Source organism: Bidens hawaiensis, unplaced genomic scaffold (assembly GCF_021521415.1).
Source record: "Bidens hawaiensis isolate Kalapana, Puna unplaced genomic scaffold, B.hawaiensis_p1.1 tig00008219_1, whole genome shotgun sequence".
Lineage (NCBI taxonomy): Eukaryota > Viridiplantae > Streptophyta > Magnoliopsida > Asterales > Asteraceae > Bidens > Bidens hawaiensis.
The window spans coordinates 296242-368330 of record NW_027491584.1 but is presented as its reverse complement, the minus strand read 5'-3'; the positions used below and the strand labels follow the sequence as shown (position 1 = coordinate 368330).

The 72089-nt window shown below is 36.5% G+C and overlaps 4 protein-coding genes and 2 pseudogenes across 4 annotated transcripts; 4 read left to right on the top strand and 2 right to left on the bottom strand.

Moving 5' to 3' along the window:
- The first annotated feature begins 13066 nt into the window (after positions 1-13066).
- On the top strand, positions 13067-15081 carry LOC143637315 (glucan endo-1,3-beta-glucosidase 14-like). Its single transcript, XM_077104736.1, has 3 exons — positions 13067-13238; positions 13799-14829; positions 14909-15081. The coding sequence occupies exons 1-3, from the start codon at positions 13196-13198 to the stop codon at positions 14963-14965; spliced, it is 1131 nt and encodes a 376-aa protein (XP_076960851.1). The 5' UTR covers positions 13067-13195; the 3' UTR covers positions 14966-15081.
- Positions 15082-17101: 2020 nt separating this feature from the next.
- Positions 17102-19209, bottom strand: LOC143637316 (putative calcium-binding protein CML48). Its single transcript, XM_077104737.1, has 6 exons — positions 18761-19209; positions 17924-17970; positions 17576-17751; positions 17460-17478; positions 17213-17355; positions 17102-17182 (listed from the first exon to the last, which is right to left on the bottom strand). The coding sequence occupies exons 1-5, from the start codon at positions 19176-19178 to the stop codon at positions 17248-17250; spliced, it is 768 nt and encodes a 255-aa protein (XP_076960852.1). The 5' UTR covers positions 19179-19209; the 3' UTR covers positions 17102-17182; positions 17213-17247.
- A 15930-nt stretch (positions 19210-35139) lies between these two features.
- LOC143637314 (protein transport protein SEC23 D-like) lies at positions 35140-42283 on the bottom strand. Its single transcript, XM_077104735.1, has 14 exons — positions 41809-42283; positions 41174-41239; positions 40900-40953; positions 40653-40825; positions 40114-40297; positions 39894-40039; positions 39655-39809; positions 39510-39591; positions 38744-38859; positions 37628-37726; positions 36856-36979; positions 36515-36792; positions 35570-35784; positions 35140-35495 (listed from the first exon to the last, which is right to left on the bottom strand). The coding sequence occupies exons 1-14, from the start codon at positions 42134-42136 to the stop codon at positions 35284-35286; spliced, it is 2232 nt and encodes a 743-aa protein (XP_076960850.1). The 5' UTR covers positions 42137-42283; the 3' UTR covers positions 35140-35283.
- A 1909-nt stretch (positions 42284-44192) lies between these two features.
- Positions 44193-44772, top strand: LOC143637338 (norbelladine synthase pseudogene; annotated as a pseudogene).
- A 13627-nt stretch (positions 44773-58399) lies between these two features.
- Positions 58400-60963, top strand: LOC143637282 (norbelladine synthase-like). Its single transcript, XM_077104715.1, has 3 exons — positions 58400-58574; positions 60418-60570; positions 60642-60963. The coding sequence occupies exons 1-3, from the start codon at positions 58400-58402 to the stop codon at positions 60932-60934; spliced, it is 621 nt and encodes a 206-aa protein (XP_076960830.1). The 3' UTR covers positions 60935-60963.
- Positions 60964-61105: 142 nt separating this feature from the next.
- LOC143637337 (norbelladine synthase-like) lies at positions 61106-62512 on the top strand (annotated as a pseudogene).
- Positions 62513-72089: the final 9577 nt, after the last annotated feature.

Below are 72089 nucleotides of genomic sequence, written 5' to 3'. Positions count from 1 at the left end.
ATAAAATTAGGAGTGAGAAAAGTAAGTTTGTACAAAAATACCTATTTTAGTAAATACTTTTCAAAATTCATATTTTGGTAAATACTTTTTCCCATACCCCATTTTGATAAAAAAAAAACTCCACATAAAGATCAAAATTCAAATAAGATTTAATTATATATACAGAAATTTAGTGAAATTATTTTCTATTTTTATTTGTAAATTTAGTACAAAGCTTTTTAAAATGAGAAGATGATTGTGATATAATGATTTAAGCAATAAAAGAGGCATACTTGTCTTAAGTGACAAGTCACAATCATCCAATAAAATATGATCAAAGGAGTTAAGAGTGTTTAGAAGGTGGTTTCTAATCATTTGATGATTCTTAACAATAACCTTCATGTTTAAACTCTGTTTAAAGAAGCTACACATATTTCTATGACTATTGATATATTTCTTTTCATGCATAATACGTTTTCATCGTGTTTTAACTTTATCGATTGTTTATAGTACGCATTACGTTACTATTACATCGTCGTCGATTCGGGTGCCTAGCAGGCTAGCACCATTTTATTATGTTAGTAGTTTATCAAAATTGTTTGCAATCTAACTATACTATTAAAGCAATAAGTTTTATGTCAAAATATTCCCTTCCTATTGGTTGGTAACTATACTTACCATATATATCAATGGCTTCTCTATTTTCCATCTTAATAAAATAAATCAAAAATATATTTAAATAAGATTCATCAATGCTATTAAAGTATTTTATTTCATTTTCATTTAATGTTTAATTTTGAATTTTGACTATTTTATAATTATGTTTGAACTTAATAATTCTCCATATAATTATGTTTTATAACTAATTTTATTTTATTATTTTTGTTTTATTTCATTCACAACCTTTTTTTCTTTACACCAGGCTTGATTTTTTTATATAATAGATATAGATAATATATAATATATGGATTTAATATATAAGAGATTACAGATTTAATATATAATATATATAATTTAGATAATTACTTGATATTTCATCAACATAAAAGATTACGAATTTAATATAGAGATTGGTGATTTTAAATATTCTAATTGATTATATTGGATTTAAATCAAATAATATACAATAATTGATTTTAGGGAATATAGTAAAACTTAATGATGGTTAATCATAACAAATATACGTAACAAATAATCAAATCAAATAATATACTGATTGATGATTTGACTTATTGACTGATTTAAATAATTGGTGATTTAAAATAACAAAATTGATTATATTGGATAAATTAAAACACTAGACATCATAGTATTCGGCGCATGTTAATAAATAAATACAAAATTAGTAACTTTTGTTTTCACACCTTATATGAATTACATTACAGTTGATGTTTAAATACAGTCAACTTTTAGATTAAATAATATTACATTTATACTAATCTAATTTTGTAACATTGCATTTTAGTAAATTCAAAATTTTAAAATCCATTTATTACGATTTCCATTCTACTCGTTCTTATTATAAGTTTTTTGAAAATTTTTGAAATTTTCTACATTTTTGTTTCTAATAAATTACCTGTATACCTTCCTAGATTAAACGATTTCCATTCTATACGTTCTTACTATAAGTTTTTTGAAATTTTTTGAATTTCCTTGTAAGGCCCCGTTACCGGTGCCTCACATTTGGACGTTGGATTTACTCATAAACGCAGTTCTAAATATCATCGTTAATTAAAACCTTACGCAGAACATAAAACTTTCATAAAACGTTACATATCAAATCATAAACATGTCTTAAAACATTCTTCTTGTCTTTCAAAATTTAAAACATAACTTATAAAACATAAAAGGTCTTCAGATGCCAGGCTTTTACTCTTCTGCCATGTGTCCCGCTCACGCCAGCTGTCGCATCCTACTCACCTATGTGCATACTAAAAGTCAGCTACGCTGAGTGAGTTCTAGTTAATCATACATCATACAATACATTCGCTTACCTTCAATCATGCATCCGAAGATACATAATAATTACTTTACTAATTTACTTTTATTTCATACATACGTACGTACTTTATTACTTTTATACTTTATATTTACTGTCCATTCTATCTCAGATATTATTAGGGTCTGATCCCTTCCTTTTCTATCTCAGATATTATTAGGGTCTGATCCCTCTTTTCTTTGTCTATCTCAGATATTATTAGGGTCTGATCCCTTTCTTGTCAATCTCAGATATTATTAGGGTCTGATCCCTTTTTACTTCTCTATCTCAGATATTATAACGGGTCTGATCCCGTCTTCTCTATCTCAGATATTATTAGGGTCCGATCCCTCTTTCTTCATCTTCGTTCATACTATCTTTACATACTCATACATATACTTTCTTTATTCGTCATTACATACCCATATATCGTACATATATTTATATCATACACATTCATCTTTCATATACATACCTCCCTTGTCAACACGTGCAATATCCGAAGATCGCTCACGTATCGACAAGCTTTCATTCACAATCATATCATAATATCTATCACATAAATCATACATGGCATACACTTACCATTTAAGGTAAGTGTATTAACTATCACATCGAGTATGCACACAGCCCCGAAAACGTAACAAGGAAAATGGGGCTAGAAACTCACTTGGATCCTGTTGCGTTCGTTGTTAATAGTAATCCCCTTCTTTAATTGAGCACGGCTAACTGTTAAATATATACCTTTGTTAATTAACCGTCTAACTAGTTAATGTGGGCTTCCTAAGTTGGGCTCGTTATTTATTTTAAATAGTCACAGGGGCTTAAGCTGGTGGGCTGAGTTAAGTCAGGCCTGATGGCCCAATACTGTTTCTGGTTTCAGCTGGGTTCAGGTCCAAGCCCAAACTGGGTGGCCTAGAACTCCAAGACAGAAAACCCATGAGGTTTAACCGAGAACTCGTATGTTGACCGAGAACTCCGGTTTTCGGCCGAGAACCTTGACCGAGAACATTCTGGCCGAGAACTTGGGTTGACCGAAATCTTGGTTGACCGAAATCTCGGTTGACCGAAATCTCGAGCCTGGCCGAGAACATGGGTTGGTCGAGAACCCCCAGTTCCGGCCGAGAACCCTCAGGTGAGGTGTGTTCATCTCATCTTTCCATTTTTGTAACTTTCACCTAGCCCAGTTAACCATTTTATGGTTCAATCCATGAACTTTTAACCCTTAATCATCATTAGTCATACCCGTTTCACACCCATTACTATCGTGGCTTCAAGATCTATCCCGTTTTAGGCATAAAGCTTAGACCTTTATACCTTTAAAACATTCTAGGCTAGATCTAGGGTTCATCTATGAGCCGTATATAACCATATGTCCATTAAGTCCGTTTTAATCATCAAGTTTGTATTTTTATGAGACATCTAGGTCCAATCTACTCTAGGGTCAAGTTTCATGGCAAAATGTTCATAAAAATGTGACCTTTAAATGTAAAGTACATACCTTTATATGGTTATTAGGTTACGGCTAGCTTGTATGAGTTATTGATCTTGTATCTAGCTTGTATGATTGAAGATCCAACGTTGTTATGATCGATTTAAGGCTTGGATTTGGTCTTGGATCTCTCTTCCTCTTTCGGCCGTAAATAGGAAAGGAGTGTGTGTGTTTTGGAGGTGTGTAGAGAATATTATGGATAAGATGGATGAGAATGGAAAGATTTAGGGTTTAAGGGGGTATTTATACTCCCTTAAGCCCATGGACCTAAGGCCCATCTTTCCTTTGTAGTCCATGATTAATCCATCTAATTAGCCCACTCCTCTTTCCTCTTTTATTATTTTATTTACTAATCCAAGTAAACTTTTCCATAATATAATATTTAAAATATCATTATTGAAATTTTGGGATGTTACATTCCTACATTTTTGTTTCTAGTCAATTACCTGTATACTTTCCTAGATTAAAAAGTCTCGCATAAATCGTCTCAATTAATTAAAAATTTTATTAACCATTCTTAAAATTTACTATAAATACAAATGTTGACCTATTGACTGATTTAAATAATTGTTGATTTTAAATATTCTAAATGATTATATTGGATTTGATAATTAGTGTTCAATTGTATTCAAATTCTGTTAATGTTAATACATAAAAACAAAATTAGTAACTTTTATTTTCACACCTTATATAAATTACATTACATAATATATGGTGTTATAATTGATGTTTAAATGTTTAAATATAGTCAACATTTAAATTTATATTAAGGATTTAAATTCAAAATTTGAAAATTCCATTAATTACGATTTCCCTTTTATTCGTTCTTACTAAAAGTTATTTGAAAATTTTTTAAATTTCCTAAATTTTTGTTTCTACTCAATTAGCTATATACATTTCTTATATAAATGAGTCTCTCATAATTCATTTCGTATAAATACGTTACTTTGATAGGGTAATTCTTACACCATCAACCCCTCTTTAGCAAAAACGATTAGCCTTGTGCTAAAGGTTTTTATTTTGTGTTGTTTTTATTATATCGTCCATTTTTGTATTCATATTTCCGGTAATGTTTTATATTTATTTTAATTGCTATATAATTTTTTTTATAATCTCTTTAGGTTGTAAATCAAAATCCAAGATTGAATTAATATGTTGAAGTTATTACGTTTTCCGATAACGTTTTTCGGTAAGGTTTTATATTGATTTTAATTTTTATATTACTCTGTTATAATATCTTTAGATTCTATATCAAAATTCAAGATTAAACTAATAATTTTCTGTTTTTGTTTGTATTTATATTAATATTTATATGATTTTTTCTTATAATCTTTTTATGTTATATATCAAAATCGAAGATTCAATGGAGATCTTCACTATTTCGTTTTTCCGGTAACGCGATTCAAATTTTCCGGTTGTAAGTTATAACATCAATTTTACATTTTTTCACATGATCAAATCTTCCATAATCTGTAATATATTTATTATGTGATATTAGTATTAGTATTTAATTTTATCATTTCAACTTATTGTCCCCAACTTGGTATAGCTAATTTCATGGATTGAGAATTGTTTGATAAGATGTCTTTTATTTTTGTTTAATATTGATTTATATTTATGTTAGTATTCATATATTTATTTATTTTTCACAATTTATGTAATTAATTGATTATTATATAATCCTGAAATGAAATTTAGTTAATTATTCTATAATACATTAAATTATCTATAGTAAGATAATCAATCTTATATTGTTGTTGGTCAAAGTCCAATTATATTGAATATGTTTAAATAACAACAATTTGAATAAATTAACGATTTGACTCAATTTGACCATTTATATTGAATATGTTTAAATAAAATTTATATATATAAACATAATTCTCATTCCTAATTTGACTAATTTTTTTCAACCCTTTTTATTTTTTTGAATATCATCCATAAATATAAACTCATTTCATAATTAAATAATATTCATGCATTAAATAAAAAAAATATTAGTTTCTTCTAAATATTTCAAGTTATTGTGAATTTAATGTCAATTTCAACTAAATTCCTTAAGTGAATAATAAAAATTATTTATTTGAACCATTTGAAATTCGCATTCTTGACCACTTACAAAAATAGGTTATATAGTTAATAATCCGGTGCTCACGCACATTATGGAATCTTTAATACATTTGACCAATTTAATATGTCTTTATTATAATTTTTTAATTACCGTGTTTTAATTAAGGTAACCAATAAATTATTATTGTTAATTAATTAATGTATTTACGTTTTTATAAAGATTGTTATAATATGTGTTTTGGTTAGGTTAGGTGATATAATGTTTTAAACACGATTAATTACATAATTAAAATTGATATGTTTAACTCTACACCATATTTCAAGCTATAGCATAAAATTAGTAATGTACAAGAATAAGTTAGTAATTGATATTTATTACCATTAATATAATTAATCATATCAATTAATCGAATTTTGGTAACTGGTATGAATTGTCAATTCCCATACATCTAAAATTAGACCCAGTTAACAATAACATAAATAACTAAGCCTAGAATATAATTTTGTTTAGCTTTATAAAAAAAATAATGTATACTAATTAAGCCTATATATTAAAATAATTTTTACTAGAGACGAGATATGAAATTGAAAATTTTAATTGAGTCAACTAATTAAAAATAAATGTATAAACTAACTTCAAATGATGTTTATTATACGGGATATGATACAATTAATTAAGCCTATGTATATACTATATTTCTTTATTAAAATGATGTTTACTAAAGAAGGGATAATTTACTTTATGATAAATCATTTAATAGTTTTATTAATTTACTTTATGATAGTCATTTATCAAAATTAATTACTTTCTATAATAAAAATGGTGAGACTAACTTTTCTAATATCATTAAATATCCCAAAATTCAAATTCATTTGAATAACCGGATTAAAATCACATTCAATTACCAAAACCACATATCATTCAATTTACCATAATTATGCAAAATCATCAGTTCATGAATTAATTGTAATTAAAATCTTTAATTATTCTCTATATAAATGGGAAAATGTGTTGATTTTTTTAATTTTAAAAAATTAAGAGATTCAGTTTCACAACATTTGGTACCAAGCTTAATAACATATTTTCATATTTAATTTATTTGTTATATTTACTTAGATTTATATCATTTACTTTTGTAGGAATTATTAAAAGCTTTTTTGAGACAGTTTTATGGTGATGACGCCCCATGTGTAGGGATGGCAACGGGTCGAGTTTGGGTCGGGTTTAGGTATTCTCAAACTCATACCCAGTTATTAAAGTTCATCCCAAACCCGCCCCAAACCCGTCCCAAACCCGTCGGGTTTTAATCGGGTAATTAGCCGTCGGGTTTCGGGTTTTCCCATCGGGTTTCGAGTTTCCTATCGGGTTTTGATAAAATACCCGTCGGGCATACCCGGCTCAAAAGCCGCCGTATTTTGACAAAATATAACTAATCGATTACAAAGATGGTTACCATAAAGATAAAATATCTCAAATAATTAACATAAACAAGTTTCGATAAATAATATATTTGGAATATAGTATATATATAATATAATAAGCTATATCGGGTATATAATCGGGTAAATGGGTTTATGTTATCGGGTAATCGGGTATATTAGAAATCCCAAACCCGCAAAAAATTTTAAAACTAATCCCAAACCCTAATGGGACGGGTAATACCCGACCCATTTATGTCGGGTTTCAGGTTTTCCCATCGGGTTCGGGTTTCATTGCCATCCCTACCCATGTGGAGGTATAATGATTAGGAGGAATAATATTATTATACAATAGGAAGCTTCAATTACTACTAAATGTTTAAGAACCACTAAAAATTATTTTATTCACCTTTTGTATTTATTAAAAAATGAATACATTATTAGTATCTTACTAATGAAAAATAATATATCAAAAGGCTATATCAACTATCATCTCATGCTCAATCTCTAATCGGGTGTCAGGTGAAAACCTCAATTTATTTGGTGTTTGTTGTATAAGGTTTTTTTACTTTATTTATCGAAACCTTTATAAACTATATTTTTATTATAATTAAATATCTGGAGCTTGACACCGGAATTTGAATACATGGTAATTTCTTACTTTATATTCATCAATTGCGTAGTTAATTTAAATTTTGACCTTTAAATTGATTAATTACAAATTAAAGTATAAACCTTATATACAAGGAAGTATTTAGGGAGTTGTAGATACTAAATTTACGATATTTTTGTTAAATAAATAGTTAAATTGTATAGAATTTTCTTCATGTTTATTTTAAATTACACTTCAAGTAGTTTTTCATACACCTTGTAAAAGCACAAGGTACTTAACCTATCAAAAAAACACGAGGCTCACAGTTAGATGTCAATCCTTACATGTTGAAGAGATAAAATAATTTGTGAATTGACTATTGGATATAGGTGAAGGGAATGTGGGGGGGGGGGGGGGTTCAAATGACGACAGATGAATGTACAAATTCCGATGATCTTCTAATTAATAATTCATTATATCCAATATCTGATTTAATAGACTTTGTCTATCCTTCGAATTTAGACAAGTTCTATTAACCTACTTTCGAGGACGGGAAATATTGTCGTTTGAAATTATATGTGTTTATTAGACGATTTCTATATTTCCACCCGTGGCGCCCACGGACAATAACCTAGTATATAATAAAAATATACGGTTTTGTGATTCATATCCTATTTGCGGTAGACAATACAAATTTAGTATAAACGTCTCTTATACGAAACATCTTTAAAATGATTGATCATAAATAATTAAAAATATAACAATGTACTTATACAGTTACCTTTTAACATAAGTTTGTAAAGTTGTATCACAATTCGTGATAAAAAAATGTATATGTATACTTTCTTAACATTTGAAATAGTTTTAAACTTCATTTTCGTTTTTAAATTATTTATTTACATGAAACATGATGCTTGGTTTGTTGTCGTCAAAACATACACGATCTGACTATAAATAATATTAATATCTTAATCTTAAAATACTAATAAAAGAAAATATTGAATCCTAGATGTCAAGCCTACATTTATCCTAATTCTTAATCTCTCATCTCATTCATTCTAGATATCCATGGGTTATGGGTCAAAATCATTTTGTCAATTGGGTTATAACATAGTGTGAATTTTATTCATCATTGAGTTAAGTGTCTTTTCATACCCGGGGTTTGACCAACTATGCAACTTTAATACATTTTTTAAATTTCATGCAAATAAACACCTAGCTTTCCAAAATCATGCTATTTTAGTACTTTTCGTAAACTTTTTTTGTTTTTTTTTCCATTAGGTATAAAATAGTTTTTTTTCCTCTCATTTACTTAACCCTTTAGGTTGGTGGTTGTTTTTCAGCATTGTAGAAAATATATGTTTTTATGTATGCATTTATATTGTTTAATGACGTTATGATCTAGATTATTATCTATACACATTAATTATTATCTTTTAAATATTATTACACGAGAAATTAATTAAGTTCATATTTTCTATCATGTGTAGTACACGTGGTAAAATATGAAAAATATACATTTCATTAGTCGTGAACTGAAAAAAAAATATATACAATTCATAAGTTTTACTTTGTACATTAAATTAATTCATAAGTATTTCAATTGAAATAAAAAAACTTATTTAATTTTATTATTTAATAAATCCCGTGTAATACACGGGTTTAAAAGCTAGTTAATTTAATAGATTGAGAATTAAGTTTGTAATTGACACGTAATTACTTTTTTTTTTTGAAAATTGACTTTCATTAAAAACAAACACAACCAACGACTATCACCAAGACGGAGAAAGACGCCGAAAGCCAAAAAAGAATTCCAAGCTGGACAAAAGACACCGACCTTTTGGTGAATACGAGGTGGATCCAATATCAGTAACACGTGATAGCTTACCGAGATCTGCGTCACTCATTGTACAAGAGTTTTTAATAATGACAAGTTTGGTTCTTCAAATACTCATAGCTTTACATGTTTGGCTTATCAGTTTTGTTTTTATAAGAAGTCACAAAATACTAAAAAAGACAAGTTACCAAGAAATTTAATAAAACAAGTCATGATTTAATCAAAATTAGTTTTATAACAAAAATTAATTTTATGCTAATAAAACAATCACACTTGTTGTTTTTGGACTCACTAGGCGAAAACTATGTCCCTTTGAGGTGACCAAATTATCAAAGGCCGACACATGTTTTAACCAGATACAATGACATTAGAAGTGTCATGTTGAAAATTAATTTATGATTGACACGTGTTATTCTCTAGCGGAGCTCATGTGACTTTCGCAATAACTTGGACTTATTTTTATTGATGAAGTGGGTTAGTTCTTCGTGGTTGCGTTATATGTTGCTAGAAAGTGATGGAGAAAGGGGATATCTACTATATCATAAAAGTGATTTGGCTAAGGGTTCGTGGTTTTTGTTTACTAAGTTTTAGCCCGAATAAATATTAATATTAATTCAAGTAAGCAATTTACATGATTTTATTTCTTTAATAGAAATAAACATAACAAAAACTAAGTAATTTAATCAACAACATAATAAAAGTATTTGTATTTCTTCAATATAAGTTCTACTTAAAAACATAGAAATTCCAACACTACTTGCACACCAATTGCAAAGAAATTTTATAGTAGTAACATGGTTGTAAAAATCGTTTCTAGACGTCGAGTACTTGCAAGTTGCTACTCTCCCTAGTCGACCGACTTGACATCGCCTAACGACTTCTGCAACCATGAATTAAGTTTATTGTATGTGCTTGTGTCGGCCTGTTAAAATGAAAAACGTTTAGGTTTGCACAAACATGAGTTCGTAATATCAACTTACACAATCCGTTTAACAACATAAGTGATTTTTTCTCCTTACGATTCCGGTCAAAATCTTTGCAAATTTTGTGATCATGCACTTAAGTAGGTAACATGGCATAATCATCACCCAATTATTAATACAAACATTTGATTTTAATCTCTTAAATATTAGCAAATTTTGTGATCCAGGAAAAATTGAATTCCACGAAAATAAATAAAATAGAAAGTTTCAATAAAAATACATTGCAATTTCAGTATTAAAAAGTCATTGCTTGTTGTCAAAGTGGAAATTGCGTACGATATTTTCTCAAAGCAACATTAATAATCATGCATAATGATTTTAGCAACTTTTTATCTATTTGTGTATTCTTACAAAGCAACTCTTTGAATAATCCCCATATTAAGATACAATTAACTAATAATACTACAATTAAGTTTTAGAATGTTATATTTATTTAGAATTAAGCGATTAATTTGGCACGCAACATAATTTATTTTGTATTACACATATCATCACTGCTATACTTAAACAACCTTAAAGCATTACTTTGTTTAAAAGAAAAAAATCTCCAAATCTAAAACCAAAGATTTCCTAACCTTTGTGTTATGAAGGTTTTGTCTTTATTGATAGATCATCAACTCCATTGGTAATCAACCTTTATATTAATGTGAAGTTAGCACATTTTTATTAGTTAAATACTAATGGCGCGTTCGTTTCGCGGAATTCAATGGAATTAGGCGGAATGAGATTTTAAATCCTATAGATTCTTGTGTTCGTTTTACTATTAACTGGAACCGGAATGGAAAGAGAATCCCATGAATTCCCCCACCAAAACTGAAAGGAATGTCAAGGAATTTTTATAAATCCTACCACGGCCCTCTTTCATATTATCATCTTCACCAACTAACACAGCTCCACCGCCTCTTTTATATTGCTCAATTGCTCCACCGCCCTCTTTCATATTGCTCCACCGCCTCTCTCCACCACCATGCTCCACCGCCGTTCTTTACCACCGTGAACCATCATCGTTCTCCTCCACCGTGAACCACCGTCTTGCTCGTCTACCTCCACCATCGTTCTCCTCCACTACAGGATTTCATATTATTATTGTGTTTCATTGGTGTTCCTGTTGTTATTATTATTATTATTTTTATTACTACTACTACAACTACTACTACTACTTAAATCAAGCTTATATGATTCTAATTCAACTTTAATTTGTATAAGGTGTTGAGTTAATGTTATATAATTGAGATCTATGTACTGTTTCCATTTGCGTCTGTTTATGGACTAATCTTGGATATTATTATTATTATTATTACTATTATACTTTAATTTATGTTTTTGTTTAAGTTCTTGTTTAATCTTGGATACTTTTCAAAAGGTTAACAAAAGTTTTTAAATTTTAAATTATTTTTAACAAATGTCCATTGCACACCAACTGTTTGATGAAATGCTTCAACCAGATTTGTGCTTGACAAAATACTTTGATATAATTTGTTAGATATAAATTATCATAATATAGTTGTTTCAACAAATTTTAACTCGTTGTGTGTTGGTAACGTGTAAATAGGAAATGGCTCGACTTACTTTACAAACTCGCAAACGTAACCAAAGGAACACGACGTTGATTTTGTTTAATATATTTTTAGTATTTTTTTAATTTTATTTTTAAATAAATTTTTGATTTTTTAATTAATTTTTTGATATTTATATTTTTACATTTTTAAAATTATCAATTTTTTTTGTTATTTTATTATTTATATGTTAGTAGATTGAAGAGAGGTGAATAGAATTGAGAAGATTCCATATCCAATAACATATTAACCAATCAAACACATGATTGGGATTTTCAAACATTCCATTCCATTCCAATTCCAATTCAAATTCCCTTAAAAAATTCCGTGAAACGAACGCACCCTAATTGTATTTCTTATGAAGTGAAAACAGATTTAAAGATTATAACTAATATAGTTTAATAATAAAACTTAAAAAGAAAAGAAAAAAGAAAAGAATTTTAACCGAAATAGATATTATTATCATATTAGTCTAGGGTTGTCACTTTTACTCAAAACCTGAAACCCAACCCGAAAAAACCCGAACCCGAATCGAAGTAATTCGGGTTGGTTTTCGGGTTTGATTTATAAGTTTCGGGTTAACCCGAAAAACCTGAATAAACTTTTAGTTTTGAAATTAAATATACTTTTAGATATAATAAGCTTTGTCTTAGCAACTAAAGTTATCAGTTGCTGACCCTAATCGATTGTTGTCATTCCAGCTATTATGTATCGATTACTAGAAACCATAATCGAACAACCCAATCTCGTCTGATTGATGAAGATTATGGTTCGAATTAGTTACTCACTTTATTATTCTTTTGAATTGTTTTATCAAATTATGTTAGTTTATTATTTGATTATTTGCGTTACGAGTAAAAAAACATGTTGTTTTAATTTTAGCATTGAAGTTTTTTAATTTTTTTTAATTTTTTGTTTTGTTTTCTAGGATATTCGAAACCCGATTAACGCAACCCGAAAAAACCCGAATCCGAAAAACCCATGAGAGATTTGGGTTGAGTTTCGGGTTCAATCTTAAAACTTTGAAACCCGAAGAACCCGATCCAAAACACCCGAAACCCGAACCCGAAGAACACCACTATATTTATATTAGCATTGCAACATACTACTAAAATACAAAAACAGAAACTAATCACGAGGTCATTAAGCGCGCACACACACACATTGTGTATTTATTTCATATAAATCTATCTCCATTCAATTTCATTACATCTTCAACCTACGCCGGTAGTACTTCTTCCGGCACCGGAACACGGCGGAGTGCGGTCAACCTGCAAATCACTTCTCCAATGGCCGCTCTTCTTGCTACACTTCTGCTACTCATTTTTTCAAGTAAACATATTTCAAGATTTCTTGAATATATATACCTTTGAAATTTAGTCACATAAATGTGTATTTATTGCATTCTTGTATTTGATTTTTTTTTTTTTTTTTGGTTTAGTTTATAAATTCTTAATCTTGAGCTGCAATATTAGTTATTGTGTTATTAACATTAAGATTTCAAATTTTATGTGATTATTTGTCACCCCTTGTTGCATATTAATCTCACTTAACATAAAGTTCATAACTTTGAATGCAAATCTCTTAATTACATCATAAATTTCTCAAAAAAATGATCTTTGTGGGAAGTTATTAATCTTTGCAAAAGGGTTTTTGAATCTGGCATTGAATCATAAGTGATAAAACCCCAATTTGAACTCTTCAATTATTTGAATGAAAATTGATGAATTACTTCAAGATTTCCTAAAAAGGTAACATTTTTTTGAGAAATCAACAAGTTTCCAAAAGGGGTTTTGAATCTTGAATCATAATCATCATCAAAATGCAATCTTTTCACCATTTCTTGGAGCTTGTTCATTAAAAATTCAATCTTTCTTGAATCTTGATTTCAGGATTATTTATTGGTACCTTAAGCCTTGGAGTTGGGATCAACTATGGACAAATAGCCAACAATCTCCCATCTCCATCGCGCGTGTCGGTTCTCCTTGGATCCTTAAACATCAGCAGAGTTAAACTATACGATGCAGACCCGAACGTATTAACTGCATTCGCAAACACAAACGTCGAATTCATTATCGGTTTAGGAAACGAATACCTCCAGAAAATGCAAGATCCTCAACAAGCCCAAATATGGATCCAACAAAAGGTACAGCCTCATATTTCACAAACTAGAATCACATGTATAACAGTAGGAAACGAGGTTTTAGGCGGTCTAGATCTTCAACTACCACAATATCTTGTTCCTGCAATGAAGTCAATGCACCAAGCTTTGGTCAACCTAGGATTAAACTCACAAGTTTATGTCACAACAGCACATTCACTTCAAATCTTGAAAACTTCATTCCCGCCTTCAAACGGTGCGTTTCATGACGAGTTAATTCAATATATACAACCGATTCTTGCATTTCATGCGATGTCTGGTTCGCCTTTTCTTATTAATGCGTACCCTTACTTTGCATATAAAAGCGACCCGAAAAATGTTCAGATTGAATACTTGCTTTTCGAGCCGAATGTGGGGACGGTGGATCCGAACACGAATTTGAAATACGATAATATGTTGTATGCACAAATTGATGCGGTTTATTCTGGTATAAAGGCGTTGGGTCATAATGATATTCAAGTTAGGATTTCTGAGACCGGGTGGCCTTCAAAAGGTGACGTGGACGAACCGGGGGCCACGGTTGAGAATGCCGGGATTTATAACAGAAACTTGTTGCAAAGAATGCAAGCGGGCCAAGGGACGCCAGCTCATCCGTCACAACGGATTGACATTTACGTTTTTGCCCTTTTCAATGAGAATATGAAGCCAGGCCCGACGTCTGAGAGGAACTACGGGTTGTATTATCCTGATGGTACTCCGGTTTATAACCTTGGTGTTCAAGGGTATCTTCCTCGTATCGATTATTCGTCTTCCGGGAAAAATGTAAGAAAATGACAATTTTGCCCTTGTTTTCGGGTTTTATCAGGGGTTTTTTATATTAAATTTGTGTTTTATTATGCAGGCATTGTGCATATTTAGAGTTATTGTTTTGCTACTTGGATCCTTACTCATTGCATAAAAACATGGATGCATTATTCTAACTTTACATAGAAAGCTCAAAATCCCTTAAAAGGGTAGTTATTGGAGGTAATATGCAACTCAAATCTCTTCAACTTTAGGGGTATACTTGTCATTTCACTTGTTTATATTTACATGCTCAATAGTCAATACCATGTCAATTATTTTACTTCATAAGAAGAATAAAAAATCCACTTTGCTACCCACGAATTCTAAACAATTTGAATAATCCCAATAAATTCTTTAAAGTAGAAGATATCCCACTTGTATTTTTATACATACTTACATAGAATCCCACTTTAGACCATATTCTTATATTCTTATCGTCTTCAAGTATACAAAAGTTTAGGCTATAAAGAATACATACTTTTTATAACCTTTTTTATTTTTTACCATTCTAATTATTATTATTATTATTATTATTATTATTATTATTATAAACTCGTGTTATCATACTTATTTTGTTCTTTTTATTATAACTAATCATCTAATATAAATTTACAGGAGAAACGTTACATGGGTAACCGAGATCACCAAGAACCGCCACGACAATGCTTCTGGACTTGTATTTAGCAAAATATATTTATATTATTTATATAGGGAATTCATCAAAAAGATTAATTAACAATAAGAGCTACATTTATACAAAGAAATGATAATTTTTTCATTGGTTATTAGTATATTATTGTATAATAAATTATATAGGTTTATTAATTTAATTGATTGTGTAAGGAGGGATTAAATATGATTTAAGTACTGGAATTGGGATGACAACATGCGGTCCCCTGGTTGAGATCAGGACATGACATGTGAGGGTTGAAGAAACTTATTAAATGGTGACATGTGTTTGTGTACAATTCCAGTTATCAACCTCACATTTTATTTATTTTATCGTTTTCCATTATAATTCCTTACTTTTAAAAAAAGAAAACGAAATTACATATACAATAATATATATTTGTGCATTCATTATAAAACTAGAACAACAAATATTTAGAAATTATTACTTCTATTTATTAGTGAGGTGAGATGAGTGGTGCTGTGGATGTGTGAGCATATGATCGAATAAGAAATGAAGTTTATGGAAACTCAGGGGTGAATGATATATTGGATAACTGGATAAGATAAGGGAGAGGATATTGACATGATTTAGGCATTCGGAGAGGAGACTGATGGTGGTGTAAGTTAGAGCTGTGGAAACCCTCATTGTGAAATGTATGAGTAGAGATTGTCCCAAACTGACTTGGAATGAATAGATTAGACAAAATTGATGGATGTGTACCCTTTTGAGAACATGGTCAAGAATATAACTTCTTGAAAAAATAAGATTGATATTTAAAGAGAGTTTACAATGGTGGACGAGTCGGACCGTAAGGTCACCAACCTCTCTCCCCTCTCATCCCTTTGAAGCTCGTCCGCACTCATACCTGCTATGTTCTCTCCTCTCTCCCTTTCGCTTCCACGTATACTCCGGTTCATATCCGAATGAGAGAAAAGGCAACAATTGTGCAGGGACAAAGGATAGTTGGGCCAGCGGTGGCCCCGGCCCCCTCCGTTTTTTTGCGTAATAGTGTAAATTTACCCGTTTTCGTCCGACAATTTTTATACGTAGTATAAATTTACCCGTTTTTAACCAAAAATTTGATCCCGGCCCCCTCTGTTTACGGTTTTTTTAATGCGTATTTTCGTCCGCCCCCCTCGACATCTTCATCCAAGCTTCGCCACTGCAATTGTGGATGCTTACTACACTTTAGTAAGTTTGTTTATGTTGTATTGATATTATGAAAACACCCTATGTTTCTAAGCAATCTCTTTATCCTTATATAGAAGTACCATGCTTATAAGCATTCTCTTTATCCTTATATAGATAAGGAAGTACAATCTATCTGCATCTCACCATCCTTAAACCTTATCAATAGCTTTACTCATAATCCTTAAACCTTATCAATAGCCATATTATGAGTAGGATCTTACTGGATATGATTGTTATTTTACCAAGTATGTATAGTGATGAATTAATAAATAGTTCCTTGATGTAATAAATTAGGTGTATTCATCATCAGGTCAAAAAACTCAAATCACCCAGCAAAATTGACAAGAATTAGTATCTGTTTTTGTACAAAGAATCAATCCTAGCAAACCCATGGGTAGCATAGAAGAAACAGGTCCAACCATCAATGTTTACAATCATCTCCTTCCAACTTTACAACTTAGTTGACTAAAAATGACCCACAAAAGGCAAACAAACGAATCGAATAGAATAGTAACCAAGTATTAACACGATTATTCGGCTGCAAGAAACGGGATGACCATCGTCATAAACGTCTCGTATGAAAGCGTGGCTGAACCCGTGTATCGCGTATCCTTCTCCTTAAACTTCTCTGTCAAACCCTGCAGAAAATGTGTCAACATTATATAATCTGTAAATGCAAAATGAGTATTTATCCATTGCAATTTGCAAATACATCCCACTTAAGAAAGAACTCATTGCTCACCTTCACAATCATGCCACACCTGAAATAAAAAAAATAATAAAAGATTATTACAATTGGACAATAAACTAGCTTCAAATGATAAAATGTATGGAAAAATTGCAAAAAAATAGCCTTACTCCACGAAACTATCGAATGAAAGATCAACTCTTCTTCCACTTTGGTCATCATATTTTGAGATCAAGAGTTGAAGAACAGAAGGCGGGATTGCATACCCGAGACTGTATAGAGCTTCTCTTAACTCTGCAGCATCAATTTTTCCACTTCTGTCCCTATCAAATCTCTCAAAGATAGCCTAAACCGTATAGAAAGAAACAAATCAAGAAATGCCAAGATCAAAGCTTTAATTTTAGACCAAAATTTTGTAGTAAACCCAAGAAAGTATATAGACAAGATTGTATAGTAAAATGACAAGAAAAACACAATATTTCAATGTATACGATAAAGAAATAGGATCAATCACTCACGCGCCATTGGCCAAGACAACTCCATAAATCAGCAAATTCTTTTGGCCCTGAAAACGAACCAAATATGTAACATGAATATGGAGAATGAAAATCAATGCAAACAACAATCTTGTATTATAACTAAAATCTAATATATTGTGATTACAACCTATGCAGTCGATATCGTTGTCATAACGGTTATCATACCTCTAGCTGAATATCGGTTAGAATATCGGTACCGATGATATCGGCGATATTGACCAATATATCACTGATTCATATCTCAGTTTTTTAAGTCTTAATTGTCAATTTTTAGTGTTTACTGTTAGTGTTTCAAGTCTTAATCAGTTCCTACTTGATACAATTGTTAGTCTTTAGTAAGTTGCAAAAGGTTAAATTGTTAATGGTAGGAAAGTATACTGAATTGTTAGTGTTAAATCGCTATATATATAACTTGTGCATGATATTAAAATTAACGATATCCCACCCTGATAACCTGTATCTAAAATATCGGATTTTTCGGCATTAATTGCATTGTATGCTATCTTATCGGCAAATTAAAACTATCTTTATTAGTAATTTGTATAGTTGTTTGCTCAATTTCTCTTAGCTACATTTTATGTTATCCAAAAGATACCAAAAGATGATTTCATGTTAGTCTATCAAGAATTCAAGATTGTGTAAAAAATAGTAATTTTATTCAAAATCACTACAACCCATCAACCCTTTGATGGTGTTCTTCATGACTTGAAGTAAAAATGCAATCTTGAATTGGGCCAACATAAAATTGAGCAAGATTAACTAAAATTAAGCAACAATAATAACAACTAAATTAAAACCCAATAAAAAAAAACAAACCAGTTTTGAAAGGATGAGTAGGGTTCCTGAACTGAAACATGAGTAACCTAATAGTCCTCAGGCTAAACTTCTGGTAAGCAGAAACAAGCGCCTGCTGCAACTCTTTACCATCAATAAACCCGCTTCGATCCAAATCCACCATCTCGAAGCTCCGAATTACTTCCGGGTGGGTACCCGGTGGAAACAACGTCGTCGTGGGTGGCGGGTATCCGTATTGACCACCGCCATACCCGGAAGCAGAATTAGGGTTCTGGGTCTGGTTGTAATTGTGGGCGTATGAAGGTTGGTGATGAGATGGAGGTGGTGGTTGGTACGGGTAACCGGGTCCGGGTCCAGATCCGGGTTTGGATTGGGGCTCCGGTGCTGGTGGAGCAGAAGGTGTGGTGTTATTGTTGTTATTGTAATTGTAATACGACATTTGTGTGTGTGGATTGAGATGGTGGTGAAATTGATTTATTTAGGGGAATGATTTATATATATATATTGATGGCGGTTTGTGAAGGATAGATTTAGGTTAAGTTACATATGTAGGGGTATGGTACTAAACCCGGTTTTACGACCCTAAATTTATTATGTTTGGCTTATTTTATTATATGGACTAATACAATGTTATTGGGCTGAGGGGGTTTTGTGGAGGTAACCCTAACTGGGCTAGGCTCATTAGGGTACCATGATGGTGGCCATGAGGCTCTCTATATAAGGAGGTCTCCACCTCCTTGTTAAGGGGTCATGCTCAATAAGAGTCACCACCATATTTTTGTGTCTGTAAACAAGAGATCCTTGAGATTTCTTAGCAGTCACCTCCACAACCCCGAAAAGCCATTACAGGTCACAAGCAGCCGGAGAAGAAGATCAAGTCGTGGTTCGTTCATCTTGAAAATCCGTGGGAACATTGTCATGGATCAGGTCAGATTCGTTTCATGTTTCGACATTGGCGCCATCCGTGGGACGGCAACGAACTACCCTTCGATTTTCGTCTCGGCTGTCAGATCTCTCCCAGGAAAAACCCAGATCTGGAAGTTTACAGAAAAAGGCTTCAAGGCTTGTTCTATTAAAGCTTAAAAAGATCCATAGATCTAAAAGAGGCTTCCAGATCTGTGCAAGAAGAAACTACCTGATTCGGATGATCAAGCCTCCGGATCTGTGATGGTTTTAAATCCGCTCCGAGCTTCAGATCTATCTAGATCTGATTTACAGATCTAGATCTAGATTACAGACCTGGATTTTAGGTTTAAAATTGCAGATCTAACTCTCAAATTGCAGATCCAAAAATTACCAGACTTCCGCCGCCATGTACGCGCGCCCGCGGATTCTCACTCCGCAGCCATGCATGTGCCGCCGCGGGAACCACCATGTGGGTTTCGCACAAAAGACCTCCACCATGTGGGTTTTGCGCAGAAGACTGCCACCACGCATGATCGCCAGCGGGTCACCATTCCGCCGACATGCGTGAGCGCCCGTGGAAACCACCGCGGAAACAACCATGTGGGTTTTGCACAAAAGACCTCCGCCATGCACGCGCGCCCGCGAGTCACCACTCCGTCGCCGTGCATGCGCACATAAGGCCAAGTGCCAAACTTAAAGGTTGGGAATCCTCATAAACCCATAAGGCCAAGCGCCAAACTTAAAGGTTGGGAATCCTCATAAACCCATAAGGCCAAGCGCCAAACTTAAAAGGTTGGGAATCCTCATAAACCCATAAGGCCACGCGCCAAACTTAAAGGTTGGGAATCCTCATAAACCCATAAGGCCACGCGCCAAACAGGTTGGGAATCCTCATAAACCCATAAGGCCACGCGCCAAACTTAAAGGTTGGGAATCCTCATAAACCCATAAGGCCACGCGCCAAACTTAAAGGTTGGGAATCCTCATAAACCCATAAGGCCACTCGCCAAACTTAAAGGTTGGGAATCCTCATAAACCCATAAGGCCACGCGCCAAACTTAAAAGGTTGGGAATCCTCATAAACCCATAAGGCCACGCGCCAAACTTAAAGGTTGGGAATCCTCATAAACCCATAAGGCCACGCGCCAAACAGGTTGGGAATCCTCACAAACCCATAAGGCCACGCGCCAAACTTAAAGGTTGGGAATCCTCATAAACCCATACGGCTTCGCGCCGAATACAAGACCGAACGCGGCTCCGCTCCGCTCAACGCGCCGTCATAATTAAACCTATTAACACAAGTCACGTCGCATGCACGCCACCGCGGATCAACCATTCCGCCATTCTACATGCGCACCGCCATGATGCTTGAGCGCAGTCGCATATCATATGCTCACGCATCACGTATGCTCACGCATATTACATATGCTTACGCATCACATGCTCACGCATATTACATATGCTTACGCATCACATGCTCACGCATATCACATCAGCGCACGCAACATCTGCGCGTGGCGCATGACACAAAGCCTATGCGCACGCGCATGCAACATCTGCGCGCGTCGCATGACGCACAGTCTACGCGCACGCGCATGCAACATCTGCGCGTGGCGCATGACACAAAACCAAAGCCTATGCGCAAGCGCATGAAACATCTGCGCATGGCGCATGACACAGTCTACGTGCACGCGCATGCAACATCTGCGCGTGGCGCATAACACAAAGCCAGAGCCTATGCGCAAGCGACACAACAAATGAGAATAGTCTAATCCCAAATCAGGATAAGGACAACCTCATTTAGCAGCAATGAACTAGGGGACTATCGTGGTATACCACCACTGCATTATCGCGATGGAAGACATCCGAATCTTAGGGCGGGAGCCTAACAATATCCCAAACGGCCACGCGCCAATGTTTGACTACGAGTCGCACAAGCACCTATAACATTATTACTATCTGGCCGTTTGTGCCTCCATTATTATTTTGAAGACAAGCCGGGATAGTCATCCTGCGTAGAAGAGGCCCTTATGGGCCAGTCATTATCATCATATTATAGCTCATAAGCCGCAACTCGCGCAAGCTTCATTATTCTTATAGCTCGTAAGTCGCCTCACGCGCAAGCTTCATTATCCTTATAGCTCGTAAGTCGCCTCACGCGCAAGCTTCATTATTCTTATAGCTCGTAAGTCGCCTCTCGCGCGCAGGCTTTATTATTCTTATAGCTCGTAAGTCGCCTCGCGCGCAAGCTTCATTATTCTTATAGCTCGTAAGTCGCCTCTCGCGCGCAGGCTTTATTATTCTTATAGCTCGTAAGTCGCCTCTCGCGCGCAGGCTTTATTATTCTTATAGCTCGTAAGTCGCCTCGCGCGCAAGCTTCATTATTCTTATAGCTCGTAAGTCGCCTCTCGCGCGCAGGCTTTATTATTCTTATAGCTCGTAAGTCGCCTTTCGCGCACAGGCTTTATTATTCTTATAGCTCGTAAGTCGCCTCGCGCGTAAGCTTCATTATTCTTATAGCTCGTAAGTCGCCTCACGCGCAAGCTTCATTATTCTTATAGCTCGTAAGTCGCCTTTCGCGCGCAGGCTTTATTATTCTTATAGCTCATAAGTCACCTTTCGCGCGCAGGCTTTATTATTCTTATAGCTCGTAAGTCGCCTCACGCGCAGGCTTTATTATTCTTATAGCTCGTAAGTCGCCTCGCGCGCAGGCTTTATTATTCTTATAGCTCGTAAGTCGCCTCGCGCGCAGGCTTTATTATTCTTATAGCTCGTAAGTCGCCTCTCGCGCGCAGGTTTTATTTTATATAGATCCGTAAGTCGCCTCGCGCGCAGGCTTTATTATTCTCATAGATCCGTAAGTCGCCTCGCGCGTAGGCTTTATCATTCTCATAGCTCGTAAGCTGCCTCGCGCGCAAGGGCACCATCATTATCATAAGGACCACAACATGTCACCATCATGAAGAAAACCTCCCAAAACTCAAAGACAATAAAGACAAGGCCGAAGAAAAGGGAAAAACCGCCTCATGGCCTAATACACCTCATAAAGTCCAGCGCTCCACCTAAACTCTTGCGCGCCCAGGAGCAACGCTGGACTTGGGGGGCTTGTAGGGGTATGGTACTAAACCCGGTTTTACGACCCTAAATTTATTATGTTTGGCTTATTTTATTATATGGACTAATACAATGTTATTGGGCTGAGGGGGTTTTGTGGAGGTAACCCTAACTGGGCTAGGCCCATTAGGGTACCATGATGGTGGCCATGAGGCTCTCTATATAAGGAGGTCTCCACCTCCTTGTTAAGGGGTCATGCTCAATAAGAGCCACCACCATATTTTTGTGTCTGTAAACAAGAGATCCTTGAGATTTCTTAGCAGTCACCTCCACAACCCCGAAAAGCCATTACAGGTCACAAGCAGCCGGAGAAGAAGATCAAGTCGTGGTTCGTTCATCTTGAAAATCCGTGGGAACATCGTCATGGAACATACATACACATACGCTTGATAGCACTCGTTTTGGTTTTGAATTCAAGTTTGAATATGAATATCCTACCTAAGAATTGGGCTCTTAGAACTGGGTTATGGCTCACTAAACAATTATTATGTCACCAGCCCAATAGATTGGCCCCAGCCCAGAAGGAAGAATGCACAATAAGACAGAGTTCTAGGTCAACAAGAAGGAAAGGTCATTATCAACCTAACGGAGGAAAGAGCCCAGATAGACAAGCTTCAAGGGAGCAGGATAAGGCCCAACGGGTAATAGGATGCCACCGGCAATTCTGATAAAGCAAAGAAATGACTGCTGGATAAAGGGAGTTCCCTTGGACCCTATATAATGGAGGGGACATGTTAGTGTAAAGGGGATCGGCAGATCACATAGGAGGGGCCGGGCCACCCATTATATTTCTTGTATAATACTAATTGATTCATGAATATCAACAATCATATTTGAATCACCGCTTCTTTTCTAGAACCACACACGAACCCTCACTATATCACACACGATTCAATCAGGGTTCCAACATTGGCGACATCCATGGGACCCGTTAATTGAAGGTCTCACCAACGGTTTTAGAAAGAATGGTTGATCCCAACTTGAGTGGAACACCTTCGCCGTTCCTCTCAGGTTCTGGTGAAGATGACACGGTAATTACACCCGCTGGGTTTAAGTAACATACATAAGTCATTGGGGTGCTAAAAATGGCAAAGGACAAGTGTTGATTGAAGATGAAACAGAAAAAGATGAAGCAGAAGGAAATAGGGTCGAAACGAAGATAACGCCGAGGATAGGTGGAAGATAACCCCGGATTTCGGTCGAGCCCATAAGGACGCTTTGAAGGCTTGGCTCCCGTTCAAAACCCCCAGCCAAGTGGGAGAAGGCGAACCAAAAAGTTTCCACTCACAGCCTCTAAAGAATGGTCGGCGACCCATCAAATTTACTTCCATCATGGTTATTGCTTGCTGGAAAGCTATCCTCGATGCTCTCCGCCCACTGTTTTGGCAAATAAACACCCGAGTTCATATTTTCTGGCGTTACGTCCGTCGCCGGAACCTTTTTTCGATTCTTCGGAAAATTCTGAGAATGCCGAAACCTTAAGGTTTTCTCCGGTGAGTCTTGGAAAATCGGACATGACAACTGCTTTCAACCAACATGACACATACTCGCTTTTGTTTACTAAGACGATATGGAAGTCAAAGACATCACGGCGGAAAGACCAAAAAATAACCCCAGATTCATGCGAACACATGAAGACGCCCGGAGAGCATGCATCAAAGAGCAAAAACGGGAAGAAAATGGCAAACAATCAAATTCGTTTCTCTTCATGTAATTTACGTGAGCTTCGGATCTACACATGTTCAGGTTCCAAATATCCTAACTCTTCAAAGCATAATCTGCTAGTCACACACTTGTTATAACAAGATCTACTTTACTTTAATATATTATATGAGTAACCAGAATTGTTCAAAGTCATCATGAAAGTGTTGAACCTAATCTACATCAAAATTGGTTTTCTTTTATAGAGTCAAAATAAGACAAAAGGGAAATAAGAAGGGAAGCAAACTTCATCCTTGTTTCTTTACAAAAAAAAAATAAAAAAAAATAATCGATGATAAAATATTTTAACAAAAGATATCTACCATTGTCTCTACAAAAAGCTTCAAGTATCCTGTAGCATATTTTAACGTTATTATTAACAGTGCATAGAAGTAAACGAAAGTGACATTAAAACCTAGGTAAAGCTTTTACTATAGTATAATATATATATATATATATATATATATATATTATAGTAAAATAGAAAAGATAATAATAATAAAATGGTTGAGAAGCATGACCACATGGGGGTGTCCAGAAAAGTAAGACAAGTGAAATGACAACTCACATGAAGAAAACTAGGGTCAAACCCCTAGTGCCCACTTTACATTAAAAGTTTTTACATTTTTGGTTTTTAATCGTTAAAAGAAAGACTAAAATAAATAGATAAAAATGTTTGTGCTAAAGGAAAAATATTATATATGTGGATATTCAGATAATACAAGTCTATGATACAAAATGATTAAAACAATTGTAAAATTAATAATCATTTTCTATTTAAAAGTTATGAAATATAGTCATACCAGCTCTTACATGATATACGACTTATATTGCATACTCAAACCCCCAATGTGGGAGACAATTCTTGAGTTTGTTGTGCAGGAAATCCTGAGACGAATTTGAGAAACAACCTATACAAATTCGAAGGCGTTTTTTCAAGAAGGAATAATACCCCCCAAGGGATGGAATGTTTGAAGGGGGCGACGCATGTGAAAGGTCAAATTCCATTAAGAAGGAGCCTCCTACCTGCACCAGTATGGAGCTGGGAGACTAATTTGACATCGCATCATTGGGTCGTGGGTTTTTGTCATTGAAGGCTCTTTAATAAAACAAGAGGAGCCTCGTTCATCTGCTTCTGTGCATGAAGACGTATCTCATAAAGAGATCACCATTTTATGGAGATTTCCAAGGAAAAATAACCCTTCCAATTACGCTTCTGATATGTAGTAAAACTAATTGTGATTTTTATATTTATGATTAACAAATACAATTGGTTCACCATAATCCCTCCAGGTGGGATAAAGCCCTCCAAAGGAGGCCCCATTTTTATAATCCCCCCAGGTGGGATAAAGCCCTCCAAAGGAGGCCCCATTTTTATAATTCCCCCAGGTGAGATAAAGCCATCCAAAGAAGGCCCCATTTTTATAATTCCCCCATATGGGATAAAGCCTTCTAAAAGAGGCATCATACTTATAATTCCTCCAGATGGGATGAAGCACTCTAAAAGAGGCACCATTTTTATAATTCCTCCAGATGGGATAAAGCCCTCTTTAAGAGGCACTCACTTATAATTTCCCATTAATGGGAAAATGACGTCCATTCTCCTTCACAAGTGTGAAAGGAAGGCCCGGCTGAGGGGCTTGGATCCATATATAAATTAACATAATCCATTATGTTCAATACTTATAATTACCCCCGTGGAAAATCCCCATCCATGAAGCTCGATAATCATAATATCCCCCCGGGGTAGGGATGGCAACGGGGCGGTTTCGGGGCGGGGAATGCCAATCCCATACCCGCCCCGGTTTATAAAACCCATTACCAAAACCTTCTAAAAACCCGCGGGGACTAAACGGGGAATCCCCATCGGGGATTCGGGGAAAACCGCGGGTATTCGGGGAACCCGTCTAGCATAAATGGTTTTTAAACGGGCTAAATTCCCCGTGGGGATCCCCATTTAACCGTCGGGTTCACCGTTTAAAACCCGATTGTAAGAAAATGATACAAAATTACAATACAATATTAATACACAAAAAGTTCAATATCCAAACACATTACACATACAAAAGACATTATTAATACATAAAAATGTTTATTTCTCCCATCACAACGGAAATTAACTTCATGATTGATCCTTCTTACACGTCCATACCGCACCCATTCAACCATTCAAACACTTGTCACGCCGGATTGCTATGATAATCAAACATTAACATATTAATTGGAAACTATATAAGAATCAATGTTAAACCATATTAAAATGTAAACGATAAACCATATATATATGTATTACCTCAATACCATCGTCACAATCATATTCAATAGTTTGGCAATATGCCTCGGATTCTTCTGAACAAGTTGCTATATTCATATCACAAAAGTCAAAAGTTTATATAGTAGCTAAGTTAAAAATAAAAAATAAAATGTTTGTTTACCTTTGATTTCATTCAACAACCAACTTTGGGCGCACATTAACGCTTCCAATGTTTTTGGATGAAGACGGCTACGATGTGGACTTACCAATCTACCACTTGTACTAAAAGCGGACTCGGAAGCAACGGTAGATATTGGAATCGCCAATATATCTCGAGCAATCTTTTGCAACCTTGGGTACTTGACACCATTTGTTTTCCACCAAGCTAAAAGGTCAATCTCAGTTTCTTTTATCCAAACTTTCTCTTGTAGATACAAATCAAGCTCCGTTGTGACACCTAATATATAAATAAAGTTAATACAATTAATGAATAAAGTTAAATTAATGTAAATAATAAGTCATACCCGAATGATTATCCTCTTCAACGAATGTGAAGTATTCGTTGAAAAATCTTCCACCCCGCGGCGTGCGGGCGGGAGGTTGTTCTAGGGTTAGGACTTAGGGTAAATGGCCAAATGGGAAAGTAGGAAACTGGTTTTAAACGGGTATACGGGAAAATGGGTTAGGCAGCCTTATTGGGAAAATAAATAATAAATAATATATTATATATAAATATAAAAATTATATTTAATTAAACGGGTATACGGGGCGGGTATACGGGGCGGGTACAGGCTATACCATACCCGCCCCCCGATTAACTTAAACGGGGAAACCCCGAACCCGGACCCGTCCCCGATTAAGTGTCCCCGAACCCGCCCCGTTCGGGGCGGGTTTCGGTTTTCCCCATCGGGTTTGGTTTTTTTTGCCATCCCTACCCCGGGGAAAATAGCTTCTTCTAATACTCTTAGAACTCATGTTTCCCCAGTGGGACACAACCCATTGTATGAGGCTCACATATTATATATTTCCCACTAAATTGGACACCATACATATACGCCCCCCAAGGGGGAAAGACAATTGAATCTTCGTCACAACGAGTGAGAGGAAAGCCCGACTACAAATTGATAGCTAACCTACTACATCCACCTCACAGGTTGGAAACCTTATAATCCATCCACATACAAATCGAAAACATCATGATATACCCGCGAGCAAAAGGTGAACCATATAGCCCAAAATTTGTTTAAATACACCCTTTCAATCAAAATACAATATCCACTAACATCTTTTATCTTTATTTATTCATATTTACTGACATGAGAAATATATAATCATCATGATTAATGTCGGGGGTTTGATACATTTTCATCATATTATCACATTGGAAATTGTTTGTGTCTTTGTTTCTATGTCGAATACTAGTAAAGCAAGAATAGAAAGATCATTGTTAGAGCCTGTTAATTGGCTGCTAACAACTTGGGGAGGGTTATTCAATAAGAAGAAAGAAGATTACGCACAACCAACATAATTACCCCGGAGAGAAAACTTAACATTTTACCAGTTATGTTAAAGAAACTCGGATTCAAAGTCCCTTATCCCAATCATAAATAATTAGCATAAGGAACTGGGGGACTTGAAGAGACAGTTATAGGACTGGGCCCGTGGTGTGTGGATGAGCTTATAATATTTGGTCCGTATCTCATCTCATGACTTCGCCATCTCAACCTTACTAGGTCCAAGTTTGATGAGTCAAAATGGAATCAACCCATTGCGTTTATGGCTTACTCATCCTTTAGAAGAGGGACTGTGTATTTATGTCATGGTAGAGTTAAACTATCAAGAGAACTGGGTCAGGCTCATGGGAACTAAATATCATCTACCTCAGCCAGGTATCGAAAAAGGACCTCGTCCTAAACTAACCCAATAAATGAGTCTAAAAGGGATGAACCTATCTCGTATGTAATGAGAAAGATGAGCTGGGACTGCATTAGTCTCATGTCCTTATCAAAAAAAATAAGGATTGGGTGGCTTCTGTGAGCATGGGTCTCCGTCCCATGATGGGGACCAAGTCAAGAAAGCCTAGGAGAAACCAAGATACATGGAGAGTAATAGTTACTCCAACCAAACATCCTACCAGGCAGATAAGGAGATATGAAATGTAAATTTGAAAGTGGGAAAAGGGAGCAACAGTTAAGAGAAAGGTAGACGACCCGAAAGGTATCATGACATCTGGGGAAGACTTGAGGAAGCTACCTTGGAAACAAGCCTAAGAATAACATCCTCATTCTAGCAATCACTGAGATAATGATGATATCGACACTAACCTTGTGAAGAAAGTCCAAAAATGGACAAGTGTCTTTAAAAGGTACATAGAGAAGTGTTGAGCGGTTCGAGATAACATGAAAGTCGGGCTAATAGAGAAAACGACATCAACATACACCTCCAAAGAATGAAGAAGAGCAGGGGAGGGTGAATTAAAAATGTAGCGGGGGACTAATATAAGTCCCTTACGCTGGTCATAAATAACAAGCACAATGGACTAGGGGGACTTGAAGAGGTTACATTAGAAATGGGTTCTCCGAATGATAAGAGAAATATGCCCAGTAGCAAACACGGGCCCAGGTTAAGTATGGCTAAAGTAAGAGAGCCCAAAAGAGAGTATTTAAAAGACCTCCCAAAGTAACTAAACGAAATCAAAGGTTCTGGGGGGGGGGGGGTTTAAGGTCTTATCCAATTGATCTAAACATGTTGGTAGTATCAACCTAAAAGGAATGGTTAGAACAACACATGTCACTGGCCATGTTGTTGGAATAGATGGGGCAAAGTCAAAGATAACAATTGTTCCAAATGAAAGCTCCTAGGTCAAGAATCAACATCCAATGAAAGTTTAGGGTGGATCATGCAAGGTGTCACGACAAAGGTAGAATGGAGAGTTGTTGTAAGTCCATTATACTTGTCATAAATAATAAGCACAACAGACTGGAGAGACTTGAAGAGCCTACCTCGGGCTTGGGCTTCTGAGGCGGCCCAGACGGATGAAGAGGTTAGCATAGGACCAGTAAGGAAAGCCCATGGGGACCAATAAAAAGAAAAAAAAGGAGAAGGATTTAGTCAATAAGGGATTACATCAAGAGACCTTTTCAAGATCGTTGTTCCCTGACCAGGTGAGGGGCTCAAGGCAAGTATGCTTCCTAAGCCCAGCCAATGGCCGAAAGATAAAAGGCCGAAAGACGGGGACTTAGGAGAGAAGGGAAGAAACCGGACCAAGGAAACTACTCATATAGGATAATTAAGGGATGGAAAATGTAAAGGAGACCTCTTCCTCCCCCATATGTAAGGAAGAACAATACTCGTAAAATAGGGGGAGAAAAATTATCCTATTATGCTTGAAAGAGAAATCAAGAAGGCAGGTATAATGAGCCAGAAAGAAAGGAGACATTATGAAGATGGGGCTAAGGATGAAGGTTGGGATCAAACTAATTCCATTATCCTTGTCATAAATAACAAGGATAATAGACTGGGGGACTTGAAGAGCCTACCTAAGAATTGAGCTCTCAGAACTGGGTTATGGCTCACTAAACAATTAATATGTCACCGGCCCAATAGATTGGCCCCAGCCCAGAAGGAAAGCCCAGAAGGAAGAATGCACAATAAGACAGAGGTCTAGGTCAACAAGAAGGAAAGGTCATTATCAACCTAACGGAGGAAAGAGCCCAGACAGACAAGCTTCAGGGGAGCAGGATAAGGCCCAACGGGTAATAGGATGCCACCGGCAATTTTGATAAAGCAAAGAAATGACTGCTGGATAAAGGGAGTTTCCTTGGACCCCATATAATGGAGGGGACATGCTAGTGTAAAGGGGATCGGCAGATCACCTAGGAGGGGCCTGGCCACCCATTATATTTCTTGTATAATACTAATTGATTCATGAATATCAACAATCATATTTGAATCACCACTTCTTCTCTAGAACCACACACGAACCCTCACTATATCACACACGATTCAATCAGGGTTCCAACAGAATACATGTATCTAGAGGTGTTCAAAAAAACCGGTTACGGAACCGGTTTGGGCGGTTAACCGGAAAACCGGTTTTTTAAAAACCGGTTTTTTTAAAAACCGGTTTGACCGGTTTACGTAACCGGTTTACGTATCGGTTATACTTTTTGGAGCCAAAACCGGTTTTATAACCGGTTATAAAAAAAACCGGTTTTTTGTAATAACCGGTTAATAAAAAACCGGTTAACCGGTCTTTAAAATAACCGGTTTATAGCCGTTATAAAAAAACCGGTTAACCGGTTTTTTAATAACCGGTTAACCGGTTAAACCGGTTTTCGAACGTTACCAAACGGCTTTATAGCCGTTTTTTTTTTTTTTGCCCGTTTTTTTAGCCGTTTTTTTGGTTTTTTTACCCCCACAAACATCTATATATAGTTTAGGTTGGGTATTGGTTAGATCACACTTGATTATACAACTCCAAAAGCTCTAAACGTTTATTTCATACGCGATTATAACTCCAAACGCTCTTCTTTCGTAGTCGTTTATTTCATACTCGTGTATACCACTCTTAATTCGTAGTCGATTATCATGGCCTCCCAAAGTGCTGCTTCATCGGTCAACATGGGTGCCTCGAACACGGGAGAAACCGTCGTTCGGGTCATCCCCACGAAACGAAACCAAGATATTTGGCAACATTTCGACCTATGCGAAATGTCTAACGGAACCCAAAAAGCTAGATGCAAACATTGTTTGAAGTTTTATAACAAAGAAGCAAACTCCAGTTTAAGAGCTCATGTAGAAAGGCCCTCTTGCAAGGTCTTGAAGGACGAATCCGGAAGTAGTTCGCAGCCGGAGATGACGAATCAAGGAACGGTGTTTACGTACGACCTTGAAGCGGTACGTCAACAGTTTGGCAACTTTGTGATTCAACAATCACTTCCTTTCAACCACTTCGACAACCCTCAATTCACGGAGATGATGCAAAAGTATGTTCAACCACGCTACCAACACGTAAGTCGTTCGACCCTTAGAAGAGATATGCTTAAAGCATGGAAAAACGCTAAATCCGAACTAATTTCATACTTTTCAAACTTACAAACTGGTGTGAACTTAACAACGGATGTGTGGTCGGTACCTAATGGTTCGCCCGACTCATACATTTGTGTGACGGCTCATTGGGTTGACCCCCGGTCGTGGCAAATGATGAAACGAACCGTTGCGTTTCAATTGTTTGATTACCCGCACACGGGTAGAAATATTTTTAAACTCTTGGATAAAGTCATTCGACAATACAAGATTGAAGATAAAATCTTTTCAATATCGTTTGATAACGCGTCCAACAATACGGCCGCGGTTGGCCATTTAAAATTAAAGTATAAACCTATTTGTGATGGAGCGTTTTTTCATAGCCGATGCATTGCACATATTATCAACTTGGCCGTGCAAGATGGGTTAAACGTGATCGAAACGCAAAGAAACAATTTTAAAAGAATGTTACGAGATGTTTTTAGCAACAATAAAACATTTTCAAGATACAAAAAATTTTGTGATGAAGCTAATTGTCAATGGTTGGGGCCCAATTGGGATTGTCCAACAAGATGGAACTCGACTTGTGATATGTTTGAGAAAGCCATCCAACAAAAAGAATCACTAGTTGCGTTTCATCAAATAATGTCAAGTAGGGGTAAATGTGCACCGTACGATCCTAGAAACTGGTTATTGATTGAGATCGTTACGGAGGTTCTTCAAATTTTTAAATCTTGCACAACTAGTTTATCCGGGGTTTACTATCCAACAAGCCCCATTGCTTTACCAAAAATTGCTGTCATGTGCACAAAGTTGACTGAAATTCATTGTAGGGGTGCACCTTATTTTGATATGGGTGCAAAAATGAAAGAAAAATTTATAAAATATTTTCAACAACTACCCGCTGTTTTGACCTGTGCGGCTGCGTTAAACCCTTGCATCAATGTTGGTGGTGTTGAAGCTTTAATAGAAAAAATTTGTGATGAGCTAGGGTTAAACGACGATCAAAACCCCTATTATAGCCAAACTTTAAAGAATGATTTCAACACCACATTGGCAAACATGTATGATGTTTACCTTACAAAACACGGGTCGTCTTCCCAAATTCATGACTCGTTAAGAGCTGTTGCCCAATCCCAATCCCAAACCGACCTTGAAATGGGGATGTACTACATGATTTGGGAAGACGCCGGTAAACGTCAAAGGGTAAACACCCCAAGCAGTGAACTTGGAAGGTATGGTGGTACCAACTTTGTGAAGCACATGACTCCGGATGAATTTAGAAGTCTTGATTTGCTGGCTTGGTGGAGAGGTAAGGAGGATGAGTTTCCGATCCTCGCCGCCATGGCCAAAGATTTACTAACGGTCCAAGCTTCCACGGTAGCTTCGGAGTCTGCTTTTTCTGTTTCTGGCAGGGTTATATCGATTAGGAGGACTCGACTCACTCCAGCAGCTGTAGAGATGTCGATTTGCTACAAGGATTACTTGGACTCTTTAGACAGGGCACAACATCAACGCTCACTCGAGGGGGAAATGGACTATGAGGCGGCCTTGTATGAAGACGAGGTCAATCAAGGACACATTCAACCAATGACCGATGAAGAAGCCGCGTACGACGATTACCTAAGGAATAGCTCGGGATCGGGTAGCGAAGAAAATGAGTAACAAACATCAACTTGTTAATGTAATCGTGTCTAAGCATTCTTTAATGTTTGTATTTTTGAGTTACGAATATGCGATAACGATTTAATGTTTGTATTTTTAATGTAAAAGCTATAAATGAAAGTTATGTGTTTTTAATCTTCCAAGCAAAGAATGCTAACAACGAAACCCTAAACCCTAAAAAAAAAAAAAAAAAAAAAAAAAACCGGTTAACCGGTTAGACCGGTTATTAAAAACCGGTTATAAAAAACCGGTTTAATAACCGGTTCTAACCGGTTTTTAAACCGGTCCAAACCGGTTTGGCCGGTTTGAGTTTTCAGCAATAAAAACCGGTTAATAACCGGTCCGGTTATTAACCGAACCGGTTTTTTTCTGGATAAAAAAAACCGGTCCGGTTAATAACCGAACCGGTTTTTTCAAAAAAACCGATTTGTGCACCTCTACATGTATCTATCTGCTTTGTATGATCCATGTAATGTAATGTATGAATATGATTGCTTCAACAGATTGAGAAAGAAGTTTAATTTGGATGATTCTAGTCTACTAATATAATATAAAAATTATTTGTTGTTACAATATAAGAGTTTAAACTATGACCATGTTTTCTTTGTTTATGACTAACATGTTAATAATTATTGTTGTTGTATTTTTGTTAGATTGTTTAAATGAATGGTTATGATTTCTGTTTTGACATTTTTAATCCATTTAACTGAATAGATTGACATAACGCCAAAACTGAAAGAATAGAACATGTTATAAGGTCAATTGTCATCATGTGTAACTCATTTATCCATTTCACATCTTTATTACTTGATTATAATGCAATTGCTTTCATGTATCTCTTTCACATCTTTATTACTTGATTATAATGCAGTTGCTCTTCTGGTTTATCGACATAATTGTTAGAGGTTGGGATTCTTAAAGTCTCATGTTTAAAACCTGACTCAAAGATGTTTTATCACAGTTATAGGTTTCCCTTTTATTGTGTTTTTGGGTGAGGAATGCCAAAATCAATATGGATTGTTGAGGTGTCTTGAGAGTATTTCTAAACGTTTTAAAAAAAAGCTTGATTATAACCACTCATCTAATTTTTTTTACGTGTATCCGAGTTGGGGTTTCAATATTTTAATGTTTGGGTTAGAAGGAGTCTTGTTTGTTGATGTTATCGAAAGTTAATTCTTACACGGGTCATTAAGAAAGTTAACGAATCTGTTTTGCAAGAAAGTGAAAGTTGAAGTGGTAATTCGAAAGTGACTAATTAATTAGGACTTAATTAATTGTTTTGATGGTTGAAATTCTCTTTTAGTTTATGTATTTGTTTACAAGTTTATTTTATTAGCTTGAAAGTCTACAAATTAGAAGTTTGAGTTGTAGTATATTTAGAAAGTTATTCAATATAAATAGATATATAGGATATGTAATTGGTGTGTTAAAAGCTATAATAAACATAGAGTTCAATACCTTTCTTTCTACGGTTAGGACTGGTATCATACGTTCAAATAAAAACCATCCTTGATTAATTTTACTATCTTCTTAATACTAATTATAATTATAGACTTAGCACATGCAATTGTTAGTTAGTAACCCATTGTCACCATATAAAAAGCCCGATCTAATGCAACTATTGTATGAATAAATACTAAAACCACACGATAATGAATAATTAAGACGGTGACAAGCAAACAACCTTTTGTCTAAAATAGTCTCAGCATTTTGTCCCAAATATGTTATGTTATTTATTCCAAAACAATGTGGGTAGTCCTGATTTTGATATTTTAAGTACTAAACTTGTCTAAAACAAAGTTTCAAAACTCTCTATGGTTCATTTTAACTCTTGTTTGGTTAAGGTACAACCCCTGATGCGATATGTACAGCTCTTCTACTTCATGTATTCCATAACACTCTGATTGATCTCCTCAAGAAAAGTAACAAAACCCATAGCATTTGCAAACCCACTTCCATCAACATCCTGTTCTTCAATTAAATAACTCTCAAACACCGATACGTCTTCTTGACCGCCTCTGATAAACATCAGTCTAGGAGTAATGCTTCTTTCTTGTTTCACCTTGTTTATTGTTTTTCTCAACAAACCTATAGTTTAAGTCGAACACGTTTATTAAGAAAGCGTTGCTGTTTAAAATAAAATGGCGCGTGCATATACTTACAGTCATGAGGTGGAGGATAAGGTAGTGTAGGATCAGCTGTAGATGAATAAAATACAATCAATGTTGTAAACGCATCAAGGAAGAATATGGGACTTTCACTTGTCATTAAAGCAGCCCGGCTCAATGAATGACGAGGGTACGCTAGTTTATCGGGACTAGCGTACGATGTCAAAAGCGGATATATTGCACGGTGGAGAGAGCTCGGTTCCAGCCCGCTGCAACAAATAATTAAAAATAAATTTTAAATAAACCTTCAATGTTTTATATAATCAAACACATGGCAATTGGCAAGTAACCAATTACTAACTCATGATACGACGATACTTTGCAACCTTCTATTAGTAGTAGTCTAATGGGTTCATGAAATGTTCAGCGGTATGTTCGTTCATTTAATAACGAACAACTATGAACACAATTATTTGTTCATTTAATTAAACAAATGTACATGAACACCTGTTTCATTCGTTTATATTCGTTCATTTACGTTCGTCTATATCAGTTCACTTATGTACACATTCATTCAAATTCATTTATTACTGATACTAATTTAAAAATCAATTTGACTTTCAGATTTTAGAGCCCTTAAACTCAATTTAATATCAGTTTGATATCTTAAATTAATTTTTAAATGCTGGATGTATTGTGAAGATGATAGTACTTTAGACCTTAATTTGGATATTCTCCTTTGCTTTTAATTGGATTTAGTTTACATCCGTCCGTTTATTTCATGAATTGTTCGTTTACAATATTTACAAACGAACATGAAGACATTCATTTTTAACGAACAAACATAAAAAGTAATATTCGTTGTTTAGGTGCTCATGTTCGTTCATTTTTTCGTTTAAAGTTGAACGAATGAACACAAACAAGCCCTGTTCGGTTACATTAAACACAAATATTAAATAAACCTTAAAATGTTCAAAATAATCAAACTCATGATATTACCTGAACAAACATTGAAGGTAGATTCGATAATCGGGGTGAATGCCTTCTTCATGGAACCGCAAAAGCGGGTTTCTAAGTAAAGCAAAGACTAATCGAGGCAAAGTTTGTAATTGTGGACATTGAGAAAACGTGACATCAATAAGTGACCCCGATGAGGTACTAAATTGACGGTTGGGAATTTTGAATGCTTCATTGTATTGGGCTGTGAGGATTACAAGCCAATCATGTAATAACATCCTGCCTTCTCTAACTCCTTCACTCAGTGAGGCTAGTATCACCTGTGACGGGAGTGCAAGGTACTCAGCTGGAAATCACATGTATAAGATTGTAAAGAAGTTTACCTTGTGAACAAGTATTGAAAGAACAACTTCATGATCAACACTATCGTATAACTCGTTGAAGTTATGTGCAACTCCAAACTGCATTGTTCTTATTCTAAGTCGCCTTTTGATGGTGTATTTTGATCTGCATAAAATGATATTTCTGGCCATTTTATCCATTGCTTTAATTAAAAAAAAATGATGTAAAACATTCAAGCTTTTGATTAGCTAATTATTATAACTTCAGATAGCATAAACACATCTAACACTATCTTCTGTAGTTAGTCCTATAAACGAACCAAACGAACACAAAATGAGGCATGTTCGTGCCTGTCCATTTAACTTTAACCGAACAAACAATTGAACAGGAGCGGTTAAACGATCAAAGTTTAGTTGTTCATGTTTGTTTTTTATTGAATCAATGGATAAAGATATCGTTTTATTGAACAAACGATTGATCACAGACAGTTAAATGAACCTAACATCCAAACGAACACCAACTAAAATTATAGGTGAATATCCGAATTAAAGTCTAGAATACCATCATCTTTCAATTGCATCCAAAACTTTAAAGCTAAACAAAGATACCAAACTGATTTATAACTGCATTTAACAGTTTAAAAATATGAAACTCAGTTTGATTTTAAATTAAATTAGCAATAAATAAATTTGAATGAGTATTATACAAACGCAAAAGAACAAGTGTAAGTGAACAAACGGAAGATGTGTTCGTATTCATTCATTTAATTAAACGAACGAAAAGGATATGCAAAGTTATGACAGATATACATACCTATTCGTCACGCCTGTGCCAGAAGTTGGAAGTTCCTCTGGGGGCACAACAACAGTATACTGGAAAGCCAATTGTAACATCGGAAGCTCAGCAGTGTGTCTGCACATATAATGATCCAAAAAAAATCAGGCTTTAATTTATCAAAAGAAAAAAAAAGTTGCAACCACAATACTGAAAAATACATTGCTTTTGACTAGGGGTAGTGTAACAGGTGATCAGAATGTGTTCAAGTTGAAACTGATTAATATTTTAGCGTGAATTGAAACTGGTGGGTGAAGAGTATCATGTTGCCTCATAAATACTTTTTTGATCATTTTTATATTTTTTGTTATAAGTAATCAGTTGTGTCAGCTACCTTATTACAATAATAATCTTAATTACCCAAACACCCCTTACTTTAGATAATCTCAATATTATCTAATCTAATAAAATTATTTAGGAGGTTATAAGAATTAACTAGGCCTGTAAGCGAACCAAACAGTAAGTGAACCATTCGTGAACTGTTCGGCGAGAAGGTCGTTTATGCTGGTTTCTTTAATATACTAACGGACAGACATGAACACATGTCTCAGTTGTGAACATTTGTTTTTGTTTACTTTCATTTAGGCCCACTTGTTTACATATTCACCAATATTTTTAAGCACATTGCAATTTATTATAGTTTGATTAAATTAAAATATCAACAATTACAAATTACTCTGGTTTTATTTATTTTTTTGGTCCAAGATATTGATGTTTGTTCATCTATGTTAAGTATGTTCGTTCGTTTGTGGTAGTTTACATTCGTGAACGGTCCGTTTATAGTATACTATTAACACGAACACAAACGAGCTAGTTTGATTAACAAACAAACACAAACAAAACAAGAAACTTCGTTCGTGTTCATCGATCTTTTTACAGGTCTAGAACTAATTAGACATCTTAGATGACTTTCTGACCGGTTTAAATCATTTCACCCATTTCAATTTAGAAAAATTTGTTGGTTTGACTTTGACCCATGTGGCTGTTTATAAGTAAATGGATTGAAAATTTAACGTCTACTTTTGAGATTGTGAAACTGTAAGTTTACAAGGCATGCTTATGAAACTTGTAGAATGGAAACTTCTAAAACATTACCTAGAAAATCCCTCATTTTTGACAAAGTCAAAGTCATAAGCATAGGTAGCAAACGAGTCACAACAAATAACATGCTGAACATTCTCATACTGTGGATCAGGGAAGAAATGACCATACTGCAAACAAATAATTAATGTAGATTCATTAGAAGCATGATAAAATAAAATTATGTGATAGCCGTGTAATAGAAAAAACTAAGCTTGTGAAAGAACCGAACGGACACGAACAAAGCATGTTCCGTTTGTTCGTTTAACGTTAGCTGAACAAACGATCAAACACAAACAACTAAACGAACAGTGTTGTCTTCTCCGAGTTTGTTCGTTATGAAAATGAACATTTTCATGTTCGTTTATGTCCGTTGACTCCGTTCGTCAACAGTATAAACGATCGGCTCAGAAACGTAAACAAACGAACATAACTGAACATAGTTGAACAGACATAAGTGAGCTACAACCAATTAAAAGTAAATGTGAAAAACAGAGTGTAGGACCTAAAAAGTTATTAGAACTAGACTAAATTGTAATGGCCCTACGAAATTTAAGATGAATATATTGGCATATAAACTTAAACAAACCAACATAAATGAATGCAAACGAACGAACCAAAACAAACGTTCACGAATGAGACACGTGTTCCTTTAACTAAACGAACAAAAACTTTTGTTCATGTTTGTTCATTTACTAAATAAATGAACTTCCCACCGAGGCACCGAACGGTTCACTGAACGTTCGGTTCGTTCACAGACCTAGAAAAAACAGCAACTCACAGAATTTCCAGTTTTAAACTCAGTGGATGTCCTCAACCGCATTACACAATTGAATGCATACGGACGACTTAACATTCGATACCTGCAAAAAAATTGTTAATCAGCACAAAGATTTCAAACTTATTTTATTGAATCCTTTGCTTACATATCTTGAGGAAGTGTTGAATCATCAGTACTTGGGTACAAAAACAATGAGCCGCCACTGTCAATACTAAGAAACTTTAAAGATGCAAGATCTGTGTACTCATTTGTAACAGCAAGTATGTCTATGCAAACACCTGCTTGAACAGCAACTGCAGCCTGTGAAAAGCACACATTTTCACAAATAAATATCACATGAAGAACTCAAATTTTTAATCCACATTTACATAATCAGATTAGTACCAAATCTTTGTAAAATGGTGTTTGTTCAGGAAGTAATGCCAGCTCAGCATCCTCTCCTCTGCTAGCATACTGCTCACCGTATCTTCTTGTATCCAGTTGGCCAGGCCCATAATCAGGAGGCCCAGATAGAAAAGCAAATATCCGAGCTGTAAATGATTTCATTTTAAAAGACACAGAATTCTGTATCTGTTTCACAATATTTTTGGTTTCATAATCAAACCTAATGCGAAAGTGTTGCCATGCTCAGATCCAAGGTATGAGATAAGTGATTCCATTGCTAGCCCAAAACCACGTCCTCCCAGCAAAATTCTGTCCAATCCTTGTCCGCCACCTGTACCTTCCCATGATGATGTTGGCCTCAAGGTTTCAAGTGCAGATGCAATTCGATCCTTATAGGTGTCTACCTGTAGCAAAGATAATGGCAAATTAAAGATATCATCAAGTTTAACCATCTGTAAATGCATCCTTCAAAACTAGAGGTGGCAGCTGTCAAGATGGGCAAGCCGAATGGGTTGACCAATGTGTCAAAACATGTCACTTTTACCCATAAAGCATTTTTTCTCCACTTTAATTTTGTTATAAGCAATTAAATGAGTTAATGATGATTGTGAAAACCATACTAACAAAATAATAATCATTGAATAAAACAATTTAGGAAGTTGTATGCAATTATAATACACTTTGTTCAACCCATTTTACATTGTTCCCTATTAGCTAAAGACTGATATGTAGACAAGGGTAAATTTGTCAAAAACTTACTGGAGCCAAAAAGTTAAACAATGGCATGGCATCTTCAAGCTCAATTGATAGGGTTCCATCAGAGTCCGCTGGTAAGAAAACATTTTTCACCACAGGAATAGGTCCTTGCACATCATACAAGCCTAATTTGTGGCTGAATGTAGCAAGCCCAAAAAGAGAACCCGGCGCAAGAGCTACACAAAAACAGGATTTTAGCATTTAAACTAGTATTATTAGAAGCCTAGATAATAATACCATAGTTACCAACCTTCCAGAGCTGCTAACAAAGCACTTTTTGTAAGTTCAAGAAACTCTTCTGAGGCTGCAAACATAGTAAATGAATGTTCAGTAAGTACATACACAACTTCATCTCAGAAATCAGAATACTTAAAATACAGCAATGGACATCATCTATTCTGACCATTTCTGAACTTAAACATGGATATACTTAATACTTGATGAGCTATCATGTATTTTTAAAACATGTTCAGTTGATAAACAATAAACACATTCATAAAATAATATAAACAGCACAATCTTACATGCCAAATCAATAGCAGCAACATAGACAGGTCGGGCTTGCATATCCTCCTCCTCAGAACCATCAACTACAACATATAAACAATTGAGTATTATCAGCTTGGAAATTGATATCAATATTAAAATCTTGAAAGCTACAAAAAAAAAAAAAAAAAAAAAACAAGACAACTTCCCGCGTAAGAAACATTCCCCAATTCCAGCATTAAGCTACATTTTCACTGGTATAGAATTTGAGTATACAAATGAAACTGAAATCTATAACTTAAACACACTCACTAACTTCAGCATCCAGTGCAAAAAACATTTTCCAATTCTTGTGCATGCCTACATTAGGCTACATTTTCACTGGTATGCAAATGAATACTGAAATCTATAACTAAAAGTCTAAAACAACTTCATATAACAGCTTCAATGGCATCCGGAGCCAGAAACATTTGCCAATTCGTGTATCAGTCCACAATCAACATAACGAAATGAATAAAACCGAAGCAATTAAGTCCTTCACTTCTCTAAAACACGATTTAGAGCTTAACTTCTTAGGTCTAGAATCTTAATCACAGATCAACCGATTTAATTCAACAGTTTAACATAACTATCAACTCCAATTATCAAATGCAAAAACAGAGTATAAACTTACGAGGCATTTCGAGATCGATAAACGAAGACATGATCTCCGGAGGAGCATCAGCAGAGGAGTAACGAGCAATGGTATCAGAATTGAGGCCATTTAGGGTTCCACAAATAGCACAAGTCCACGCCCACTGCTCCTGGTCACAGTACGTGTTGTAGTACGCCCAGCAATTCTCACACCTAGGGATCAAATCACCACCCGATCCGTACAACGGAGAGTTGCCGTTCTCGTCCTTGGCGGCGAACGGCGTCACCGTCACTCCCCACGGTATTCCGGACAAGTCCTGAGCGTCCGCGTCCGACGGGAACCGTAACACCGTCGCACGCACCGCCATTTGGTAATGTGTGTTGTTAGTTAGGGTTTTACGATCGTGATTCCGGGATGGATAGCTAATGGTGAACACTCGGTGAGTCTGGGTTTGACGATACACGTATTGTTAACGAATCGGATTGTGACACGTCGGATTCAGGGTTGACTGATCTGTCTAGAATGGGTCGGGTATGGACAAACGGATTTCGGGTTTGAGAAAGTTAATTCTAGCATCGAAACCCGATTCTAATCTCTCAAGAGTTCTTAAAGTTTGGTTAATTGAGTTTCGAGTATTTAACTTAGAAAGATTAAAAATAAAAAATAAATAAATAAAATGCTAAAACTAAAGCAAAATGATCATCTCTACTTAACGTAGATAAGCAAATAAATTAACATAATTCAAACACTCAATTCTTAAACAAGTGAAATTAAATAGTCCAGTAATAACAAAAATCAAAATTAAAGTTAATTATTATGATCGAACACTAAGGTACACACTTAAAGAGGAATCGTTTGCAAGTAGCAAAATCAATTTGTAAAATCTAAATTTAAGTTACCCTGATGGACCAATTGAATGATGGAATGCCAGATGAACCAATTGAATAAATAGTCATATCATATTATTTTAACTCTGAGTAATCGGTGAAATTAAGACAATAGCGGAGTAGTATTAATTCGATGGAATAGATCGACTTAGGTAAAACGGTGTAGTATTAAATCCATGCGTTAAATTGTATTAAACGTATTTTATACAATGTAATTGGTTTACTTTTCCTGCTTCAAGGGAGGTATTACACGTATTTATCACCTTAGTAAATATTTCAACAACCAAACAGCAACAAACCTGTTGATATCCGTCACATGGTAGAACACAAATCTAATATTAATTAATAATAATCACATACAATATTTAAAGTTGAAATTAAGTGATAACCACATTTAGTAAAAAAACTTATTTAGAACGTCTATTCCACGAAAACTAATTAGATAAATGTGAGTTTCTAGTTAATTTATTTTAAAAGATAAATTATTATAAGAGTAACATATTAAAAAACATTGACTACAATACAAATGAAGAGGAGAGAAACATATTAAAAAACATTAACTACAATACAAATTACTGAATTAGTATAGGAGTATTAAATTAACAGCATACTCATATAGAATGTCACGGCTTATATATTATATTATATATTATATTGAACGATCATTTAGGTAACTGACGGACTACTGATCTATCCAATCTTTATTTGTCGAATACGAAATTGTAAGGTGCTAGACTGGCACATCCAAAAACCAACTTATACTAATATTATTTAGTAGACCATCACGTCTTAACATTATTTAGATTAGGTTCCTGATTGTTCTCTAGCACTAAACTAATACCATTTCCCAAAGCCATTAGAAAAAAAAATGGGAAAAGGTGGCTATTAATACACTATTAAGAAAAAAAAAAAACAAAAAATACTAGTACTTAATAATTAGGAATCTTATGGAAATACATTCATTCGCACACCAAATTTGACCTACAATTCTATAATTAATCTGTCATTTCAAATAAAAGGATACAATTACAATAAAAAGGCAGGTAAGCGGGCAACAAGCTGCGACGCCACCCCCTTTTGAATGGCAAAACTGATCCTACTGAAAATAAAATTATCGTTCTTTGGCGTCGTTGAGTTACTGTGCACGACCCGCTGAACTCGTTTTAGAAACGTAGCAGCATCGGGAGCAAGAGATCCAAATGTATCAAAAGCAAAAGGAATGAAGGCGTGTTGATTCTCCACACACGCCTTCTTGTGCTTAGCAATTTTTCCTGCTTCTGCCTTTAACACGGCCTGCCTAGCAACAAACCCGGTGTCCCTAAGCCCGACAAGATGGGACACCCCAGTAAGGTCCACACAAGCATGCTTCCCCCGGCCCATCCAAACACAAGAATGTCCGCTGGTCGGAGAGTAGACCTTTCTTCACGCGGATCCGACAAGAAATTCACAGGAGCCTCTTTATGGCACTCTCGAGATCGGAATATAAAACTACAATTTCATCTAAGCTTTATATTTATAACCTCCAATGTGCATTCCATGTTAATTACACAAACAAAAATGTTGTTCGGGACCTTATCCGAAGAGGCAGAAGTAAAGGTGCCGGCAAGCAAAGCCTGGGCTCTCTATGGCACTCTCGAGAACGGAAAGATTCTAGCTGGAACAATCTTTGAAGCCGTTGATGTAGTAGAAGGCAACGGTGGGCCTGGTACCGTTCTCAAGCTTACCTTCAAGACCGGTACGTCTAACTATCTATACAAAAGATTAATATTATAACAAAAAAAAAAACAGATGAGAAAGGTGACGGTATAGTTTTATATTTACAGGGTCAGGCTTCTCTTATGGTAAAGAGAAGTTCACGAAGGTAGATAAAGCAAATATGATCAAAGAATCAGAAATGGTGGAAGGAGGGATTCTTGATATCGGATTTAGTTTATATCGGTTAAGGGTGGAGATCAAAGAGAACCCAAAGGATGGCTCGGGTTCATCATGTCTAGTGAAATTAACAATAGAATAAGAGGTTAAGGAAGAGTTTGCTGCCAATGTTTCTCTTGTCACTACCAAGCCTCTCCTTGGCATTATGAGTGTTGCTAACGAGCATCTTTAGAAATCCAGCTAACGAGAGCGCCGTAGAGAGCCCAAGCTTCTCTTGTCAATGCTTTTAGTGGAATCGGCGAACTCATCCGGGTTTGATTCGGGAAAGAATGAATCAATGGTTAGTGTAATTTGATGAAGACCATGTATTTGATAAATGCCTAATAATAAAAAATTGAAATTGTGATCAGAAGACAAATAAACCAATAACTACTCCATTAAAATTGTTTTGTATCCACTTTGAACATTCATAGCGACATGTTTTGCAACATTGAGCATTGTTGTTGACGTGGTTTTTTGTCTTGCAAGTTTATGTTTGTCACATGTGGGAAGACTTTTGCACACACTTTGTCATATAAAGCTCATTGTCACAAGTGTAACATTTGTCTTTTGTCTTTTTTCGGTTATTTTTGTATTTGTATTTGTATTAAAACCTGACCCGATTTGTAAACTGAATCTTTCGATAATATAAATTAATGGACTTTTATGTTTCATAATCATCTCTCACTTGTCGGTTTTCGAAAACACTTTTTAACGGTCTTTAAAACGCTTAAAACAACTCGAAACGACTCGCGAAGCAAACCGGACCAGGCCACCCCACCCCTGACCACGCCGCGCCGCGCAGCCAAGGGAGGGAGGCCGGTCGTGTAACACCCCGACCAAAGGCGGATTATACATCGGGGCGCCACATATTGTTTCATTACTCGTGACACTATTGGGTGTCAATATTTAATAAATACATTCATTCGCGCACGCGCAGGGTAAACACAAGATAACATAGATCATTAAAAATCAATATATTATAAATCGTAATATTCGAACAGCAATAACTTGTCTTGATACATTTTAATCTAGGTCCAAAAGTAAAAACGTCCTACGTGTCCACAAGCTCCAAACAGCTACAGCAAACCTAAACATGTGTTAAAATAAACGTCAAACACTTGCGTGTTGGTGAGAAATCAAGTTTAATACAATACATAGATAACAATAAATCTGCGCGCAACATGTGTATGTCTGGTTTTCAACAAGGGTGTAATCTGATCGGGACCAACTCTAAGATTCATAAGACTGCCAGTGCTCACAATTGAGCTCACAAACAAGACAAACTGTGCATGTGTAAACAAAAGAGAAAATCATAAACGATAGTTCTCCCGTGTTCATCTAATGGTACCATGAGAACTGCGGAATAGACCGACAAGACGGTTAATGATCCACACATACAAATAAACAGCCAAGTCTACGTCCTCAACACATGGGATACTACGCGACTAAAGTTCACAAACAAGTTTAAGACTCTAAGTTTGTATGAACACATGAACATCCCAAAACATTAAAAGCAAAAAGGGATTAGGTACGAGATTACTCACTTGATAAACGATGCGGTGTAAGATAAAGCAAGAACCAACTTTAAACAAGCACAAGTTAACCTATAAATAAGATTATTGTTTTAATGATTTGTTTTAAGTCTTGATTATAAGTTAGCATAAGTAAATTATTATATATAATATATATATATTACCGGAAAAGCAGGGCAGAACAGGGAGGAAGACGGAGGCAGAGAGCAAGGAAAACAGGAGAGATTAAGTGTTTGTGTGTGTAGTGTTAGGAAAAATAATACTATTATTTATAGTGAAACCCTAGGAGACACAATCCCTAGAAAAGGGGAAAAGATCTCAAAAAGCAAAAGATATCAAAAAGCATAAGAATCCAAAAGCAAAAGATATGGAAAGATATGGCAGCTGCAGAGGCAAGATAAAGCTGTCAGGGAACAGTAAAAAAAAGCATGGGCGGTTCAGAAAAAGGTACAGGTCAAGCATGGCAAAAGCAGATCTCAAAAGATTATGTCAGTCACTTTTTCTGTCAACCAATGGGGTTGGTGCGCATGCTGCGCCAAAAGTGGCTTTTCAGACATAAAGCAGATTAGGTCAACAGCTCAAAAGATAAGACAACACAAAAGCAAACGGCTAGATTAAACAGAAGAAAACTCAAAGGGTTTAGCGCGAGAAGGCTGACACAAAAGGTCAAGAGAGCGCGAGCGCGAAGGCAGACAGAACTAACCTTAACGCGTCGCGGAAAGAACTATATTTCTAAGCGCGCCGCGGGAAGAATCACATTTCTTAGCGCGCCGCGGGAGGAACTAAAATTCCTAGCGCGCCGCGGGAAGAACTATAATTCTTCGCGCGTCGAGGGATGAACTACGATTCTTAGCGCGCTGCGAGAAGAACTACAAATCCTTAGCGCGTCGCGGGAAGAACTACCGTTCTTAGCGCGCTGCGAGAAGAGTTCGTCTCGCGTATCGCTGAAACAGGTGGTCTTCACGCAGGATTCCTTGTAAGGGGTCTGGCGCGTGGAGCTGCGCAGACAACCTTAGGCGGGAAGGAACAAAGGACAAGCAAAGAGTTAGAAGAAAAAGAGGGAAACAAGGCTTAAGGGCGGGACGGCGACAAGAGGGAAAAGAAGGCGGAAAGAGAGAAGGAGAGGGACGGGACGGCGGAAAGAAAGAGAGAGAAAGAGGCGGGAAGGAAAACATATATTATTATTATTAAAAGTAAAATATAAGTATAAATAAATACTAAATCACAAAAGAAAGAGATCGGATAAGGGAAACGGGTACCTGGGTCGGGTCGGATCAGGGCAGATGTTACAGTCTCCCCTACTTTAAGAAATTTCGTCCCGAAATTTATCTCGAAGTAGGTTGCGCAGAGAACAGGTGCGGGTACTTGATCTTCATTTGATCTTCCCTTTCCCATGTAAACTCGGCTCCGCGCTTGGACTCCCAGCGAATTTTAACAATAGGGATACGACTGCGCTTGGTTTGCTTTACCTCGCGATCCATAATCTCAACAGGCTTCTCAACGAAATGCATAGTTTCATCAACTTGAACTTCATCAAGTGGAATGTGAAGGTTCTCGTCAGCTAAACACTTCTTGAGATTGGATACATGGAACGTTGGATGCACATTACTGAGCGCGGGCGGCAGGTCAAGTCTGTAGGCAACTTTTCCCATACGCGCGAGAATCTTGAATGGACCAACATAACGAGGAGCAAGCTTACCCTTCTTCCCAAAGCGGACAACACCTTTCCAAGGCGACACTTTGAGGAGAACAAGATCACCAACTTGAAATTCGAGAGGCTTCCGCCTACGATCTGCGTAACTCTTCTGTCGGCTTCTGGCAGTCAGCAGATGATCACGGATCTTGGCGATTTTATCGGTTGTCTCTTGAACAAGTTCGGGTCCTGTGATTTGAGTTTCACCCACTTCGCTCCAACAAATCGGGGAGCGGCACTTACGACCGTAAAGTGCTTCAAATGGGGCCATACCAATACTGGAATGATAGCTGTTATTATAAGAGAACTCGATCAAAGGCAGGTGTGAATCCCAATTACCTCCAAAATCAAGAACACTAGATCGGAGCATATCCTCAAGAGTTTGAATAGTTCGCTCAGACTGACCGTCAGTCTGAGGATGATATGCCGTACTCATGTCCAAGCGAGTTCCTAACGCAGATTGGAGAGATTTCCAAAAGCGGGATATAAAACGGCCATCGCGATCGGATATGATGCTCAAAGGAGTACCATGGCGGCAGACAATTTCGTTAACATAAAGCTGCGCGAGTTGCTCAACACGGTAGTTTTCACGAATGGGCAGAAAGTGAGCAGACTTAGTCAAACGATCCACTATTACCCAAATGCTATCATGTTTGCTTGCTGTCAAAGGTAACTTGGTAATAAAGTCCATCGCTACACATTCCCATTTCCACGTAGGAATTTCTGGTTGTTCGAGCAAACCAGATGGGCGTTGGTGTTCGGCTTTTACTTTAGAACAAGTCAGGCATCTAGCTACGAACACAGCAATATCCTTTTTCATACCGGGCCACCAATAAGTTATGCGCAAATCCTTGTACATCTTATCAGCGCCAGGATGAACGGAATATCGAGATTTGTGTGCTTCACTCAGGATATCAGCGCGAAGATTCTCATCAAAGGGAATCCAGATGCGATTGAGATAACAGAGAATTCCACTCCGATTAGGGACAAGGTGCGCTTCCGCGCCACACGCTAACTCGGCGCGAAGGTTACCATTACTGATGGATGCGCGCTGCGCGTCACGAATACGCGATTCAAGGTTGCTTTGAATCGGCGCAAAGTGAAGCTGGGTGCGCGGCAAGATACAGTTAAGTTGGCAGGGTTTTCGGCTGAGCGCATCGGCTACCACATTAGCCTTACCAGGATGATACCGGATCTCACAATCGTAATCGCTGATGAGTTCGTTCCATCGGTGTTGCCTCATGTTAAGTTCCTTCTGATCAAAGATATGCTGAAGGCTTTTATGGTCAGTGTAGAGGATACACTTAGTACCATAAAGGTAGTGTCTCCAGATCTTCAAGGCAAATACCACTGCACCAAGTTCGAGGTCGTGAGTTGTATAATTCTTTTCATGAACCTTAAGTTGCCTTGATGCGTAAGCGATAACCTTGCCTCGTTGCATAAGAACACAACCGAGACCTTGGTTGGATGCATCGCAATACACGACAAAATCATCATTACCCTCAGGTAGCGCAAGAACAGGAGCTTCACACAACAATCGCTTGAGCGATAGAAAGGCTTCTTCTTGCTTCGAGCCCCAAATATACGGTTTACCTTTGTGCGTCAGAGCTGTTAAAGGCAAAGCGATCTTCGAGAAGTTCGAAATGAAGCGCCGGTAATAACCAGCTAAGCCCAAGAAGGAACGGATCTCAGAAGGAGAGGATGGCGTAATCCAGTTCTTGATTGCTTCAATCTTGGATGGGTCGACATGAATACCCATCTTGTTTACAACATGACCAAGAAACTGTACTTCATCAGACCAGAATTCACACTTGGAAAGCTTAGCATAGAGCTGCTCGGTTCGAAGCTTTTGCAACACCAACCGGAGATGTTGCTCATGCTCGGCCTTGGTCTTAGAATACACCAGAACATCATCGATAAACACGATCACAAAACGGTCCAAGAAAGGCCTACACACCCGATTCATTAGATCCATGAAAACGGCGGGTGCGTTGGTCAAACCGAAGGACATGACCAAGAATTCAAAATGGCCATAACGAGTTCGAAAAGCAGTCTTCGGAACATCTTCATCGCGGATACGCAACTGATGATAACCAGAACGGAGATCAATCTTCGAGAAACAAGAGGCACCTTGGAGTTGATCGAAGAGGTCGTCGATACGCGGTAAGGGATACCGGTTCTTAATGGTGAGTTTGTTCAACTCGCGGTAATCAATACACATGCGAAACGATCCATCTTTCTTTTTAACGAACAACACCGGAGCACCCCAGGGCGAAGAGCTAGGGTGGATGAATCCTTTAGCTGTCAACTCTTGAAGTTGGCTGGCCAATTCTTGCATCTCAGCGGGTGCAAGACGGTAAGGAGATTTAGCTACGGGGGAAGCACCAGGGACAAGATCAATACGAAACTCGACTTCACGAGCGGGAGGGATACCAGGAAGATCATCAGGAAAAACTTCAGGGAAATCACGCACAACAGGGATATCGCGAAGCTTCTTCTCTTCAGCAGGTTTAACCACATGGGCTAAGAATGCAATACACTTCTTCCGCATGAGTCTTTGGGCTTCGGCGCAGGACATAAGCTTAAGACCGCGGGAGGGTTTCTCGCCGTAGATATGAAGATCACCATTTTCCCGAGGTATGCGAATCATCTTCTTGGCGCAAATAACTTCGGCGCGATTATGCGTAAGCCAGTCCATACCAATGATAACATCAAAGCTTCCAAGAGGCATGGGGATGAGGTCGATCAGAAAATCATTTTCGTTAAGGTTAAGCGTGCAATCTTTAATCACAGAGTTAATTAAAACAGTTTCGCCATTAGCCAATTCAACTGAAAAATTTTCTTTTAAGTCGTTGCGCGGTCGCGCAAGCTTCTGCTCAAACGCGCGAGAAATAAAACTTCGATCGGCGCCAGTATCAAAAAGTATAGAAGCATAAAATCCGTTAAGCAAAAATGTACCATTAACTACGTCATTATTCGCTTGCGCTTGGTGCGCGGTTATGTTAAAAGCTCGTCCGCGTGTCACTTGGTTCGAAATCTGGTTCACCGGATTCGCTTGTGTAATCTGAACTTGTAGTCTCGGGCACGCGTTCCGGAAATGACTGGGATCACCGCAGTTAAAGCACGATCTGGGTCGTGGGTTTTGGTAGGTTGGTTGTGGGTTCTGCGGGTAGACTGGTGGTGTTGGCGCAATTGGATTGGCGGGAAGGACTCTACAGTTCTCAGCAGTGTGACCAGTACGGCCACACCGGGTACAAAGTCGACACGGGGTTTGGGTTGGGTGGTGAAATCTACAGGTTGGGCAAAAGGGATGGTTTCCTGTGTAAGGTTTCTTAAGTGGCGGGGCAGGGAGTGCTGGATTGGTTAAGGCATAGTTGTGGACTACAGGAGGTGTTGGGTAAGCTGACAGAGGGTTAGGTGCGTAAACTGGGGGTTGGTAGATGGGTTGCTGGACAATGGGCGGGTTGGTAAGCGCATAGGCCTTGCGCCTGCGCTTGAGGTTGTTACGGTTCGAGGGTTCAGGTTTGGTTTCTGTTGGTTCAGGGGCAGTCTTGGTGAGTTTGGTCTTCTCAGCTCCCCGCAGGAACAGGGTTCCTGCTCTGACATGGTTGTCGCTGAGCACAGCGGCCAACTCGATGGCGTCAGAGAGGGTTGCTGGGTTTCTGGCCCATACCGAATCTTGAATTTCCATGGGGAGACCCCCAAGGAATTTCTCGATTGCTCGGCGGGAAGGGGTAACAAGGTGAGGGACCAGCAAACTTAGTTCATGGAAACGCGTCGCGTACTCGCGCGCTTCACCACTGTACTGCTTAAGATTCCAAAATTCCTCCTCCAGGCGCTTAACTTCGTTGGGAGGGCAGAATTCTCGCGTCAGAATTTCCTTGAATTCCTCCCATGTCATGCTAGAAGCAGTTTCTGCGCCACGCGCATGAGCTACTCCATTCCACCATGTAAGCGCTCTAGATTCCAGGACACTGGAAGCATATAGGGTTCGTCTGTCTGAGGGGCATTGGGTGTGGAGGAAAGTGTTTTCTATCTTCTCAAGCCACTGGAGCATCACGGTGGCTCCTTCAAGACCTGTGAACTTTGGAGGGTTACCCGCGTTAAAGGACTTAATGTTGTAACCAGAGGTGTTGGTATTGTTTTGGCTCAAGGCTTGGGCTATCGCGGCGGCCATTTCCTGGGAACGTTGCTGTCTACGCATGCGCGAGGCTTCTCTTCTCTGAAATCGGCGAGATAGCGGAGGCATTCTATAAAAGTTTTAATTTCAGTTAATATCTTAGTTTTATTGCAAAGTATAACTTTATAAAGCTTGGTTTCGCAGAGTTAGATACTATCAGAAGTTAAAGTAGATTAAATGACCCTAAATGCAGACTTAATAAAGGTAACAAATTCGAATCAAGAATTGACAATTCATGTATCACCATGACTTTCCGAATTCCCAATTTAAAATATACGAGCAAACGAGTATTGGAGATTGACGATTCATGTATCACCATGACTTTTCAATCTTCAATATAAAACATACAAGAAAATGAGTATTGGAGGTTGACAATTCATGTATCACCATGACTTTTCAAGTCTCCAACCTCAGAACATAATCGTAAATGGAAATTGAAAATCAACTATTCATGTATCACCATGACTTTTCGGATTTTCAAATCCAACAAACGAATATGTAAGTAAAATCAATAAAAATCGAAATTCAACAAAAATCGAAATATCGCGAAATAAAACATAAAATCATATACTGCGCAAGCGCGAGCATATTCATAAATAACGAGTAATTAACAATAAGCGCGCAAACATGAGATTTCTCTCATGCGCGAGAAGGGACTCTTAGGTATTCTAGGCCGTTACGTCTAACCACCTATCCTAAAGTCAACGAGCTCTGATACCAATCTGTAACACCCCGACCAAAGGCGGATTATACATCGGGGCGCCACATATTGTCTCATTACTCGTGACACTATTGGGTGTCAATATTTAATAAATACATTCATTCGCGCACGCGCAGGGTAAACACAAGATAACATAGATCATTAAAAATCAATATATTATAAATCGTAATATTCGAACAACAATAACTTGTCTTGATACATTTTAATCTAGGTCCAAAAGTAAAAACGTCCTACGTGTCCACAAGCTCCAAACAGCTACAGCAAACCTGAACATGTGTTAAAATAAACGTCAAACACTTGCGTGTTGGTGAGAAATCAAGTTTAATACAATACATAGATAACAATAAATCTGCGCGCAACATGTGTATGTCTGGTTTTCAACAAGGGTGTAATCTGATCGGGACCAACTCTAAGATTCATAAGACTGCCAGTGCTCACAATTGAGCTCACAAACAAGACAAACTGTGCATGTGTAAACAAAAGAGAAAATCATAAACGATAGTTCTCCCGTGTTCATCTAATGGTACCATGAGAACTGCGGAATAGACCGACAAGACGGTTAATGATCCACACATACAAATAAACAGCCAAGTCTACGTCCTCAACACATGGGATACTACGCGACTAAAGTTCACAAACAAGTTTAAGACTCTAAGTTTGTATGAACACATGAACATCCCAAAACATTAAAAGCAAAAAGGGATTAGGTACGAGATTACTCACTTGATAAACGATGCGGTGTAAGATAAAGCAAGAACCAACTTTAAACAAGCACAAGTTAACCTATAAATAAGATTATTGTTTTAAGTCTTGATTATAAGTTAGCATAAGTAAATTATTATATATAATATATATATATTACCGGAAAAGCAGGGCAGAACAGGGAGGAAGACGGAGGCAGAGAGCAAGGAAAACAGGAGAGATTAAGTGTTTGTGTGTGTAGTGTTAGGAAAAATAATACTATTATTTATAGTGAAACCCTAGGAGACACAATCCCTAGAAAAGGGGAAAAGATCTCAAAAAGCAAAAGATATCAAAAAGCATAAGAATCCAAAAGCAAAAGATATGGAAAGATATGGCAGCTGCAGAGGCAAGATAAAGCTGTCAGGGAACAGTAAAAAAAAGCATGGGCGGTTCAGAAAAAGGTACAGGTCAAGCATGGCAAAAGCAGATCTCAAAAGATTATGTCAGTCACTTTTTCTGTCAACCAATGGGGTTGGTGCGCATGCTGCGCCAAAAGTGGCTTTTCAGACATAAAGCAGATTAGGTCAACAGCTCAAAAGATAAGACAACACAAAAGCAAACGGCTAGATTAAACAGAAGAAAACTCAAAGGGTTTAGCGCGAGAAGGCTGACACAAAAGGTCAAGAGAGCGCGAGCGCGAAGGCAGACAGAACTAACCTTAACGCGTCGCGGAAAGAACTATATTTCTAAGCGCGCCGCGGGAAGAATCACATTTCTTAGCGCGCCGCGGGAGGAACTAAAATTCCTAGCGCGCCGCGGGAAGAACTATAATTCTTCGCGCGTCGAGGGATGAACTACGATTCTTAGCGCGCTGCGAGAAGAACTACAAATCCTTAGCGCGTCGCGGGAAGAACTACCGTTCTTAGCGCGCTGCGAGAAGAGTTCGTCTCGCGTATCGCTGAAACAGGTGGTCTTCACGCAGGATTCCTTGTAAGGGGTCTGGCGCGTGGAGCTGCGCAGACAACCTTAGGCGGGAAGGAACAAAGGACAAGCAAAGAGTTAGAAGAAAAAGAGGGAAACAAGGCTTAAGGGCGGGACGGCGACAAGAGGGAAAAGAAGGCGGAAAGAGAGAAGGAGAGGGACGGGACGGCGGAAAGAAAGAGAGAGAAAGAGGCGGGAAGGAAAACATATATTATTATTATTAAAAGTAAAATATAAGTATAAATAAATACTAAATCACAAAAGAAAGAGATCGGATAAGGGAAACGGGTACCTGGGTCGGGTCGGATCAGGGCAGATGTTACAGGTCGCGCGGCGCCTAGACCCTCCTGCACACATATTTCGGATTTTTGGCTTCTTGTTTGTATTATTGACTTGTTTAACTCCTTTTAAACTCATGAGAGCCTTGATATAAAACATATAAAACAACTTTGACTACTTCCCTATATAAACAAGCATATCCTCTTCATTTCTCATTGCTCATTTCACCTTCTTTCTCTCCCAAACAAAGTTCATATCTCTAACATTCAAGGTTCTTAATAATCAAGCAACAACCTTCTTTAATTTTTGTTTTGTTACTTACTAATTCATATCTTGTGGTACGACATATATATAATATGCACCCTTGTTTCCTTCGTCTTTCATCTTCTTCAGGAGGTGATATGCTACAAGGCAAGGCTTCATGGAGAACTCTTTTTAGTTCTTGATTATACTATTTTCCTTTAATGCTTTACTAGTCTTGTTTATGTTGTAAGTAGTTTAGTTTTTAATTCATGTTTAAAGAGTTTCATGGTGTCACTAGTCTCGGTTTTATCCCGAGATTAGACCCGAATCAAGACCGAACCAAAACTGAACTCTTGTTTACTAGCTTTTGTTTTAAATAGTTTTGTTTACTTGAAATAGTTAAATAAACATGTTTATGTAAGATTTGAACCTTTTAACTTCTAAAATCATTTTTTATAGTTCTATGGTATTTGGGTATGTGGCAACCATCCTCGGTATCATTCCGAGTCAAGGACCGAACCAAAACCGAACTAAACCGAGTTCACTTGCTTAAGATACACAAGTGTGTTTTTGGCCACCGAAACTCATCTTTTATTCAAGAATGTATTTTAAACAAATTTTAAGTATTTTATCAACTTACCTGGTGTGTCGGAATCCAACTTAATCTTATAACAAGTTTGGACCGGTGAAACCAAATACTCACTTAACGGACGTTAAGGTTCTTCACAATAGAACTATATACTTAGTTATGTCTTTTGATTTTATTGAGTTATCTCAAAACATTTTGGAAAGTTAACTTTGAGTTTAGTTAATTATCTAGACCCAAATTAACAAATCCGAACACTCGATTAAAACCTTGTTTTGGTATTTATATAACCAAGGGTCTTGCATTAGTGCATTATAACCCACATAAGTTACTTAACATAGGTTGAGTAATACTTATGAATGAATTACCAAGACTCGGTTTCGAGTAAACTTACTTTTTAGAACATGTCTTTAATTTCCCAAATATTTACATTTTAAACCATAAGCTTCATTTATTTACTTTACTTGTCATATTTTACTTTAAACCCTTCCAAGACTACCTACTAACTTAAGACCCGTTTAATCTAAGTCTTGCTCATTAACCCGATCTTCGATTATTCACGAATCAATATTTCAAGTTACTTAGTTAACGTGGGTACATTTCATCCCCCGTTTTCACTTTTATATTTTGGGGGTAACATGCATACTTATTCAAAACAAGAATGATTTATTATACTTATTTCTCAAACCACAAACTTTAGGGTGTATGATACTAGAATACTTGCTCTTTTGTGTGTTATATGCCTCATATGCTTTACGTGCACGAGTGTTTATTTTTATGTTGTTGAGCCTCATTAAGTATGATCATACGCTCCCCTAACTACTTAGCCTTGTGCTAGTAGAATAGGGCTTCATTATCCAAGTATGTCGGTTGTTACCGATTAGAAAGGATCCTCATTTACATATGTTTTATATGCCACGATTGATGTTTTTATTTATGGTCTCATATACGTTTGTGGATTTTGCTCATATTATATATACTCAAAATATGAAATTGCTCACCAACATACGTGTTGACAAATATTATTTTATGCATTGTTACAGGTTTGATTATTACTTGAGTTGGAGTTTGAAGACGTCATTCTATTTTGATATCGCTAGGTTATTAGAAGAATGAACAATATCTATCTCTTACATTTTGATGTTTATTTGTATGAACAATATGTGTTACTTTGGTTATTGAATGAAATTTATGAGTTGATTAAATATTATCACTTTAATAGTGTCTTGTGTTCTTGGGTAATCCGTTGCACCCCGGTATGTTCCGCCGCCTTTGGTCGGGGTGTGACAACAAGTATACCAGATGATGGTAAGTTCATTAGTTTTGATCTTCACATATCACCTGACTATTCATGTCTTCGAAATTAAATGGCTGGTACCAAACGTTGTTTGTTGATTCTTCACATTTTTACGGGTTGATAACCTTTGGAAGCACGTATGAGAGTTGATTGCACGTATCATTTTTATGTAATGCATACTCATCACTCTAGTCCAATGACTACTTAGACCACTCCTCCCTATAGTTCAGCTGTCTTGTGAGCCACATGGTATATGGTTTGTGTCTCTTCATATAAAGAATATAAACACCATTAGAGCAAAAGAAGAATTTAAATAATTAAACAACTCAATAAGAAAAAAAAAAGAAAGATATCAGAAATGGTGAAAATCTATTAACTATAGAGGTAGAGGTGGTTACCATCACCATACCTCGTGTATAATTTTCAATTTAATCTTTTAAATGAATTTTTTTTTCAAAATGGGAGAAAAATGGATATGTAAACCGTTTCTAGGATAGAGAACGGAAGTTTTCCGTTTGTAGGTATTTCGTCATTTGAAACGGCGGAACACGTCAAGTTTTAGAAAGTGACAGTTGTTGTCTGGGGAGGTGGCGTGTCAATAACTGTTCCACCATTTCAAGTGGCGAAACTGTAACATACGGTTTTTTATCCGACTGGCCTCCCTTCCACTGGTCAAACCGGCGGATCTCGCAACACCAAGCATAGGCTACCCCTATAATGTTATTTCATCTTTGACGGAGATCCGTCAGTTGAAATGACGGGTGTAAATAGTGTACTTGTTGGTTTGATCTTTCACCCTTTCGACCACTCAGTCATCCGCCAGCTGAAATGACTGATGTCAATATACTTTACTGACTGATTAGATTTTTCTTTCTTTTTGACCACTCAGACATCCACAAGTTGAAATGACGGATGTGAATAGTGTACTTTAAAATAGTTGCAAAATCAAGTTGTTTAAAAAATACATTTAGATTGTGGAGTCATAACATTAACTATTTATGGCTCTTTCGACGCAACTAAGTAGCTTTACGACCTCAAACGTTAAGAAATCAAATGTATCACATGCAAATAGTATAAACACATGTTGGGATGTCAAGACATGGTTGAAGGGGTGGTGGGGAACTCTTGTTAGATCTACACAGTACACATGCATGATTCCTTTCTAATTAAATATTCTTTTAACCCGACATAACACGCTAGGTGCCTCACCTGGTTGATATTAAAATTTATACATACTCCATAGTCCATTATACTAGTAGAGTAGTAATAGGTATAACGGTAACTTTCTAATTAAATTATTAACAATACACATGCATAGGGTTAATATTTATTAAATTTATCATTATCTATTTATTTTTACTCTGTCAAATCTGTTATATAACATTTTTAAGTTCAGAATCCTGTCACGATCTTGTCTTTTAGCATTAAACTAATACCATTTGCCAAAGCCAATATAAAAAACCATGAAAAAGAAACATGATACTTAAGCCGGCCATTAATAAATAATTATGGAAAAATAAAATAACCAAGAATCTTTTAGAAACAAAATTCGGCATATTGCGTGTAACGGATTTTTTTTTTCTTTATGTTATAAAATAAACATTGATGTACATTGAATTAACCATCAATAACTATGTTCGGAACCTTATCAGAAGAAGCAGAAGTAAACGTGCCAGCAAGCAAAGCATGGGCTCTCTACGGCACTATTGCGCTCGCAAAGCTTGTTTCCGGCAAAATCCTTCAAGCGGTTGACGTGGTTGAAGGTGACGGTGGGCCTGGTACTGTTGTCAACATTACTTGTAAGCCGGGTATGTATCAATGTATCATCATATATAAAAGAAAAGGATAAAGATTAACATAATCAAATGCAATAAGTGACGGTATGGTACGTTTTATATCTCAGGGTCAGCCTTTTCTTGTTTTAAAGAGAAGTTTACGAAAGTTGATAATGCAAATATGGTCAAAGAAACCGAAGCAATGGAGGGGGGTTTCTTGATATCGGATTTAATTTATATCGGATAAGGATAGAGATCAAAGAGAATCCAAAGGATGGCTCAAGTTCATCATGTCTTGTAAAATTAACATTAGAATACGAGGTTAAGGAAGAGTTTGCTAGTAATGCTTCTCTTGTCACTACCGAGCCTCTGCTAAGCATTATGAGTGTGGCGAACGAGCATCTTTTGAAATATAATTGACACATAAATGCTTATTGTTATATTATATGATCTTGTAATTAGTAAAGAATAAACTCGTATCAATGCTTTTAGTAGTATCAGTGAACTCATCCCGTCTTGATACAGGGAAGAATGACTTGTTATAAAATTACCATCAATGATTTAATAAGATGTAGTTTGATGAACTCATGAAATCATATGTTAGATTTAGTGCTTGAATGAAAAAAAATATATATGAAATTGTCACAAGACTTAAATATTCTATTGAAATTGTTTTCTGTTTATTATGATTCATAACGGCATGTTTTGCAGCGCATTGAGCTCGACGTGCTCTTCTCAACACATTCATCATGATCGTTATGGATTTTCGTTTAGCAGATGTATGTTTGTCATATTTGGGAATACTTTGGCACAAACTCGAATATCATTTGGAGCTCCTTTATCACAAGCAGAGGCGAAGTACGGACTAAACTGAAAATTCACTCTTCAAATCCATGTCTCAAATCCAACTACTATCTGAATCTATACTTTAAACCTGCACCAATCCTCCCACGACAAAGCATGCCCACCCGATCTATTCTTGACCCACAAATAACTAAGGCCCTTGATTCCCTTACAACGCTTTCCACTTTCACTGCCAGACCGTTAAACACCATATTGTTTAATTCGTTCTTTCCATAAAACCCACAATTCGACAAGACAAACCGCATGAAACGCTTTTGCCTTTCGGCGCCTATGAAACTTATATAAATCAATATTGTCCCGAATATTGAAAGCGAAAATATGCGGGATCTTACACCAACTTGAGATAGCTTGCCATACCGCTTGAGCCAAACCACACGAAACAAAAATATGCTCGACCCGTCTCCTCTACTTCTCCACAAACCGGACAATACAAAGAGCCTACAACGATATTCCGTTTAGTCAACAAAGTCAACACCGGGACCCTCTCTAGCTCCGCACGCCAAGCTTTTCGAGGAACCCAATTATTCCACTTGAACACATAGCCGGGAGGGTCAAAACTTACCTCAATAATTTTCCGCTTCAAACTCGATATTGTGAAGCTCCCTGATTCATCCAAATCCCACCCCACCTTGTCAATATTACAAATTAATGAAGTGTTATCATCCATTTTACCATAATACTAAGTTACCAACTCGACTGTGTCACGTCTAGTCGAGTGAGCAGTGAGTGACGTCTATTATATAACATGTTTAAGATTAAATTCCTGTCACAATCTTTTCTTTAGCACCCAATATTTTCGAACCAAAGAAATTAATGAATGAAAAAGCCGGCCATTAGGAAAAAACAAAATATAGAATTATTAGGAATGATCTTTTGGAAACCGCATACCGAACAAATTCGATCTACGATTACATCTAAGGTATTTTTATTCTTTTTTAAATGTATAAAAGAATTAACCTCCAATGTGTATTCCATACATCACCAACAAAAATGTTCGGAACATTATCAGAAGGGGCAGAAGTAAAGGTGCCTGCTAGTAAAGCTTGGGTTCTCTACGGCACTCTCGAGATCGGAAAAATTCTAGCTGGAACAACCCTTGAAGCGGTTGATGTGGTAGAAGGCGACGGTGGGCCCGGTACCATTCAAAAGCTTACCTTCAAGACCGGTACATCTATAAAAAAAATATAACAAAAACACTTGCAAAAACATTATGATATAGTCTTATAATATGTTTAGGGTCAGGCTTTACTTATGGTAAAGAGAAGTTCACAAAAGTAGACAACGCAAATATGATCAAGGAATCCGAAGCAATAGAAGGGGGATTCCTTGATATCGGATTTGACCTTTATCGGGTAAGGATTGAGATCAAAGAGAACCCGAAGGATGGCTTGGGCGCATCATGTTTTGTGAAACTAACTGTAGAATACAACGTCAAGGAAGAGTTTGTTGCTAACGCTTCTTTTGTCACCACTGAACCTCTCATTGCCATTATGAGTGTTGCAAATGAGCATCTTTTGAAATCTAGTTAATAGGTACGGGAAATGTACGTATATTATCATATCGATCTTATGATGTTGCAATTGTTCAGAATAAAGTCATGTTACTTTTCTTTATGCTTTCAATGGTATCCGTGAACTCGTCTTTTGTTTGATTCGAGAAAGAATGATTCAATAGAAAATTACCATCAATGATTCACTAATATGCATTTTGTTGAAAATCATGTACGATTGTAGATTTGTAGTGTTCATTGATTCACAATGTCATGTTTTGCAACACATAACATTATCGTTCTTTGGCGCCATATTTTCCACAACCACTATTAAAAAAACAAAAGAAAACACATAAAAGCACGCCCTTAATAAATACTTAGGAACGTTAATTTTTAATAATAATCTAAATTCATTTTTATGTATAAAGTCAACTGTGTATTCCACTATTCCATCCACCTATCAATAAAATGTTCGGAACCTAATCGGAAGAGGCCGAAGTGAAGGTGCCGGCAATCAAAGCTTGGGCTCTCTACGGTACTCTTGAGATCGGAAAGCTTCTAGCTGGAAAAACCCTTGAAGCCGTTGATGTGGTAGAAGGTGACGGGGGGCTCGGTACCATTATCAAGCTTACGATTAAGTCTGGTATGTCTTATCAGAGATATGGATCTCTTATTGGTGCAAAGAGAAAGAGAACTTTACAAAGGTCGATAAGATTGAAACAACATATTTTATGAGTGACCTGATTGTAACAATTTCAAAACTTGGTTATTATTTTATAGAGTAATCTCTTTTTTATGATAGCTTTAGTATATCTATTATCTAGTGAGTTTACACTTTAGATTTTGAACAAGTTATATAAAAAGCATGGTCTTACTAGTGAACACCATCAGCTCAACAATTTTAAAAGCATCATGCGAAGAAAATCCAGGTCCTTTTTACTGTTTAGATGTATGTAACTTGATTATAGAATATTCGACCTAGTTCAAGTTAAATTGAGTCACCTAATATCCTAGAATCTAAACTTAAATTTGTTTGGAACTCATCAACCTCAGATGTACATTCATCAACCATCGATAAAAATGTTTGGAACCTTATCGAAAGAGGTGGAAGTGAAGGTGTCGGCAAGCAAAGCTTGGGCTCTCTATGGCACTCTCGAGTTTGGAAAGGTTGTCACGGGGAAAATCTTTGAAGCGGTTGACGTAGTTGAAGGTGATGGTGGCCCTGGTACTATTCTCAAGGTTACGTTAAAACCTGGTATGTTTTATCATCTAGAAAACAAACTATGAATGAAAATGTGAAAGAATTAAAGCTATGGTCCGTTGTTTCTAGGCTCTGGCTTCCCGTATTACAAAGAGAAGTTCATGAAGATTGATAACGCAAATATGTTAAAAGAAACCGAAGTAGTGGAAGGGTGGTTTCTTGATATTGGATTTGATTTGTATAGGGTAAGGATCGAGATCCAAGAGAACCTAAATGATGACCCGGACTTATCGTGCATTTTGAAGTTAACAGTTGAATACGAGGTTAAAGATGAGCTTGCTGCTAATGCTTCTCTTGTCACCATAAGTCCTTGGGGTTATTAGCGTTGCAAACGAGCATCTCTTGAAATCTAATTAACATGGGAAACGTTTATTGTCATACTTCTATTATGAATGTCACAATTAAAAAAAATAGACTCATGTTAAGTTTCTTTACCAATGCTTTTAGTGGTATTAGTGAACTCAACCCCACTGGCTATTACCATCAATAATTTACAAATGTTCCTGTGATACCATAAACGATACGTGTTAAAAATAAAGTCATATAAGCTATTGTCACATTTACATTAGCTATATAATAGTTGATTTAATATTGTGTTTGTTTGGTGTATTCATGTACGTTTGGAGTCTGGGCTAGTGCATTGGGCTTATAGCAGTTATTGGACTTGATGTTTTGGGCTTGTAGCAGAAAAGCATAAAAGAAGAGGAAAAGAGTCGGTTGGTGTATCCAAGATATTTTTCATATTCACCATCTTGTTTCTCTCTGGTTCCATCACAGAGAAGAGTTTCTATAGTGTTTGGGTCTTGATTGTTTGAGAGATTCATAGTGTAGATGATGATCTACTGTTAGAGCAGTTGTATTGATTGTTCGATATTGGTTGTAATCTCTTTGATTCGTGTTGTCTCAAAGAGTGTTCGCTTGTATTCAAGATCTGGTAATAAAGTTGGGGTTATTGATTTCTGATAATATGTTTGTATGCAAACTCTAGTTCGATTTGAACTATGAGGTTTATATTGATATAAACTCTCATATAAATGAAACCCTTATTCGTGTTCCTGATCACAATTCGTGACTATATAGAAGTGCATAAATGTTCTTTTACTATTATCTTAACCAATGGTGAAACTAGCTTGGACGAAAACGCGAAGGGGGAAACTCAATACGTATAACTAGTATTAAGTCCCCCCACATTGCGGTGGGGACATTAAACAATAAAAAGGTAACGCTGAAACGTTTTATCGAACTCATGTGTTGATGGGGGGCGTCAGACCCGCGTTTTGCAGTAGTACGGTTAAATCCAACGAAAAGCAAACGTAAAAATGTTCAACCATATCCGCCCGTTGTGGCGTGTTAACACACAATAATTATACCAAAATGTAAAAATATAAAAGAATAACTAAGTCGACTTTTTGACAAAAAACGAAGAAAAGTAGACGTTAAAACATTGAACCACACACCCGCGTTGCAGTATGATAACACGCAAAATTTAGACTTGAACGTTAAACAAAAAATTTATAAAAGATGAAAAGTATTGGGAAACAAAGTTGGAATTGGAAAATTGTTAGGGTTAAAAACAAAAAATGTTTTGTGACAAACTTATAAAATGAAAAGTATAAGGTTAAAAAAAGAAAAAAAAAGAATTGAAAAACATTTATACACAGTGTACATGCACATAAAAACTGATAATTGTTTATACATAAATTTTAACTGATTCTCTCTCTTTTTATGCATTATGCTACTTGATTTATACTTTAGTATTATTAACTTTTCATTTTCTTCTCTTAAAGTAAAGAAAATTCCAATTTGCCACCCTGTGATATATCGGCGGGAGATGGATTGACCACTGAAAAAGAATTTGCGCATTATGTAACAATGTATTTGTTAATTTTGTAATATGAGCCCCTGGTTGAGTGTATTGAGCCCCTGGTTAAGGGTACTTTAGTAATTAGACAAATAATAATAATAATATCTAATAATAATAATAACAATAATAGTAATAATAATAATACTAGAGCAGCTCATCATCATCATCTCAGCCATCATCTTCTCAACTCTCTCATCCCTCCCCCGTCGCCACCGTCGCCGTCGTCATCCACCGGAAAACTTCCCACCACCAAACCCATAGGTTTTATACAAGAATTTGAACAAAAAAAGCATAGATCTAGATCTAATGTGTGGATGAGATTTGAAAATAAATATGGTGATGCCACTTTGGTGAGCAAGAATGGTAGCGCATGGTGTTCGGTGAGTAGTGATGTGATGATGGACGTTGAAAATGTGAAAATGGCTGGAATCCGATTTTCCGGCAGCCGGTGGCCGGAATCCGATTTTCCGGCAGAGAGGCATGAGAGGATGGCGGCTGTAATGTTTAATGACCGGAATACGATTTTCGACGGCGGTGACGACGATGGCGACGGGTTGCGGGTGAAGAGGATGGTGGTGGTGATGAAGATGAAGATATGGTGTGGCGAAGGAATGGTGGTGACGGCGGCAGTGATGGGTTGTGGGTGAAGAAGATGAAGATGAATGATGAAGATGAAGATATGAGTTTGTGTTTGAATGATGATGTTAATTTATGTCACACCCCAACCTACGGCGGAAATCCCGGGGCGAACTGATTGCTCATAGCTTTTCAAAGGTTACTATCATGCAACATTATAAGTTTCAATATCTATTTAATAATTTAAAATAAAACAATTATAGTTAAGTACATCAAGTATAATGAAATGACAACAATGATTAATTAAGTTTGTATCATAAAAAGCATATCTACGTGATCTTCATCTTGCTAAACAACCAAGCTGATAATCTACAAATGCGTATAAAATATATTTTTTTCAACAACAAATGTTGAGTGAGTAAAACACCAGTTTAAGACACAACAATAATAGTATATATAATATATAAAGAAAGATGCAAACTGTTCTTGTGAGATAAACAGTTAAACCATAGCACATACACAAACAATCAAAATAAAGAAATGGCTAAACCGTTGCCATGCGAATGGGCATTGGTTACCAAAGAGGAGGTGTCGGTGAAATCATTGTCAATGCGTCGGACGCCGACCACTACAACGGTCGTATGATCATACTAGACTGAGAATATGTTGGACCTCTCCGAATGCGGTTCGAATAAAGCAAGTAAGCAAATAGCAAGTTAGGCATAAACTGATATACACACAAGGATTAAACAGTTGCCGTTTTGTATACTAGATAAATAGATAAATACTTTAAATACGTATAAGTCCCCAAAATGATTTAAAATAAGTAAAAAGGGGAGTGATTACTCACCTGATCGGATGAACGAAAGATAAGTGAGGATGATGTGAGAAAGATAAATCCTTCGGGATACACCGACAAGGATTCCTAGATAATTAAATTAATTAACGATGAGTCAACACGTATAATGAATTTATGATTTCGATGTGATTTGATGTCACAGCCCCCGACCCCTATACCCCGGGAGGGGAGCCGTGAACATTGATTGGTGGTATCGGTGTTTATTAAATTATTTTGCAGCGGAAATTTTCGTCAGAACCGTAGTTAGGAAAAATGATCAGAGTTATAAAAAAAACACCATGATTATTATTATGATAAACCGGGAATTTAATCCCTTTTGATACAAACATAAGTTTTATAGGGTTAAACCCTAATTTACAAAACACGTTTCTTTATTCTGGTGACAAGCCACCTATTTAAGCTGGAAGCCCGCATGCATCATTCCTTTGTCTCTAAAAAGTCACCTGAAACATGTTTAAAATATTTGATCAGCAAGAAATACTGGTGAGTACATTCATTTGTAAATGACACATTTTACAATTACAGCATTAAGATGTTTTTACATCTGCCTGCTTACAAATTACCGAAAGGTACTTGTCACTCTACCGTATCTATGACCGTGGTCATATTACTTATTGGCTAACACTTGTCCAATAAGTAACGTGTAATAGCCCAGTAGGCAAGCCTTGTATACAAAACCCCACAATACCAGTAGTAACCATCCCGTAAGTCTACAGAGACTTAATCACTGTAATGTATTTAAATACTTTTAAATATATATATATATATATATATATATATATATATTGAAAACATTTAGACCATCTGTCATGAGTTTTATAGGTTTTGAAATTAACATGACAGTGTCGGAAAAACAGTTGTCTCACGCAAATGTGAGTTGTACAAAAACTCGAATGTCTCACCTTGCATGTTTATAATTAAAGAAAACGCCTCTTGGTATTAAGCACCTAGGATAAGCACAATGTAGTATCTTTAGATTAGTATAAAACCAATAATCATAACAATAATCACGAGAGTAGAACTTTACACGATAGCACAATGTCTTACCTTAACAGGCAGAGCTTTCGGATTCGTGTATATTTCTTTCGATCGGATATTGTTACAATAACTCGGTATTATACCCTTAATATAATTTCTTAAATTATATTGTGTGTGTATGTGAATTCACAGAGAAAAGAGGATTTTGATCAAAGAATGAATGTCCCGTTGGCTTCCTATTTATAGCAAGTTCTGGACCCCATCGCGGTACGTGATGGCCATAAATAGAAAGTCGTCATGTTTCGCGAAGAATCTTGTAGCTATGTCGAGTCAGGCCTAGGCCTGCTACGTGGCACGCCACGTGTCCTCTGCGTAACCTCCACGTCGCAGTACGCGATGGGTAGCTATATCAGCCTATCGCGTATAGCTACGCCGCCATATATCTGGATAAGGTTACTAAGGCGGCCTTTAAGCGGCTCGCGGCGATGCGGGCGTGCGAAGTGCAAATTGCGCCAAGTGCAAAGTGCGCCATCAAAGCGCCACATTGCGCCCATCGCACTTCGCCCGTGCCCGTGCGCGTGCGCGTTCGAGTGCTTCGCACCCTCCGCTAGGACCACTTGGTGTGATATGTCTTATAAGAACATTAACATATAAATTTTCTTTCTTATAAAGAGCTCACTAGTTTGTTAATCTAGCGATGTGGGACAAGAACTTACAAACCTATTTATACTATGGTGGTACCTTCTCCATTTCTTTCCTCCACCAATGTGGGATGTAATTTCCTTCACTTATCTCTTTTATCTTTTATTTGTGGTTTGTTATAGTCTCCCCTCCTTATTTTGAATCTCGTCCTCGAGATTTGATTGGAATAAGTGTGGGTATTTTCGTTTCATTTCAGACTCCAATTCCCAAGTATATTCTGGTCCACGTTTTGAATCCCACTTCACTTTGACCAGAACTATTTTTTTGTGCTTGAGATTCTTGATCTTTCTATCTTCAATTTGCAAAGGTATCTCAACGAATTTCAACTTTTCATTTACCTTTATATCTTGAAGGGGTACTTCTAGTGTTTTATCAGCTAAACATTTCCTTAAGTTACTTACATGAAATACATCATGTATACCTGACATTTCCTATGGTAATTCTAGCTGATAGGCCACTGGTCCAATTCGTTTGAGAATTTGAAATGGTCCAACAAATCTTGGACTTAACTTTCCTCTTTTACCGAATCGGATTACTCCCTTCCATAGAGATACTTTCAGTAGCACTTTGTCTCCAACTTGAAATGTTTGTATGCTCCTTTCACTTTGATCATCAGTCTGTGGATGGTATGCCGTGCTCAAGTTTAATTTTGTTCCCATAGCTACTTGGAAACTTTTCCAAAAATGAGAAGTAAAACGGCTATCCCGATCCGATACAATGGATAATGGAACTCCATGTAATGAGACAACTTTGTCTACATACAACTTAGCTAATTGTTTCAGTTTGAAAGTTTCCTTCATTGGTATAAAATGAGCTGATTTTGTTAATCTATCCACAATCACCCAGATTGTGTCATTACCTCTTCTTGTGGTAGGTAATTTGGTAACAAAATCCATTTTTATTAATTCCCATTTCCATTATGGCATTTCTAATTGTTGAAGTAATCCTGATGGCTTTTGATGTTCTGCTTTAACTTGTGAACAACTCAAACATTTTGAAACATAACTAGTTATGTCCTTTTTCATTCCTATCCACCAATAGATTTTCTTCAAATCTTGATACATTTTATCTCTTTCAGGATGCATTGTGTATTTGAATTTATGGGATTCTTCGAGAATCGTTTCTCGTAACCCTCCTATGATTGGTATCCAGATCCTATTTCCCATTCGGAGAATTTCGTCATTTCCTTTTACAAGTAGATCAATGGTACCATTTCTTTTCTCATCAGCAATATTATTTTCTTCTATCGCTTGATTCTGAGCATTTTTTACTTCATCAATTAAATTGATTTGAAGTTCTAACCTTAGAGCTCGCACTCTTTTAGGTTTCTCATGCTCTTTTCTGCTTAATGCATCGGCTACTATATTTGTCTTACCTTCACGGTATAGGATTTCACAATCATAGTCGCTAAGAATTTCCATCAGCGTCTTTGCCTCATGTTAAGCTCCTTTTGCCCAAAGATATATTTTAAACTTTTATGATCTGTGAATACGGTAAACTTACTACCATATAAATAGTGTCTCCAAATCTTTAGGGCAAAAATTATTGCTCCAAATTCTAAATCATGTGTTATGTAATTCTCTTCATGCTTCTTTAACTGTCTAGATGCATAAGCAATTACTTTTTCATGTTGCATTAGTACACATCCCAATCCTGATTTAGAAGCATCACAACAAACTGTGAAATCTTCAGTTCCTTCTGGCAGTGCAAGTATTGGGGCGTTTGTTAACTTTTGATTCAAAGTTACGAAAGCTTCTTCTTGCTTAGGTCCCCATTCAAACTTGACATTTTTACACGTTAACTTGGTTAACGGAACTGCTATTCGGGAAAAATTTTGAATGAAACGTCTATAATATCCTGTTAATCCCAAGAAACTTCGAATGTCTGTAGGAGTCTTAGAAATTTCCCATTTTGTAATAGCTTATATTTTAGCAGGGTTCACGTGAATACCTTTATGGTTAATCAAGTGTCCTAGAAATTGTACTTCCTGTAACCAAAACTCACACTTTGAGAATTTAGCGTAAAGCTTCTCTTTTCTCAATAGTGTCAAAAGTGTATGAAGATGTTTGGCATGATCTTCACTGGTCTTGGAATAAATAAGTATATCGTCTATAAAAACGATTATAAATTTATCCAAATATGGTTTACATATTCGGTTCATCATATCCATAAATGCAGCTGGTGCATTGGTTAAACCAAATGGCATGACTGTAAACTCATAATGACCATATCTTGTCCTAAAAGCTGTTTTAGGAATATCGTCTTCTTGAACTTTTAATTGGTGGTATCCTGAGCGTAAATCAATTTTAGAGAAATATCGAGCTCCTTGGAGTTGATCAAATAAATCATCAATTCTCGGTAAGGGATATCGATTCTTAATTGTGACTTTATTCAATTCTTTATAATCGATACACATACGCATTGACCCATCTTTCTTTTTGACAAACAGTACTGGTGCTCCCCAGGGTGATGAGCTAGGTCGTATAAAACCTTTTTCTAGCAATTCATCTAATTGCTTCTTTAATTCTAACATCTCTGTTGGCGCTAATCTATATGGTGCTTTAGCAACTGGCGCTATTCTTGGTATTATATGAATTCTGAATTCAACTTCACGATCAGGCGGTTGTCAAGGTAAATCTTCTGGAAAGACGTCAGAATATTCCGATACTACCGGAATTTCTTTTAGCTCTTTTCCTTTGGCGTTAATGATTATAGAAATCATATATGCTACGCCTTGTTTCCTTAGATAGCTTGCCACTTTCATAACTGATATGAACTTCCTAGGCTTGAGCATTTTATCTCCTTGAATGGTAATGATTTTTCCCGTTGGCGTACGGATTTCAATAGAATTTGTATTACATAGGATTCAAGCATGATTGGCTGCTAACCAGTCCATTCCTAATATGACATCGAATCCAGCCAAATTCATTGGGAGTAAATTTGCTTTAAACTTGTAGCCTAGTAAATTTATGTTTTCTTCTTGAAGTACTTCATGGATATGAATAGAACTTCCATCAGCCATTTCTACCGTGCAGACTTGATTAAGTTTGGTTAATGGTTGGTTTAAGGCTTGGCAAAACTTCGTGTTTATAAAACTTTGATTTGCTCCGGAATTAAACAATATTTTAGCGTAAACGTTATTGATTAGGAACGTACCCGCAATGACGTCTGGAATCATTGTCGCTTCCTGTGCAGTAAGCTGAAAGGCTCGTGCATTCTTCTTAGGTCCATTTGTGTTCTTTGCTTTGTTGTCAGGAACCTTTACCAGTTTTGGACATTCTGGACGGATGTGGCCAGGTTCTCCGCAGTTATAACAAACACGACTCTCTTTTCTTCTACATTCTTCATCCGTATGTCCAGCCATTTTGCAAAAATTGCAATACTTAGTTTTCTTAAAAGCGTATCTCCCTGAATGCCTCTTTCTGCAAGTTTTACAGAAAGGATGAGCATAAGATTGCTCTGTTCCTTTCTTCCGAAATTCTTGGGTAATCTTCTGGGCTAAATCTTTCTTTTTGTTTTCTTCCTGGGTTCGAACTAATCTGTCTGTCATGGTATTAGCTAGCTCAACTGTTTCTTCAATAGTCTGGGGTCTAGCTGACTTTACCAGATCGCGGATTTCACTTACCAATCCCCAAATATTACGAGAAATTAGTACTGATTCTGGCGAAGCCAAAGCTGGTACCATTCTTGCATATTCGAAGAATTTTGTCGTATACTCACGACACTTCACACCTTCCATCTTGTGGTTTAAGAACATAGTAGCAATCTTTTCTCTTTCATGAGGAGGACAAAATTTCCTTTCTACTATTTCCTTAAACTCTTCCCAGATCATAGTATAGACTATGTGGCTTCCTTTTGATTGGAGAATCGTGTTCCACCATTCCATTGCTTCATTAATGTAGAGGTTAGAAGCATATAATATTTTATCTTCTTCAGCACATTTACTGATTCTTATAATAGCTTCCGTCTTTTCTAACCAACGTAGTGCTGATATAGGTCCTTCTTTTCCAGAGAATTCGGTTGGTTTACAGGCCAAGAAATCTTTGTAGGTACAACCATGAACTTTTGACTTTTTGGGTAATGGGTTGCTATTTCCTCCATTCACGCTATGACTAGCCTCATCGTTAGACTTACGTTTATTACTCTCGGTCTTATGTCTAATTACAGAAACGGGTTGCCTAATAGCATCAGCAATTAAAGGAATTGTTTCAGTTATTTTCAGAGCTATCATATTTTCAATAGCATTCATATTCAAACGATTTTCTTGATTATGAATTTCATGATTATGCTCGTTTCCGGGATTGTGCTCATTTACGTGACTATGCTCATTTCGCGATTGTGTTCATTTTCGCGATTGTGCTCATTTTCACGATTGTGCTCATTCGACATCTGAATTACAATTAAGAAAGAAATTATTAATATCGTAATCAAATAATAAGGTAGCATGATATTATTAACACCTAACATAAAATAACACATATGCACAAAATATGTCAAAATCGTCGATCTTTGCGACATTTACTCTTTTTTTATATATATGCATCACTATATTTTACATCTACACACTTTATATATATATATATATATATATATATATATATATATATATATATATATATGCGCGTCACTACACTCTTTTTTTTACACAAAAGAAATTACGATAATGAACATATAAATATTATATATATATATATAGCTTTATATATAAGGCACTCGGTCATAGTACTTCCAGAGTAGGGTCTCCCCAATATTCCTCAGTCTATTGGCGGTATCCACCAATTCATCTCCATAGTGACGGAGCTCTGTCGTCATTTCCGGCGTCATGGTGGGGTAGTTTGCGGTTTCAGCCTGGAATGGTGCATAAGGATTTGACATCATTGTTTGATATTGCCAATCGTTTGTCCACCATTCTTCCATTTGAGCTTGACTGATGATGTCATCAGGGAACATGGTAT

Excerpts from the sequence above, each read along its gene's own strand:
- LOC143637315 (XM_077104736.1), top strand. The coding sequence starts at position 13,196 with ATGGCCGCTCTTCTTGCTACACTTCTGCTACTCATTTTTTCAA. Across the intron at positions 13,239-13,798 it reads TCTGCTACTCATTTTTTCAA|GATTATTTATTGGTACCTTA; the intron begins GTAAACATATTT and ends TCTTGATTTCAG. Across the intron at positions 14,830-14,908 it reads ATTCGTCTTCCGGGAAAAAT|GCATTGTGCATATTTAGAGT; the intron begins GTAAGAAAATGA and ends TTTATTATGCAG.
- LOC143637316 (XM_077104737.1), bottom strand. The coding sequence starts at position 19,178 with ATGTCGTATTACAATTACAATAACAACAATAACACCACACCTTCTGCT. Across the intron at positions 17,971-18,760 it reads TACTCATCCTTTCAAAACTG|GGCCAAAAGAATTTGCTGAT; the intron begins GTTTGTTTTTTT and ends GTTCGTTTTCAG. Across the intron at positions 17,752-17,923 it reads GTTGTCTTGGCCAATGGCGC|GCTATCTTTGAGAGATTTGA; the intron begins GTGAGTGATTGA and ends TATACGGTTTAG.
- LOC143637314 (XM_077104735.1), bottom strand. The coding sequence starts at position 42,136 with ATGGCGGTGCGTGCGACGGTGTTACGGTTCCCGTCGGACGCGGACGCT. Across the intron at positions 41,240-41,808 it reads TATCGATCTCGAAATGCCTC|TTGATGGTTCTGAGGAGGAG; the intron begins GTAAGTTTATAC and ends TATATGTTGTAG. Across the intron at positions 36,980-37,627 it reads GGCACAGGCGTGACGAATAG|ATCAAAATACACCATCAAAA; the intron begins GTATGTATATCT and ends CATTTTATGCAG.
- LOC143637282 (XM_077104715.1), top strand. The coding sequence starts at position 58,400 with ATGTTCGGAACCTTATCAGAAGAAGCAGAAGTAAACGTGCCAGCAAGC. Across the intron at positions 58,575-60,417 it reads CAACATTACTTGTAAGCCGG|GGGCAGAAGTAAAGGTGCCT; the intron begins GTATGTATCAAT and ends CATTATCAGAAG. Across the intron at positions 60,571-60,641 it reads AAAGCTTACCTTCAAGACCG|GGTCAGGCTTTACTTATGGT; the intron begins GTACATCTATAA and ends TAATATGTTTAG.